General features: G+C 35.8%; 1 protein-coding gene and 1 pseudogene across 1 annotated transcript; both read left to right on the top strand.

Annotated features, from left to right (window-relative positions):
- Window positions 1-26,867: 26,867 nt before the first annotated feature.
- On the top strand, window positions 26,868-26,966 carry LOC132283799 (small nucleolar RNA R71; annotated as a pseudogene).
- Window positions 26,967-45,910: 18,944 nt separating this feature from the next.
- On the top strand, window positions 45,911-47,242 carry LOC132281186 (uncharacterized). The gene has a single exon (XM_059782915.1). The coding sequence runs from the start codon at window positions 45,911-45,913 to the stop codon at window positions 47,240-47,242; it is 1,332 nt and encodes a 443-aa protein (XP_059638898.1).
- The last annotated feature ends 24,847 nt before the right edge of the window (window positions 47,243-72,089 follow it).

Below are 72,089 nucleotides of genomic sequence, written 5' to 3' on the forward strand. Positions count from 1 at the left end.
TTCTCCCTATGAGGATTTGGACTTCCTTTTTGGATCGGGGTTCTTTGTTCTGTAGTAATTTTGCCAACTGGGTTAGACTTGCCTCTATCCCTCTCTTATTCATCAAATGACCGAGGAACTGGCCTGAGGACACCCTGAATGAACACTTTGCTGGATTTAACATCATTTTATTCTCTCTGAGAGTGTCAAATACATCTTGCAGATGTTGTAGATGATCTTTCTTGTCCATGCTTTTCACAACCATGTCGTCTATGTAAGTTTGAACTGTTCGGCCGATCTATTTTTCAAACACTTTATTGATTAGCCATTGATAAGTTGCCCCTACGTTCTTTAGTCCGAAGGGCATAACTTTATAATAATAGGTCCCACATTCGGTAATGAAATAAGTCTTCTCTTCATCCGAAGTGTTCATCGAGATCTAGTTATAACCTGAATATGCGTCAAGGGAAGTTAACTTCTCATACCCGGTCGTAGTGTCTACTATCTGATTGATTTTGGGAAGAGGGAAGCTATCTTTCAGGCAAACCTTGTTCAGGTTGGTGAAGTCGATGCATATTCTCCATTTTGCCATTCTTTTTCTGGATAACCACTACGTTCGACAACCATTGAGGGTACTGGACTTCTCTGATGAATCTTGCTTCCAATAGTCAGTCGATCTCCTCAGCGATGATTTTGTTCCTTTTAGGGGCAAATCTTCTCTGCTTTTGTTTCACTGGGTGGTGGCTCAGGTCCACGTTTAGGCTATGAGAGACTATCCGTGGGTCAATTCCTGGCATATCCCAGTGATTCCAAGCGAAGATATCGGCATTCTGCCTTAAGATTTTTGCCAGCTCTTCCTTTTTATGGACTAATTAGAGTGTCCTTATATAGGTTAGCCTATGCTTATCCCCTGCGAGTATCTGCACGGCCTCTAAGGGTTTTTCAGTTGGATGCTCCTCTTCTGCCTCCTTACTCTCATCGGGAGAGGAGAAACCTAGCAATTGCTATTTCAGCAACTACTTGCCCTTATCAGTTGGACAAATCGTTGGGTGGTAGCATTCTTTTTCCACCACTTGATCCTATCATTTAGACTAACGCACCTCATGACTTGATGCAGAGTTGATGGGACTCCTTCCATACGGTGGATTCATCCTCGGCTCATTAACAAATTATAGGTTGGATGGATATCCATAATCATAAAGTTCTATTTCAGAGATCTTTTAGCCGCAGTGACTGATAGTGTGATTACGCCTAAGGGCTCCACTCTTCTTCCATCGAACCCTACCAATGGGTTTACGGTAGGGCAAATATGATCTGTGGCCAACTTTAGTTGATCGAAATTCCACTTTGTTATGAAACTGGCACTATTGTCAGGATCAATCAGTACTCGATTGACCAGGCAATTGGCCACTAGCCGACCGATCACTAATAGGTCTTTATGTGGATGCTGCACCCTCCTAAGATCTCCCTTATAAAAGAAAATCTGTGTAGGACTAAGTTTGTAGCCAATAGCGTTGACTTCGCCAATCCTTCTTAACTTATGGGCTTGCTTGATTAGTTGAATCCGGTAAGAATTCTTTAGTTATTCATCCTTTTCTAGACAACCATGAATCGTATTGATTACTCGAATGGGATAGCTATCCGTCACAGCCTTTGGAGTTGGCCGGGTTCGCTCGGGTTGCCTTTGTTATCCCGGGTTAATTAGATAGTCTTCCAATTCACCTCTGGCCACTAGTGCCTCCACTTGCTTTCTCAAACTCCTGCAATCATTGGTTAAGTGGCCAAAATCACTATGGAACGCACAATGCTTACTTTGATCTCTCTGTTCTATTGGTTATTGGATCGGTGAAGGGATCTGAAAAATATTTTTGCTCTTAGACTCTTGGGACAATCTGACCAGCATCATTTTGAGAGGTGTGACCTTTTCGGCTGTTCGAGATTTTTTCTCAAGGGCTCTTCCTTTGATGCTCGGGGGTTCCCGTTAGACCTTTGATGTGCTCTGTCATTCTTTCGGTCGGCTCTCTACGGTGACCAAAGTTGCTATTTGCTGTCTACTTCATTTTCTTTGAGTCTGATACAGTTTTGCACTCGTGAATTCAACTCTGACATATTAGTCGAAGTTTTCTTCACCAGAGAAGAATAAAAACGTAAACCTTGGACCATAGCTATCTTGAATACTTTTATGGCCGTATCCTGATTGTAATTTGGAATACCAGAGGACTCTATGTTGAATCAAGTGAGGAATGTTTGCAAGCCCTCTCCTTTCATCTGTCAAATCATGAAAAGACTGGCAATGGTCTTTTTATGTTTCTTGTTCCCGCAGCACTGCGCAAAAAACGCGATGCACAGTGATTCAAAGTTTGGGATTAACTTGCATGGGCGATTTTTGAACCATTCTAGGGATACCCCCGTCAGACTGGATGGGAATATTTTGCATATGAACGGATCGTTATGTGCCTCTAGCGTCATTTCCTGAATGTAATGGTTTAGCTGTTGGAGAGGGTCTTCAGTTCTGTTGAACTTGATGAACTTTGGCATTGTAAATTTCTTGGGTCTCGCAACCTGTTCTATTTCATCCATAAAAGGAGTCTTCACTATTTGTGATACCCCTCGATTCTAGAGCCACGGGTGATCAAGTCTGAGCACAGATCCGAGGGACACCAAACAATTAATATGTAAACAAGCAGAAAATAAAAACTGAATTAGGAATAAATTAATAATACGCTGAAAGAAATCTAAAAAAAAATAAGAATCCTCCAACTTGAAATAATAAATTAAGTATAATTTAAAACCGTACAACTCGGGAATCCACCTAGCGGACTCCTAATCCCAAAACCTTGTACAAATTTACAGAAATAAAATCCAAAATTAAAATAGAAAGGAAATCCTATGTAATCGGAAGAGTGAGTGTCTGTATCTGCATCAACACGATCAAGCTCTAAGCCTGGTACTGTCGAACACCTGAAAAATAATAGAATGGGTCAGGCCCACATGCAAGTCCTGATCTACTTCGATCCAAACAAGAATACGATACGCAGATATATCTTAGATAAACTCAACAATATCTAAAGTAGTCCATATATGTATATACTACACACTATAGGACGCTCACTAGTCCAATAGGTATGTCTCAGCCTGAGTAGAGATACCATGCAAATCGAACGTAATGTGGTCATGTGTATCTAGACCTACCAGGGAACAAAACCACTGTCCAGTTATCCATCCTAGGCGATATACATACCCTAACCATGGTCCTGAGACTCAAGCTCATACCATGGCACCATAACATAAATATATAAAGTCCGTGCAAGATGTGTCATTCAAATAGTTTAGTTACCTGACACATAGTTATAAGTAGGACTTAACTTTTGTAGTTAATCTATCTTATTTCAATATAGGTAGGACTTAGTGTTTGAACTAATCCATCCCCAATTTAGGTAGGTCTCAGTGTTTTGAACTGGGCCGTCCCTAATATGCCACCGTCCCATACCGGTGCATAGACATCCACATAAGTAGGGCTTAACCTTTTATAGTTAATCCAACTCATTCCAAAATAGGTAGGATTTAGTGTTTTACTAATCCATCCTTAGTATGCCACCGTCCCATACCGGTGCACACAATCCTCCAAACAACATAATTATAAAGACGATAATTGTTATCTATCAACCAATATCTAGAATATGCATAAATACAGTTTAATACATATAACATGACACTAAGCATTCATTATAGAACCTAAATATCACATTCCAACCATTTAAATTACTAATATGAGTCATAGCATTTAAATCCTCCATTTACCATAGTTGACCAAAAACAGTATAAATAGTTATCAATTATATTCCAAAATAAGCACAGATATAATTTCACATGTGTAAAACTAAATCATGCATCCACTAACAGAGTTAGAATCCAAATCCCAGTCCTTTAAATTTGTAAAATAAGATTACACAATCTACCTCTCCAAACAGTGCCATATTGATGTAATGTATAACAGATTTAAGCACTAGTTAATTCAATTTAAGCATACACATATTGAAATTACTATATGCTTACAACACAGCTGAAAATATGATTCTTAATTTAAGATTTTTCAGAGACATCAAAACTTCAAAAACAGTAAGTAATAGAAGCATTCATATCCTCCAACTCGTCCCTAAATTGTTGCAGTTGATTTACAAGATGATTATTTATTTAGTCCAACACAAGCATGGTTAAATTCACGTAATCTATATTACTTATATTCCTATTTAAACATGATTAATCAAAATTAAATCACATATAAATAATCTTCCAAGTTCCAGAGTTTAAACTGATCAATATTCAAGGTGCAACCTGTAGATTCTTTCCCTAACTGTACATTGCCTCCTCCTTAATCCCTTTATGAATTCTTGTTTAAACATGTTCTTATAGGTCTAAAACAATAATATACCTCATTTGAAACACTTTAAACAAAGTGCACAAACTCTGTATAGCCCAAGCAATCCCTAAACCACCCAAACAGTCCCTAAAACCAACCACGGAGAAGCCTAAGGAGAGAGCAGGCTCTCCCAAAATTGGGAGCCTACTCCACTTTGCCTAAAGCTGGCTCTAGTACCCTTAGAGCCAGCTCCAATAAATCTAGAGCCGGCTCCCCCCTTTGGGAACCGGCTCTAAGGCCTTTGGGAGCCTTCTCTCCCTCCCTTAGCAGCCGTTGTCCCTTCCAGTTTTCTTCCTCACCTCCGACACCACTTACAGTCTCTGTATTAAGTTTAATTACATATTTTAAGGTCCCATCCTAGTCCCAGATTAATTTTAAAGCAGTATAATCCAACCTTGACAGGAGCTATAACCCAAGTTTTAAGCATCGACAGTAAGAACAAAGTTTAAGTTTTAAAACAACAGAGACCAGATTAATTCCATAAAATCACATAACGATTTCACATGCATAAAAGATGTATTTAAACTTTAGTTTAATCCCTGAAGTCTATCTAAACATACACAGAACACAGATTCCTAGGAAAGAGAAGATCAAAAACTTGGCTTTGAAACTCAGATTTGAAATTCTAATTCACCATCTCTGTATGATATGTTTGTGTCCTAAACTGCAAGTCTAATCCTTCAGTGCCTTGGTTCAACCCAGAAACACCTTTCCTTCCTCCTTCTTGGTCCAACCTTGGTCTAGACCAAAACCTAGACCTCCTCTCTTTATCTTTCTCTGTGTCTCTCAATACCTCACTGTATCTATGTTCTACAGAAAACCTACATTTTGTTTTGTGATGTTTTAAACCCTAATCCACCGTAATATACATATATATATAGGTTTAGATATTAAACCCTCATCCATATATAACTCGGCCCATAGGTAAACCTAGGTGATAATTAATGACGGCTACCTATGAAAATCTATATAACAGTCACGTTGAAAACTAAATCCATGTAACTAAAGCCAATCATTAAAACAATTAAAGTATTAAATCCCACAAAAATTAATTCAATTAAAATCATTAAATGAAAACAATTAACACAACTAATTAAAACAGAACAATCAATTAATTAACTTAAACAATGAATGCAATTAAAATCAATTACACAAATAATAATTAAATCAATTAAACAACACAATTAATCACTTAAAAAAAAAAAAAAAAAAACAACTAAGTCACATAACTAAATCAATTAATCAATGAAAAATTTAATTAAATTTCCAATTCTATCCTTTTAAAAATTAGGAGTATTACATTCTTCCCCCCTAACAAAAGGAATTCTGTCCTCGGAATTCACGAAACTCTGAATTAATGACTTTACCAAATTCATTTCCGTTTTCGTGTGGCACAGCTTCATTAGATGAGCTCCACCAAATTCCAACATATCCAATAATATACCATGTATAAGAATTAACATATTTGTACAACTCCCAGAATTGTATCTATCAACGATCCAATCGTACCCAATATTTAGCGAAGGGTAATGATCCCTATTCCTCCATGTTCCATAGACAGACGCATAGAATTTTATGCATGCAACGCTTTAACAAGTTGGTAATGCTATAGTATAAGCAACTGCCTAACTCGATTAGCAAAATCTATGAAAAGGTAGTGTAATACAGAAAACTAACCTTCCTCCAAAATAACCATTTCTTGATAGAGAACTTTTATGTACAAGTTCAAATATCTACAAAATCCGATTGCCGCCTCCAAACCATACACACGCATTACCAAAAGAGAGTATATTTCTCCAATGTATCCATACATAAATCAAGGTTTTATCATATAACCTCGCTTCCAAGCTGGACCAACCAGTGAGAGATCGGCACCATCTACTAACCAAAATCCCAGACATTGTCGCACAAACCCCCTTGTGCCACCAATAACATAGATAATATCTGAAAAGCTGAGTAACGCTTCCCATTACCCATGCCAACCTAGGATATATCCTAAGCATATTTGCTGTGATTTAAATATAATATCGCGATCACAATTCCCTTCTAGAGATGTGAAGCATAGTTGTTGCGCCAACACCTTCAAAAAACTCCTTTGACACAACAACGGTTATCTTCTATATTGAATAACCATATGCTATAACTCCATTATCAGCGCAATGGAGAATGGATAAGAAACGCCAAAGTAAACACCACTAAAGTGTAGTCCACAAGCGAACTTGCTCTATCCACTATTCTTAAACCATATGGAATTAAAATTCCAACTAATGTTGGTAACTTCTACCAACCATCCACTCCTGAGTAGTCCTACTTCCATGTTGATATAGAAAGTGGCTAAAATCTCCAATGATATCCAAGCCTCAATTTTCCACCTTGTTAGCTGGTGATACATTTGGAGACAGTGATATACATGTCTCTATCCGTACCATACCAAACTAAATTTGTATGTCGTGATGCAAATCATAACCATTTGACTGCACTGTAAAATTTTACTAATTTACATCTCAGTCACTCAAACCTTCCTGGAATCAGTAAGACAACTACCAATCCTCCTTCAGTACTCTAAACTCATCTGAGTAAGGTACTACCTCCTGTGGGGTCAGCTCAAATATTTTAAGTTGACCACTTCCATTTCCTTGGTAATATCAAGTGTTATTATTTCCACATGCTAAACTGCAACGGATTGCATAATAACCACCGAAAGTTCAATTACCATATCGGTTGATAAGATCATCTTCCTCCCTATTACTTCTACCAGACGAAACTGAATGCAAAGTGTGAGTCACCACAGCTATGCATCTAAGCCGTCTCATGATCCGCGCTATTGATAGGAACTGATATCTTACCAGTTCTAAAATAGACAAAGTAAAACTGATTTAATCGTATCAATCAACCAATATTCCGATCAGGATCTTCACCTTTGTGTAAAATCAGCAATCTCCCCTCTAGATCCCTGGAAACTACTATGTTAGTCCCGCTCTAGCATGAAAAGTGACTGCAAGGATGCAATGATCTCTGACGGTCCATCTAGATTATCTACCAGATATCAGACTTTGAGACCAGTCCCTATGTCCCTCCTCCTACCTACCCTCCAAACATCTGCTTCCCTCTGTAAAGCATTATGTTTCCTCCAGGTACAATAAAGAACTAAGAGTGGTGAACCTCAGTCCTTACATTCTCCTTCCAATTTGTCTAACGACAATATCCCTAGTTTGGTAATACCAGCTTCCATATTTAGATGTTCGATCACACCCTTAGGAACCAAACTCTTGATTAAGGATAGACTGACAAATAGTTAATCTGTCTACTATCCTCAATTAATGTCGCTCCTATAAGTACCTAAACCAGTACAAAATACTCATGCTGACTTGGGAACACCTGCTTAAAGTTTTTGAGAAGATATTCAGCCAAGTCATTTCTTCCGATAAACCATCGTGACGTTACAATTCATCAAATGAATTTATATCATTTGACTCGAACTGCTGGTTTACTTATCCCACCCTAAAAGCATACTATAACTACGCATAGCTAGGTTCATTAAATTGTCTCAAGGTAGATACACTTACCAAATTCTATGACCATATGCCCAAAACCCTAGCGTACTCAACTCTATTCCTCCAAACGGTAGTTGACTGATCACTCACTTGTGTCCCCACCTAAACCGTAATCTCGATCCTGAATTATTAACGAAAAGGAAACACATAAAGCACACATAATAAAACACAATAAAATACGATAGAACCCTACGTAAAACATCGTTCTTCCTAGTAAAGAAAATCTCCTTTTAGAAATCTACTTTACCTGATTGGTTCACAATCTCCTTTTTACAGTTTCAGAGGAAATCATCTAACCTTGAAACATAAGCTCAAATCATAGCTCAACACAATCCATTTGCTTCAGCAATTTCCAAAGGCTTAACCTTCATCTTCTTTATACACGGAATGCCAACAGTCCAAAGTAGCTTTGTAGAACAACTTAGAATGTCCCAACCTAACCCCCATACTCCTCGGAACATGATATAAAATCATCGCTTTGGTCTGAGAAAAACTTCATCCGATCCTAAACTCCTGAAGAGTTTACTTTATCTACCTTTTCTAAAGGTAATCCCAAAGGTTAACTATCTCTAGGTCGATCCATGCCAACTCGACTAGCATCGTTCACTATACTATTATCGAACAAAATCACTCTCGCATGATCCTTGCTTTCCAAGATTCAATACCCTCTTTCTTGAGTATGTTAAAAACTCCTCCCCTAGAGTCCTCTTTGGACCCCTATTCCTTGGTTGTCTCCTTTATGAGAACAACTAAAATCATGCTGGTCCCTTATGCGGTGACCAAAAATGCACTCATATAACCCTCATTGGCTTATACTTCTAAAAGTAGCGCCAATCGAAACTAAACCTTCAATCCCAAGTTCTGCTTCTGATAGAGAACTCGATAACGTACTCCTCTACTCCTTCGGTCTGATTCACTGTTGCCGCGGACCCCATCCTCCTTCTAGTGTCAATTATTCCATAATTATGGAATATAATTGACTTTAGCTGCTCCTCCTAAAGAACCGTAAAAGAGTACAACGAATCCTAATATGGCTCTAAGTGTTTAAGAGACGCAACGCATAAGACTTCTAACAAAAGACAATCCTAAGGACACTAGAACTTGGAATGCTCTGATACCAACTGTGATACCCCTCGATTCTAGAGCCACAGGTGATCAAGTCCGAGCACAGATCCGATGGATACCAAACAATTAATATGTAAACAAGCAAAAAATAAAAACTGAATTAGGAATAAATTAACAATACGCTGAAAGAAATCTAAAAAAAATAAGAATCCTCCAACTTGAAATAATAAATTAAGTATAATTTAAAACCATACAACTCGGGAATCCACCTAGTGGACCCCTAATCCCAAAACCTTGTAAAAATTTACAGAAATAAAATCAAAAATTAAAATCGAAAGGAAATCCTATGTAATCGGAAGAGTGAGTGTCTGTATCTGCATCAACACGATTAAGCTCTAAGCCTGGTATTGTCGAACACTTGAAAAATAATTGAGTGGGTCAGGCCCATATGCAAGTCCTGATCTACTACGATCCAAACAAGAATCCGATACGTAGATACATCTTAGATAGACTTAACAATATCTAAAGTAGTCCATATATGTGTATACTACACACTATAGGACGTTCACTAGTCCAATAGGTATGTCTCAGCCTGAGTAGAGATACCATACAAATCGCACGTAATATGGTCATGTGTATCTAGACCTACCAGGGAACAAAACCACTGTCCAGTTATCCATCCTAGGTGATAAACATATCCTAACCATGCTCCTGAGACTCAAGCTCATACCATGGCACCATAACATAAATATATAAAGTCCGTGCAAGGTGTGTCATTCAAATAGTTTATTGATTTGACACATAGTTATAAGTAGGACTTAACTTTTGTAGTTAATCCATCTTATTTCAATATAGGTAAGACTTAGTATTTGAACTAATCCATCCCCAATTTAGGTAGGTCTCAGTGTTTTGAACTGGGCCGTCCTTAATATGCCACTATCCCATACCGGTGCATAGACATCCACATAAGTAGGACTTAACATTTTATAGTTAATCCAACTCAATCCAAAATAGGTAGGATTTAGTGTTTTACTAATCCATCCCTAGTATGCCACCGTCCCATACCGGTGCACACAATCTTCCAAACAACATAATTATAAAGACGATAATTGTTATCTATCAACCATTATCCAAAATATGCATAAATACAGTTTAATACATATAACACGACATTAGGCATTCATTACAGAACCTAAATATCACATTCCAACCATTTAAATTGCTAATATGAGTCATAACATTTAAATCCTCCATTTACCATAATTGACCAAAAATAGTATAAATAGTTATCAACTATATTCCAAAATAAGCACAGATATAATTTCACATGTGTAAAACTAAATCATGCATCCACTAACAGAGTTAGAATCCAAATCCCAGTCCTTTAAATTTGTAAAATAAGATTACACAATCTACCTCTCCAAACAGTACCATATTGATGCAATGTATAACAGATTTAAGCACTAGTTAATTCCATTTAAGCATACACATATTTAAATTACTATATGCTTACAACACAGCTGAAAATATGATTCTCAATTTAAGATTTTTCAGAGACATCAAAACCTCAAAAACAATAAGTAACAAAAGCTTTCATATCCTCTAACTCGTCCCTAAACTGCTATAGTTGATTTACAAGATAACTATTTATTTATTCCAACACAAGCATGGTTAAATTCACGTAATCCATATTACTTATATTCCTATTTAAACATGATTAATCAAAATTAAATCACATATAAATAATCCTCCAAGTTCCAGAGTTTAAACTGATCAATATTCAAGGTGCAACCTGTAGATTCTTTCCCTAACTATACACTGCCTCCTCCTTAATCCCTTTATGAATTCTTGTTTAAACATGTTTTTACAGGTCTAAAACAATAATATACCTCATTTGAAACACTTTAAACAAAGTACACAAACTCTGTATAGCCCAAACAGTCCCTAAACCACCCAAACAGTCCCTAAAACCAACATCGGAGAAGCCTAAGGAGAAAGCAGGCTCTCCCAAAATTGGGAGCCTACTCCACTTTACCTAGAGCTGGCTCTAGTACCCTTAGATCTGGCTCAAATAAATCTAGAGCCGGCTCCCCCCTTTGGGAGCCAGCTCTAAGGCTTTTGGGAGCCTTCTCTCCCTCCCTTAGCAGCCGTTGTCCCTTCCAATTTTCTTCCTCACCTCCGACACCACTTACAGTCTCTGTATTAAGTTTAATTACATGTTTTAAGGTCCCATCCTAGTCCTAGATTAATTTTAAAGCAGTATAATCCAACCATGACAGGATCTATATCCCAAGTTTTAAGCATCGACAATAAGAACACAGGTTTAAGTTTTAAAACAACAGAGACCAGATTAATTCCATAAAATCACATAACGATTTCACATGCATAAAAGATGTATTTAAACTTTAGTTTAATCCCCGAAGTCTATCTAAGCATGCACAGAACATAGATTCCTGGGAAAGAGAAGATCAGAAACTTGCCTTTGAAACTCAGATTTGAAATTCTAATTCACCATCTCTGTATGATATGTTTATGTCCTAAATTGCAATTCTTATCCTCCAGTGCCTTGGTTCAACCTAGAAACACCTCTCCTTCCACCTTCTTGGTCCAACCTTGGTCTAGACCAAAACCTAGACCTCCTCTCTTTATCTTCCTCTATGTCTCTCAATACCTCACTGTATCTCTGTTTTACAGAAAACCTACGTTTTGTTTTGTGATGTTTTAAACCCTAATCCACCGTAATAAACATATATATATTGGTTTAGATATTAAACCCTAATTGTAATGATCCTGTCATTTTACGTCCTTTCTTTTTTCGGAAATTATCTTTTTTCGTCTTTTCCTTATTTCGTCCTCTTCTCGTTTTTCACTTTTACTTGCATAACCTCATTTTTTGTGCTCGGATTTGATTCTGGTTTTGCATACGTCCATGATATATAAATTCCATGACATCTACATTTTTACTTTCGAAGAAATGCATATTAAATGCTTACTTTCCTCGTAAAAGTCATGAAAACAAGACTTTTTGTAATTATCTATAACTTGAGGGGTTTTTGGATAATTAAGTAACGTAATTATTTTTCGTCTTAGGGACCATTTTTTAAATTAATTTGGAAGATATTTTCAAAAAGGACCTTTTTACAATTTTCAGAAAATGTGACAAGTGTCACATTCCTATGGTGCCACTTGTTGATTTTGTGGTGAAACCACTTGGAGGCTTAATCTCATGACACATGGAGGGTGGAGATTCACCCACTTGTTGTCCTAGGATTGGTGCACTTGTTGGCATGGATGGTTGACAAGTGTAGGGTTAATATTTAATCTTGGAAGCTTACTTGGATTCATGACAAGTGTAGGACTCACCTTTAGTCTTGCATTAGTGTGTGTGTGAGAGGTAGTGCAAGAGCACCTAGTGAGTGGAGAAGCCCACCAAATTAGCTTAGGGTTTACACATTTTAATTCATTCATCACTTTCCTCTCAAGAACCCTAAGGAAGCCACCATTGGATAAAAGTTTGACTAGTAGCTTTGACTTCATTTTTGGTGCCCTTTCACTCACCTTAGAACTTTGAACTTGGAATACTTTAGGTTCCTTCCACTCCCCTCTACAAAACCCTTGTTTGGTTTTTCATTTTTAAGCTTGGTTGCCTTGGATTCAAGAGGAACAATCCTCCTGTGAGGTAGGGGGTGTTATCATTTATCTTCCAAGTGATTTTATTTGTTCCTATAGTGATATCTAAGTTATATGTTTGTCTTATATTAAAATGAGAAATAATGATTAATTGTAACTTGAATGTAATTCACTTTAGACTTGATAAATAACATGACCGTGGCTTGATTCATAACATATGTTAATTTGAGGTCATTTAGAGTCGTTTTAAAAATCTAAAGGGATTAATGAATTAATTTAATTAATTTTTATTTATATGCTCCTATGACTTAAATCAAGTTTTGAAGTGATTTATATAATAACCATGACATATACTACAACATATATTAAATTGAGCATGTTTAGATGAGAAGTGAAATCTAGGGAATTTAGTTATTTTATTTAATTGTTCAAATTATGATTTTAAACTTATATCATACTTGTGAGGCTATGTTCTTGTTGTTGAATGATATTGTTGTAATTAGTGGCAAATTGCATAATGATTATTCAATATTCTTCATGCCATTTTAGTTGAGAACTTAGGACATGTATTGTGTTTCCAAAATTGATTTGTGCATGTTGATGGCTTTACATTGTATATATATATGTTATGTTGATACATATATGTAATGTGCACAAAATGTTGATTTTGGAAACTTGGGGATGTCGTTGTTATGACTATGGCTAGGGCATGAATCTAGTACGGGGGAAAGTCCCTCTACAAGTCTAGTGCGCACATAGAGAGGTTACCCATGGGCTAGTAACCCTAAAGTAATCACATTGTCGGTTTGATCCGGCGTGACGTCCAAGTATCCACTTTGGTTTGATTTCACATTTAAATTCCATGTTGTTAACTTTGTGAAATTACATCTCATTGTGTTATGTTGAAAGTTCTATTGTCACTTGATAGCATGAATTAAATGGTATTGGATTGTAACTTGGTATAAAGATAAACCCATGCATTCCCTACGAGTAAACTTGTTTACTCACCCCTAAGTTAATGGGTGTTTTGCAGGTAAAGAAGCCTTAGTGTGGGACGCACAGCATTCTTAGACTTACTAGAGTTCTTGAAGTATTTTTGATGACATAGAATATGCATATGTTAGCATATATTGTCCTACTTTGCTTACTTTGATAAAACTTGTACTTATTGTCTAAGTTACGTAATGTGCACTTAAGTGCACCTTTTGACACTCTTAGAATATGTATGTAATGAGGCCAATGGCCAAGGACACATATATGCCATGTATGCTACTTTATCTTTATAGTTTGTATGTGGAACTTAAGGGATTTCATCCATTGAAGGGTCATATTTTGCATATGACGTCCCATGAGGCCGTAGGCCATTGTAGCACGTCTATTTCATCATAATACATTTGCATGCATGCTCACTTGGGCAAAATTCACACCATTTCATGAAATGAACTTCCTTTGGACACTTTCTGACATTTTAAATTGCAAATCTGATGTGAGGGCATTTTAGGGATTTTACCTTGACAAATTAATTCCGTTCTTTGCATGGTCACTTAGAAAATGTGATTTTAGGGGGGGTTTCTTCTTCGTGTTTTTCCAGAAAATGCCATCTTGGCATCAAAAATCACATCCGAAGTTCAGCTCTCAGTTTTTAAATTTAGCAGCTTTTTGGACCCTCTAGACCAGTTTTCTTGGGAGGGCATTTTGGGCATTTTACATTGCGTATTTTTCGATTTTGAGGGGGGGTTTATTCTCTGAGTTTTTCTAGAAAATGTCATCTTAACCCTCAAATTTCCATTTTTCCTGGAAAAGCCCCTGTTGCCAGGGTTTCTTGCTACCCATTCTGCCACCTTCACATCTAAACGGTTACGAGGGGTTTCGTAACCTGTTAGATGAGTGTGGGCAGTGTTTTTCTTGTGAATTTTGGCCTCCTAACTGGTTAGGAAGGTCTCCTAACCGGTTAGATGTTCATAGGTTGCCTCTTTTGGTCCGTTTTGCCCCTTCTTTTCCGTTAGCCATATCTTCTTCATCGGGACTCCGAATCAAGTGATTATTAAGTCTAAATTCATTAATTTTTTATTGTCTTTCCAATGGTGTGCTCGGTGGCACCCACTTTTAAGCTGAAAATGATGATTTTTCCCCTAGGTTCATTCTTGTTCGTTTTTGAAACGTTGCTTCCGCATTTGATTCCTTTGGGTTTTGTGACCTCGTTGAGGGTCATAGTGGTGTCTTAGAGCCATATAGTATCTCTAGAGACCGTTTTTTTGTCTTTTGCTTCCACATTTTGGATCCATTATCGGGTCATCTTTCGGTTCATCACTGACGCACCGGGTTGAAAAACTTGGGCCGTCACACTAATCCATATATAACTCGGCCCATAGGTAAACCTGGGTGATAATTAATGACGGCTACCTATGAAAAACTATATAACAGTCACGTTGAAAAATAAATCCATGTAACTAAAGCCAGTCATTAAAACAATTAAAGTATTAAATCCCACAAAAATTAACTCAATTAAAATCATTAAATGAAAAAAACTAATTAAAACAGAACAATCAATTAATTAACTTAAACAATGAATGCAATTAAAATCAATTAAACAACACAATTAATCACTTAAAAAAAAAACAAAACAACTAAGTCACATAACTAAATCAATTAATCAATGAAAAATAAAATAAAATTTCCAACTTTATCCTTTTGAAAACTAGGGGTATTACACTATTGATGCAGAGAACACTACCGCCATATCTTCGGGTGTTTGGGCCTTCAGTCCTTTGATTCGTTCATCCATTTCCTTTCAGAGCCTAATGATGAAATTATTCCCTGATGATGGTTGATCAGCAACTGGGACGCATGCTTCCTTTCTACCTGAATCAGCATCATCTGAGGATGGGACCATAATGGTTCGAGGCCCTCCTATAATGGAGTTCCCTAGGATACAAGATTGGTTTGCTGCATCCTCGGCATCATCCAGTGTTTTGTTGAACTATTACCATACAACCCTCTTGTGAAAAGGAGGGTTATTGGGACTTGGCACTAAAGGAAGATCTTCGTTTTGATGCTCGGGCTGAGGGTCAATCGGTGGATCATTCTGCCAAGCATTGCCTCGAAGTCCTTCATTTTCCTGGCGCGGAGTGTTATTTAATTTGTTTATTACTGGCTTCGTTGGTGACCGGTGTATGCCGCACCACCATCAAGCTTGAAGGGTGTGTACATTATAAGGCGAGGGCCAAGAGATTTACATTTATAGAAGCCACTACTACCTTTCACTATAAATATAGCTAGGGCGATTAGGGATCATCCCAAGGGATTATAAGGATCGAACAATGTTGTGAAATCACTATTAAGGCTAGTAGGTCAAGTGATCCAACAATTGATTGGTTGGTTGATTAGAGAATAACTAAATTAAACTAAGTGATAACAAAGAATGCAATTAAGAGTAAGTAAGAGAGAGAGATCTTGGGGTTTAGAGATCACTACCAAGCAATGCATTTCTATATCATTGACAAGTGATTAATGAGGGCAAATGGTGTGTTACAATATTGGTGTGTGTGTGTTTGGTTGATTCAACAAGCAAGGATGACTAGTTAAGCATGTATTGTCTAAACATCATGTGAAAGGCACAATATATCTAAGCAATGAAGCATATATTGTCTAAACAACATGTGAAAGGCACAATAGATCAAAACAAGTCATTAATCCTTTCATTAAGCTCACAATCCAAATACAACACAAGGATAGAGACACATGCTACTTGCATTCAAAAGCGTGGATCATCAAACGACAAGCATAGATTGTCCTCCCATTTAACATTACACTACAACTACACTACTAGCATGAAAATAAACTAGGGGAGAGGCACAATCCATCAAGGAATAAGTATGAACCATCAAGAAAATCACAAGAGCATTCCTTTAAACACTATGTTTTGACAATCTCCAAATCTATAGCATCAATACACATAGACATGCATCAATAATACAAAATCTATAAACAAGCACATGAACATCTACTCTAGCATACATAGACATATGGATAGAATGAAATGATCAATTGGAAGCATTAAACCACATAAATCATTGAATAAATAAGATTTATCTATATCAAAGTGTCAAAATATTAATTACAACACTAATCCCTCAATAATACACAAGATTAAGATGTAGAAAGCATGCTTGGGGCTAACTCTAGCCCCAAGAGGATGTCTAGCCACTCATGGTGATGTTGCTCCAACCCTCAAGGGCTAACTCCATGGAAGAGGCTTGCTCCTTGGTTAATGAAGAGTCTCCAATGGTGTCTCTAGCTCCTCCTCCTCTAAGCTTGCTACCCAAGAGATTAAACCCTAGAATAGTCTATTAGCTCTCTCCCTTTGTAAAAAGCAATCCTTATCCTTATATAGGTAGGTCAAAATGACACCCAAAATGAGTTGGGGTCGTGCACACAATATTCCCTAATGATTGGATAAAGGACAATTTTCAATGAGATGGAATTTTAACTTTTTCGCACTGGAGGAAGTTCGATCGATCGAACCTTGTACTTGGATTGATCGAACTGGCTGAGATCTATCGAACTTAGGCTGGGTTGATCCAACTGGTTGAGCTTTTTACGAAAAGACAAATCCGAGATATTTTGAAAGATATTTTCGGGAAAAGGACAAAAGTGGTTAGTGGGTGGTACTGTTGTGGATATGATCAATCATTTGAATAAGGACAAAAGTGTTCGATCGATCGAAGGGTCGTGTTGGATCAATCGAACTTTTGCACTTTATGCTTTTAGGCCAAGGCTTGGATCTATCTTGAAGTGCTGAGATCGATCATTGTTCGATCAATCAAACCTTGAACTTGGATCGATCGAACTTTGCTGCTTGTCACCTTTGGCTTCATTTGTTTCCTTCTTTCCCCACTTTGCTCTTTTCTTTGTTTAATCCCAGAATTGCTTCAATTAAGCTCTTATTTGGCTGAGTTAGCTTATTTTCGGGATAAATGCCTGAAAATGGAAATAATACGAAATCAATCTAAAACGGTAAAGTAAGATAGATAAAGGTACTAGAATGCCTAAGCTTAAGGGGTTTAAATACGCACTTTTCAGCGCTCATCACACCCCCAAACTTAAATATTCCTAGTCCCTAGCAATGAACTAGAAAGTAAAGGAATGAAATGAACAACTATACAACTATAAACTAGAAAACAATAAATGGATAACGCCACTTTCGTAGGGAACACGATTACACTTAGCATATGCAACAAGCCTTTTAAACCCCTAGGTTACCCCTAGTGAATGAGTGAAGTCTCGTGAGGGTTTCCAGAAATGGTACCCATAAACATTAAGCTCATTCTTTCAAAAGAGGTGCCAATATTGCAAACAAGCACTGGGAGAAAACTACCTCAAGTATGCAATTTTTCAAACATTTCCAAGCAATCTCCCAAAATTTCAATATCGAGCAAACAAATATGGTCCTCCACACATCAAGAAAATGATCATGCAAATCAAAACGACTCTAGAATCCTTTTGAGTGGTCCGGCATCAAATGTGTTGCAATCTTAGCCAACTAAAGAATTAATCACATCCTTACCCTCAAACTAGCACATAAATCTAGTATCGATCATCAAGACAAAAAATGGAACTTTTATTAAAGCTTTATTGTTCTAGGTGCGCTTATTCTTTTCACTCGATTTTTTTTTTTTTTTTCGGATCAAAAATGGAAGCATGGTGCAATGTAATGATCTATTAAGCTTTCTAGCGATTCATGAGGTCGAGCGTTAGGTCAATGACTTCCAAACCAGACTGCTTTAGGGCATTAGGCATTCAAATACTCCCACGGACTTACAAGCTCAAATCAACTACGCTACAAATCAAGACAACAACCATCTAATCATTTCTCACTTCTCACCATTTGGGAGAAGTCCTCACTTTTTTTTTCTTTTTTTTTTTTTAAATTCAATTATTAACCTAGAGTTTGGGCCCTCCACTTTTAGGCGCGAGATGTTCAGTGCTTGATGAGGCTAGAATCCCGGCTACTTAGTGAAAAAGGGTTGTTATCCACCTTTATCAAGAATGAAAGCTTTCAATGCACTACTAGCCCAATTGGGATATAACCAATTCAATAATCAACAAAGCATGTACCCCACAAATGAATGCTAGTGTGTGTCTGTGCTAGTGTAGAATCCTAGAATGAATCTCAAAATAATCACAAAATCAGGATGATGTGGACCACAAGTGTAAGCAAGATATCAATTTTTTGAAAAATTTACTCCTAAATGGCATTCATAAGGCATACAAGGAGTATTGGACTCTCAAGTCAAACAATTTTTAAATTTTAAGCAATATAGTCCTCAAAAGATCAAAATCATAGCTAGATATGGACCAATCATAGAAATATCCCTCAAATACACAAGTCATGCTCAAAATTTTGAATTTAAAACTAACTCTGTAAAGCACCATTCCCTCTAAACTTAAATGGCACAATGTCCTTAATGTGCAAGAGAACAAAGGAAAGAGTATACCAGTGCAACTAAGCAAGAATGATCGGGACTGAAGTATCCGAAGTAGGTGGCATGGCCTCCCTAAACTTGGGATTAACTGTGGTCCTGAAAATTGGCACTTGGATAAACTTATCAGATAACAAAATAGGATAATCTGTGCACAGTGGATATGCAAGTGTAAATAGGATAAACAGATAAAGAAATGAGAGAGGTATAAGGGTGGTCCTGAAAATTGGGTAGCACTCTCTCAATGAAGTCACTGTGATGCACCTGATAGAGTCAAACATACAGATATGAGAATATAATCATATGACATCCATAGTAAAAACAGATATATATATAAAACAGATAAAGTGTAAGTACAACAAAAATATCAAAGCCAACAGACCGGCTGTAAAAATAATAATGTACAGTGATAATAGTAAAGTGTCAAAAATGAGAGAGGGATCATGAGATAGAAATGACCGGGAGCTCAGGAGGATGAGGTAAGACAGGCAGGTCGGGCTTCGCGGATGTCTCGAGATAGATCTCGGAACATGGTCGCGACATCCGTGCGGAAGGCAGCAAAATCAGCTCTGTGGGCTGTGAGATCAGCTCGGATGGCAACAACAGCATCCTCAAGTATCTGCAGATGTACTCCAAAGCTGGGGGTCATATCTGGAGCCTCAGGTATAGATGAATCAGAAGAAAGCTCATGAGTCTGCTCCTGCTCATGAATGGGCGACTTGGCTGGAGAGTCCTGCTCTGTGTCGTCTGCAGGGCGCTCTAAGTCTATATCTAAATGCTCGGTAGCTAGATCGACTGGTGCGTCGTCCGCTGCGGGATGTGCTGCTGGTGCCTGTGCCTCTGCCTGGGCCTGTGCCTCCTCTAGCTCTAACTCCGCTGCAGTGATCGGTTGGTCAATCATACATCAACCTTCGCAATAGCACGAATCATTGTAAAATAGGGCTATTGGTCGGGTAAGTCGAACCACTGGGACTGCGCTAGTCTAAGGCAACCTAAATGTCTAGAATCGTTCTTAGAATGATGAAGGGGAAATAGGGTGTTTGCTTGGTTTGTCACTAAATGGAATATGTGAAGTGCATGAAATAGAAACTTGCAATAATTGAAGCGAGATAAGATACGAGTAAGAAAAACTAAGGAAGTGAATCCGTCTCCATCCCTATACACATGCTAGGCTAAATTTAAATTCGGGAAATCAACATAAACGATGGTCATGATACATAACAACCCTTGGTTGCTATAATATCCTCAAGAGGTTCATTGAATCAAAAACAAGAATAATCCATCAAAGAAATACATGTTTAAACTACCTAAACTAGGGTGTAGTCTTCAACATGCTCCCTAAGCCAAAGATTATCAAGCCCTTAATTGAATGATAAAAGCACATAAAGTTAGGAATCAAGAATAGACCATCAAAGGGGGAACCTAAGCAATGGACTATCAAAGTTCTCCAACTTCATGCCATTAAAACTATTCCATGATCTCACTACCATTGTCACCATGAGAGTGCAAGCAATATGATTAAAAGAATAAACCATCTAAGATAGATAATTAATTCAACAATAATCATTAAAATACATGAAGATCCATTACAAGAAGCAAAATGCTCTAGACCATGAAAAGACCATAGGTTATACATTGAAATCCCAAAATAAAATCTACACTAGAACATGCTTACAAGGGAGGGACTTCATCACCTCCCTAGAAGAAGAGTTAGTTACCCATTGGAGCCTTAGAATGAAGAAGAAGCTTGAACTCCATCTCCAATTTTCGAGTTCCCTCCTTTAAGCTTCAAGAACACCTTCTTTTCTTGCTCTCTTCTCTCCCTCTATCTTGCAAAATGAAGCTCTATCTAAATGTGTGGCCTCCCTCCCTTATCTTCTAGAGATAAGCCTCTAAAAACCCCCACCAACCAACATCTCCAACCAACCATTAAAAAGGGAAATTAGAATTGAGGAACCCAAGATGCAAGTGGCTGAAAATGGGCCATTCCCGAATGCAATTCTGCCTTAATTTTGAGCACTCGAAATAAGGGCTCGAGCACTCGAAATTGGAGCAGAATGCTCCATTCTTGCCTTGCTCCGTCCGGACCTACTTTGATGAAATGGCCATAACTTTGCGCTCCGAACTCCAAATAACAAACCGTTTGAAGATTTGAAGAGCTAATTCAGAGATTTAAATACTTCATGTTTTGGTGGAGATCCAATTCTCAAGGATGGTTGATCGAAAATGAAGATCAAGGCAGAATTTCATTGCTGCCAGGTAGTTCTACGCACCTCTGTTAAGAAGATCATAACTCTCTTCTACGAACTCCGAATGATGAACCGCTTGAAGATTTGGAAAGCTGATTCAGAGATTTAAATCTTTCATGTTATGATGGAAGTCCAGTTCTTGAGTTTTCCAGGTCAAAATGGCGAGCAAAGTCCAGGATCCACTGCTGCCAAAAATTCAGCCTTGTGCCCTTTTGATGGTCTAAAATCCACAAAGTCTTATTTTTGCTCCTTTTTGGCAAAAGGACCTGAAAATACATAAAAACATAGAAATGAAGATAATCTACATAAATTAACATACAACGGACTTTACTAATGCAATTTAGGGCGCTTGAATATACAATATTCGGCGCTTATCATGCAGCCACTACCGCGTGGTCCTGCAGTCTGGTAATAATGGAGCAGTAGCTCCTGTTCTAGTCATTCTTGAGGAAGTGACAGGAACCTCTTTCGGGGTGCTCCTGAGGATAGATGGGGTAGCACTGATCTATAAGAATCTGGGTGATAAGGTGGCTGAAAGGAAGAGACTTAGCCCATCCGGGCATCTCCTTGGTGATGTACTCGTCATACAGCTTCCTCATCACGCTCCAAATGAGCGCAGGAATGGACACCTAGTACCCGGTGTAGAATGAGTAAAGGGCTATCAGATAATTGCCCCTCCTCTGGATCTTGTGCCCGGCCAAATATATGTTCCGATAGATAACGGAATCGATGAACCATAGGTCGTCTAGAAGGAATGTCCGAGTGGCGAAGGTCTCGCCACTAGCATGGTAACCTGTGAGAAAAACTGCCATGTCGGCGTATGAAGGCCTAAATAGCCTCGGATATGTGTCTTGAAGCTCTGGAGGACATCTGTGTGGATAGCGGCAAGAGCGGGCTAAAGAGTCCACTATGATGGTGGTCGGATGGCCATCGACAGAAGTGACCATCTCGGCTGTGGTACACGGGGATGGTCGGAGGTTCTGGTAGAACAACTGTACCAGCCGCGGGTAGACCGGCTCTGTGACGGGGGCCAGAATAACAGCCAGGCCCTTCTGAATGATATCATGGTAGGCGGATCGGGTTAGCACCGATCTAGAGAAGAAGGCTGTGTCAAACTCTGACTCATGGTCGATCGTCGAATGCGTATATCAAGGCGTAGGCCTATCACCCCCCAGATAAGCTGGCTGAGCAGGCTGAGCGGGTATATGTGAATGCTCAGCTGCAGTCTGCAGTGGAGATGTTGATGGAGTAAATGCAGGAGAGCCGTAGAGGTGGATGGTATGTGGTCATCCTCAGACTCATGAGATGGTGACTGTGGTGGGGTAGCCTGTGCTAGCTCCTGCTATGCATAAGAGGGCTCTACTGGCTCTTCTGTCCATGGCCTAATATGTCGGGTAGGCCTATGTTGCCTGTTGGCAACGGACTTCCTCTTAACCATGGCCTGCAAAAAGAAAAAGAAAAACTTGCAATGGGAGTTAGTGCCAGAATAAGAAATTTTTAAGTACAAAATAGAAACATTTATGTCAAGTAAACTAGACAAAACAAATATGATATGAATCTATGCAAGTGGTAGAATATGAAACATGCTAAACAATGTAAGTATGAAATGCATCCAATGTGGAATATCACAGGCATTGGGCATAGATATGATAGCATGAACCGAAGATATGATGAATGAAATGTGTGTGTGAGATCTATGAAGTTTGATCGATCATAATAAAAAGTGAGATCGATCACAAAAGTTGGATCGATCGAAAATAAGTGAGATCGATCTCATAACTTCGATCGATCGGAGACATGAGTTCGATCGATCTCTCAATATCGATCTGAGATACAAGTTCGATCGATTGAACTGTGCGACGTTGAAAACTCAAAGGTCACAGATCTATGACTTTGGAAGCATGGGGCCCACACGAACGTGTTCGTGGGTCCTTCAACACATCAAATCGACAATACCCATCACTGAACGAGGCCCAATCTCCCAATATGAGATCAAAATTCAAAAATATGCAAAATATATACACGAAGCAAAACACATATATATATATGGAAATACAGTGCTTCGAAGCTCAACAATGGTGGATTTGATTATGTAATAAGCATGGATTCGACATCTAAAGCATGGATACATGAAATCTAAGCCGAAAATCAATCATGGTGCCTCGGATCTTACCTCAACAAAGGAGAGAAGTGGAAATGATACGAAGAAGATGAGATCCGAGATGCAACAAAGAGAGAGAGACTGATTCGGGGTGAGCTTGATGATGCCGGAGGTGGGAGAGGTGATGGTGATGATGCACAGTAACAGCGATGAGAGGGGGGTAAGGTTGCAGAGAGGGTGAGATCGATCTAAATGATCGATCTTGAAAACCCTCGATTCTATTTTTAAAAATATTCCCGATAGAGTTCGATCGATCAAACTCAACTATGATCGATCGAACTTTGATTTTTGAAATTTTTGGATTCTCTCTTCAAAGTATTTTTGGATTTTTGAAATTTTTAAAAATTACAAATTAAAATTAAAATTAAAAATTGGAAAATAAAGTGAAATAAAATAAAATATTTTTGGTTTTTTTTTTAAATAAATTAAATAAACAATAATAATTAAAAACTAAATAAATTAAAATATTTTTGGATTTTTGAAAATTTAAAAAGTCAAAACAAAGTCAAAATAATGAAATGAAGACTGAGATTGATCGAAATAAGAGTTCGATCGATCAGACAGAGAGCAAAAATATACAGGTTTTTGGCTCAGAAAATTGTCTAAGTGTTGGAACTTGAAGATCGATCGAACTTCGAAGTTGGATCGATCGAAGAACTTTCAGATCGATCTTGGAATTTTTCGATCGATCAGATAGAGAGGTAAAATATGCAGGTTGATGCAGGCTCAAAATTTTTCTAAGTGTTGAATCATGAGATCGATCGAACTTGGAAGTTGGATTGATCGAAGGTCTCTTGATTGATCTAAGAGTTAGTTCTAACGATGGGACAGAGAGGTGATTTGGATGAAAGTTTCTGCAGGTCGAAAAATTTTCTAAATGTTGGATGCAAAATGGAGTTCGATCAATCGAACTCAGGTTTGAGATCGATCGAACTATGCAGAATGCTTAGTAATGACATGAAAGCTCATGCAATCCTCACTAAAGTTCCTTTCAATGCATATGAGAACCAAAAACAAATATCTAGGCTTCGCAAGAAATGAAATTTAAGATAGAAATGGGGGAGGAATAGGGTTTTGACACCCTACGAAATGTCTTTGCTAGTCTTTAACGTCTCTAACAAGACATTGGGCTCTTTTAGCCCGGATCAAAGATCTTATAATGCATCCCCTCTTTGTTGGGGTGATAGATGCTTTGAACTCCACCCAATAAATAATTCTTTGAAAACTTGTTGGACTAAGCTCAAAAGAAACCTTTGGTCCCTTGTCTATGCAATTACAACTTTTGGGCTTCCATGCCCTTTCAAAGCAAGAATTTGAAACAAGATTTTAAGAATGCAAGGTTGAAGATGACCCTTTAGAAGTTTTGATCTTACACAAAAGCTCATTCCCTTGACATTGAAGATCATGACATTTATCTACAACATTAACCTCTCCTTCATATTTGTCAAATGAATTGGGTGTGAGATTAAAGATATTCAACTTCACCTTCATGTGGCCAAATGAGATCTTCATTATCCCCATCCTACAATTGATGTTGGCATTAGCGGTTGTCAAGAAAGGACGGCTAAGGATAACGGGAATTTGGCTCTTAGGGTTGGGAACCAGTTCCGTGTCTATGACAACGAAATCAACCGAGAAGAAGAATTTATCAATCTTAATCAAAACATCCTCAATTATACCCCTAGGCTTCTTAATGGATCGGTCGGCAAGTTGCAAAACTACCGACGTCAGCTTCAATTCACCGAGGCCCAATTTGACATAAACCGAGTATGGAAGAAGGTTAACACTTGCTCCTAAGTCAAGAAGCGCCCGATTAATGATATGATCACCAATAATGCATGATGTAGTGGGTGAACCGGGGTCCTTAAACTTTGGAAGAGTGTTATGTTGCAAAATTGAGCTTACTTGCTCGGTCAAAACCACTTTTCTTGGTGTTTGGCTCTTGTTCTTCCGCTTTTGGTTGCACAAGTCTTTCAAGAATTTGGCATAAGCCAGAATTTGCTTGATTGTATCCAATAGTGGAAGATTAACTTTCACTTGCCTAAACATTTCCATGATTTCATTGGTTTTTGCCTTTTGTTTGTCTTTTGAAATGGATCCTTTTAAGGCATCCGGAAATGAAACTTTTGGTTCAAACACTTTTTCAAAATTTTCTTTTGAACTCTCTTCAACACAAGAAGCTTTCAAATCATTTTTCAACAAAACTTTTTGAACATCATTTTTCAAAACTTCTTTTTCAAACACATCTTTCAAAACTTTCTCATTTACAGGATCATGTATATGTAATGAATGAGGAATGAGATGTGAAACGGAACGGGTGACAACTTGAGGTTGCACCGGTTCACTCTCTTCATTGGACATTCCAACTTAATTGTCCACAATCCTACCACTCCGCAAGGTAGTCACCGCATTAACTTGTTCATGGTGTGGCCTTTTGATGAGGAGTGGGTTTCCACAACACATTGTTGCTTAGGTGGGGCATTTATAGGCATCTTTCCCTTCTCTCTTGCATTGAGAGTGCTTGCTATTTGCCCTACTTGGGTTTCTAGCTTCGCAATAGATTGAGAGTGAGAATGAAGCAATTGAGTGTTAGCCTCTAAAGTGCCCAAAGCATTTAAAACTTTTTCTTCAAAGGCAGGACTTCTAGTATTACCTTGGGAATAAGATTGGTTGGGAAAATGAGAATTAGCAAATTGATTCCCTTGTGATTAATAAGGTCTATAACCTTGGGATCCTTGGTTTTGAAGTGGAGGTGGAATGTACTTCCCTTGAAAACCGCCTTGGGGAGGGTTTGAGCCCTCTTCTTGGTTTTTCCAAGAGAAATTTGGATGATTCCTCCAACTTGGATTATAATGAGTACCATAAGGATTGTTCCCTTGGTTTACAAAAGCCGCATTGACTTATTCATTAGGTTCATTTTGGACTTGTCCGTGAGGACAATGAGAAGTAGAATGAAGAATACTAGAATAAGTCACACATGTTTCATTTGATGCACGATGAGAATGGTTAGGGAAGGAAGATACTTGGTTCGCCGAGTTTTGGTTAATCAAAAATTGATCAAACCTTTGAGATAAAGACTTCATTTCGGCGGCTATTTCATTTGAATGGTCGACTTGATGCAAGCCAACACTCTTCCTACCTTGTGAATTTCTACCATTCTTGGATGATAGTGTTCTATGCAAAGAATTTTCACTCATGCTCTCCTAAAGATGCCACATGTCATCCTCATGCCTATCAATGTATGAGCTACCCATGGAAGCATCAACCATGCCCTTATAGTTGTCCGATAAGCTCTCAAAGAAATATTGAACTAATTTTCATTTGGGCATGTCATGATGTGGACACTTCCTAAGCAATTCATTGAAGCGTTCCTATGCCTCATGAAACGTTTCTCCATCCCCATGTGAAAATTCTCGAATTGAGGTTCTTATGGCATTGGTCTTAGAAATCGGATAGTACTTCTTCAAGAACTCTTGTTGCATTTCTGCCCAAGAAGTGATTGAAAAAGGCCTAAGATTGTTAAACCAATACTTTGCCCTGTCTTTTAAGGTGAATGGAAAAAATTTGAGTCTTAAAACCTCTTCCGGCATGTCCGTTTATTTTACGGTGGAACATACTTCAAGAAACTCATCCAAATACTTGTAAGGTTCTTCACTTGGAAGTCCATGATAGTTAGGAAGAATTTGAATGGTTTGTGACTTAATTTCATAATGATGTGCTCTAAATGGAGGCAATTGGATGCATGTAGGTGCATTATACTCATTAAGTGCATTACTGACCGGTGTATGCCGCACCACCGTCAAGCTTGAAGGGTGTGTACATTATAAGGCGAGGGCTAAGAGTTTTACATTTATAGAAGCCACTACTACCTTTCACTATGAATATAGCTAGGGCGAGTAGGGATCGTCCCAAGGGATTATGAGGATCGAACAATGTCGTGGAATCGCTATTAGGGCTAGTAGGTCGAGTGATCAAACAATTGGTTGGTTGGTTGATTAGAGAATAACTAAATTAAACCAAGTGATAACAAAGAATGCAATTAAGAGTAAGTAAGAGAGAGAGATCTTGGGGTTTAGAGATCACCACCAAGCAATGCATTTCTATATCATTGACAAGTGATTAATGAGGGCAAATGGTGTGTTGCAATATTGGTGTGTGTGTGTTTAGTTGATTCAACAAGCAAGGATGACTAGTTAAGCATGTATTGTCTAAACATCATGTGAAAGACACAATATATCTAAGCAATGAAGCATATATTGTCTAAACAACATGTGAAAGGCACAATAGATCAAAACAAGTCATTAATCCTTTCGTTAAGCTCACAATCCAAATACAACACAAGGATAGAGACATATGCTACTTGCATTCAAAAGCTTGGATCATCAAACGACAAGTATAGATTGTCCTCCCATTTAATACTACACTACAACTACACTACATCTACACTACTAGCATGAAAATAAACTAGGGGAGAGGCACAATCCATCAAGGAATAAGTATAAACCATCAAGAAAATTACAAGAGCATTCATTTAAGCACTATGTTTTGACAATCTCCAAATCTATAGCATCAATACACATAAACATGCATCAATAACACAAAATCTAGAGACAAGCACATGAACATCTATTTTAGCATACATAGACATATGGATAGAATGAAATGATCAATTGGAAGCATTAAACCACATAGATCATTGAATAAATAAGATATATCTATATCAAAGTGTCAAAACATTAATTACAACACTAATCCCTCAATAATACACAAGATTAAGATATAGAAAGCATGCTTGGGGCTAACTCTAGCCCCAAGAGGATGTCTAGCCACTCATGGTGATGTTGCTCCAACCCTCAAGGGCTAACTCCATGGAAGAGGCTTGCTCCTTGGTTGATGAAGAGTCTCCAATGGTGTCTCTAGCTCCTCCTTCTTTAAGCTTGCTCCCCAAAAGATTAAACCTTAGAATAGTCTATTAGCTTTCTCCCTTTGTAAAAAGTAATCCTTATCCTTATATAGGTAGGTCAAAATGACATCCAAAATGAGTTGGGGTCGTGCACACAATATTCCCTAATGATTGGATAAATGATAACTTTCAATGAGATGAAATTTTAACTTTTTCGCACGGGAGGAAGTTCGATCGATCGAACCTTGTACTTGGATCGATCGAATTGGCTGAGATCTATCGAACTTAGGCTGGATCGATCCAACTGGTTGAGCTTTTTGGGAAAAGACAAATCCGAGATATTTTGAGAGATATTTTTGAGAAATATGTAATACCCCTATTTTTAAAAGGATAGTCTCGGTATTTATTTATTTGTTTTAATTGTATTGTTAATTATTTAATTGATTATTTGACTAATTACTTATGTGTTTAATTGAATTAGGTATTTCTTGATTATTTGATTATGTATCTATGTATTATTTGTATTTGTCTATGTGTTAATTGTTTAATTAGATTATGTGCTTAAATGGTATTTTGATTAATTGTAAATTAAATGTTTTCTTTTCTTTTATTATTTTATTTTATTTTTCTTTTATGGTTATGGTTAGTCGTAATGAGCCAACCGATTGGGTCCTATGGATTTCTTGGATAGGAGGTTAGATGTGTGTGCATTATTATCCATGGATAATTGTGTATGTATATATATAGATATATATTAAATACATATATAAAAAGGAAAGTAATTTATTAATTATTTTTATGGTAATTTGGGTAGTAATATTTAATCTGATGTATATGTTTTATATTTAAATAATAAAAATATACATAGATTTGATACGTGTTATGTTTTAAGTTTCTTTATAATATTATGGTAACTTAAGTATTATTGGATAATTCATTAATAAATAATGGAATATATATAATTTATTTATTTAATAAACATATACATAAATTATATACGTAACATATTTTACTTACCTTTTTAAGATATATATAAAAGGGAAAGTAATTTATTAATTACTTTTACGGTAACTTGGATAGTAATATTTAATCTTATGTATATGTATTTAATCTTATGTATATGTTTTATATTTAAATAATAAAAATATACATAGATTTGATACGTGTTATGTTTTAAATTACTTTATAATATTATGGTAACTTAAGTATTATTGGATAATCCATTAATAAATAATGGGACGTGTATAATTTATTTATTTAATAAAGATATACATAAATTATATGCGTAACATATTTTACTTACCTTTTTAATATTTTAATATTTTTATTTTTTATTTTTTATTTTTAATTTAACTTGGATTGGGAAAAGGATTAGGGTTATTTTATTTAGCCTATAAATATATAGCTATAGGTTGTAAAAGGGGGTTAGAAATATTCACGTGATATATTCTAGAGAGAGAGAGAGTTAGAGAGGGAAGGAGGAAAAGAAAGGAATGAGGAGAAAAATCATGTAGAGAGAAGATTAAGGAAGAAGAAGTTTAACTTTCGTTCCGAAAGTTTAAAGCAAGTTCTTCTTCTATCTCTTTCCCTTTGATTCGTGTTTCTGTACATGCCTAAGAAATTCCATGATTTATTAAACACATAAAATTAAATAATTATGCATGTTTAATTGGATTAGAACATAGGTTTTATGAAATTGGTTCATATCTATTCTTGTGTTATGAATTGATAAATGCATGATTTTGATTTGCTTTCCGATGTGAATTTTTATATGTTTAAATTATGTATTTTTCATATCTGTGGAATGATGGAACGTAGAAACATGCCTAGGATTCCTGAACATTAAATAGGAACTAGGTTTGGGTTTAAATAAATTTAAATAGACACAATTATAATGATGCTTGCTATTTGAATGTTTTAAACAAATGAATTGATTTAATCTTTTAAAATGTTTTACCAATTGAGATTAAATGTGTAGGATGAATTGGATATGGAGAATGCTTATTTGACGGTATAATAAAATATTATCATGTATAAGATTCAGTTTGTGTAGGACATATGATATAGGAAGCTTAAATAAATAATAAGTCATTCCTATTTTGTGATAACTTGATATCATATTATCATAGTTATTTCTGGATTGTTTGATGTATTTCCTTAATCGTTACATTAATTGTTGGATTGTGTGGTTTAATGCACCGGTATGGGACGGTGGCATTCTAGGGACGGATTAACTTATCAGTTAAGTCCTACCTATTTTATATAAGGGAATTGATTAACTAAAATGTTAAGTCCTACTTATATTCAAGTCAGGTTAGCTGAACAAGTTGAATGACTTATGGAGGATTAATTTATTATATAAGGGAATGGATTAACTAAAATGTTAAGTCCTACTTATATTCAAGTCAGATCAGTTGAACAAGTTGAATGACTTATGGAGGATTAATTTATACTGATTAGGATGGTTACTAGATTTTATATATGTAAGTATGGTGCCATGATATGAGCTTGAACCTCAGGATCAGTGGTTAAGGTGCGTATATCGCCAGGGATGTGTAGCTAGATATAGTGTAGTTGTGTACCCTGGTAGGTCTAGGTACTCATGCCCACTATATGTATGTTTTGCATGTTACCTACTATTCAGGTTGAGACAACCCTATAGTCTAGTGAGGTTCCTTTAGTGTGTATATATATATATATACGGACTACTAGTTACTGTTGGATTGACAAGGATATATATGTGTATCAGATCTCTGCTTGGACTATAGTAGAGTAGAACTTGTTTGTGGGCCTGACCCACCATTATTTTTCAGGTGTTCGTCAGGAGTAGAGGTTGTTCGTGCTGAGCGGGGATCAGTCTACTTCATTCTTCCGATGCTATATAGGAGTTCCTTTATGATTCAGTTTCCTAATTTAGACAGTTATTACTGTTATTTGTTTAGTTTGGATTTTCTAGGGGTCCACACAGTATGGATTCCCGTGTTGTATTATGGAGGATCAGTTGTATCAGAAGAGTTTATTAATTAATAGAAATATATTATGAGGTTTATTATTAGATTATCATTTTAGTTTCTTGTTAGCATTTTATTTATTCTTCTTTATTCTTTTGTACTCTGTGTTTGTTTATTGCCGATTTGTTTTTGATATCCCAGGGTATTCGGGCGTGGGCTTGGCCAACCTGCATTCATAAATCCGGGGGTATCACAGTTGGTATCAGAACACTCCAGGTTCAAGTGTCCTTAGGAGTGTCTTTCGTTATGTGACTTCCGCGTTGCGTCTCTTAAAACTTGGAGCCCGTATTAGGATTCGTTGTACTCTATTTACGGTTTGTTAGGAGGAGCTGATGTCAATTATATTCTGTAGTCATAGAATGGTTGGCACTAGGAAAAGGATGGGTTCAAGGTAAAAGCGATAAAGACCCAAAGGAGTAAAGGAGTATGTTATCGATTTCATTGCCAGAAGGCAAAGTTAGGGATCGATGGTTTAGGTTCGTTTGGTGTTACTTTAAAAGTATAAGCCAATGAAGGATTTAGGTGTACGTGATAGGTCACCGTATATCGGGGCCAACACGACTTCAATTGATCTCAAAAAGGAGACAAGCGAGGAGTAGGAGGCGAAGAGGATCCTAATGGAGGAGACTTATGTGTATCCAATAGAAAGGGTACTAAATCTTGAAGATGGATGATCGCGCGAGGTGATCTAAATTGCTAGTAGTATAGTGAATGTTATTAGTAAAATTGGGGTTGATCAATCTATAAATAATTAAGTTTTTTTTATCATCTCTAAAAGAGGTATATAAGAAGTATTGTTCAGGAGTTTGGGGATCGGATGTGTTCTTATCAGAACGAAATACATAATTTTTTAAATCACATACAAGAGGGCATTGGTATTATGTTGTGACATTTTAATTCGCTTATAAAGCCAAGTTAGACAGTTTACATTCCGCATATAAGAAGGATGAGGGTTAAGCCCTTGGTATTTGCTTAAGCAAACATTTGTGTTTTTAAGCTATGTTTTAAAGGATATGTTTCGAGATTGGATGATTATTTACGAAACTATAAAAGGAAATTTTGAAACAATCTGGTAAGGTGGATTTCAAAGGAGACTTTCTTTTTTAGAAAGAACGATATCCTAAGTAGGAGTATATTTTGTTTTATTGTGTTTATCATACGTGTTTTATTTATTTATTTATTTGTTAATTACTCAGGATTTGGTATGTGGTTTAGTTGGGGACACAAGTGTGTGATCAGCCAACTATTGTTTTAATAACATGGAGTAATAGCGCTATTTACGCTAGATTTGTGAGCATACGATCGTATGATTTGGTAAATACACATAAATCTAGCCAATCTATTGGACCTAGACATGTGTCATTATGGTGTGTTTTGGGGTGGGATAGTTAAACCATCACTACGAGTCAAACAATCTAGAACGATTAGTTTGATATACTTTACGTTAGGTATGGATTCATATCATATTACAACGCCATGATATTGCTAGTTGTTAATGTTTCAGTATGCATGAGGTGGTGGTAATTAAAGATCACTGTAACACCATGATGATTTATCAGAAGTACTGGATTTGCTGAACATCTTCTTGAAAATTTCAGAAGTTGTTACCAAGTCGGAAGGAAGATTTAGTACCGGATTAAGTACTTATTGGAATGACACTGAGTGAGGATAGGAGACTGAATAAATATTCATCAGTAAATTCTTAATCAAGAATTTATTCAAGAGGGTGTGTCATTAGGAGGAATTTGTCGATGTTGCACATAGAGGAGAAAACTAAGTCTTTTTATTTCCATAAATAATATGGAATTATTTTTTTAGTCACAATTTGCAACAATTAGTTGTTGCTAGGAAATTGATGACTTATGTAGAGGATGGAAAGATTTCATATTCTTTTGAAGTTAGACAAAGAAGTCGGATTGTCATTAACTTGTCTTACAGAAGCAGGGTGTGTCAAAGATAAGATGGTGAGACCAAACACCTATATAAAGATAAGGTGCATGGTATGTATGGAAAGGTCATAGTTTGTTGACTTTTGTTGAGTTAAAGTCATAGTTGACTATTGATAAATGGAATTACCGATTAACTTTCAATATCGGTAAGTTTATCACAGATCAGTGGTGGATAGATTTAGTTGCAGAATTTGCTTTTGAAGATGCTCTAATTTAAACAATGGGTACAGACGAAAGCTGGTGGTACCGGATTAACTGTACTTTCTGTAGACAAATTGGATGGAGGACGCAAGGACTGAGTTTCACAACTCTTAGTTTTTTATTTATCCTAGTGGAAACATGATACTTCACGGTATGAAGCAGACGTTTGGAGGACAGGCAAGAGGGGGGATATAGTGATTTTGTCTCCCAGTGTAATATTTATTAGACAGTCGAGATGAACCATCAGAGATCACTAGCTCATTTACAGCCATTCCCTATATTGAAGTGGAAATGAAAGAGCATTTTCCACGGATTTAGTTGAGGGATTGCTGACTTCGCACAAGGGTCATGATTCTGGATGGGATATTGGTTAACTGATAAGTTAGGTCAGTTTAGTTCTTGTCTATTTCGAACTGGTAGGACTTTAGTTCATACGAATAGAATAGATCACGAGACGGTTTAGATAGATAAAAGTGGTGATTTACACTTTATATCAAGTTTCGTCTGTTAGAAGCAAAAATGGAAGTGGATGCTCTCAACAACCGATAGGATATTTAAATCTTTCGGTTCGTTGATGGGTTATCAGTTGAATGTATAGCAGGTGTAATAATAACACTTGTTATTACCAAGGTAGTTCAGGAGGCCAATTTTAAATATTAGAGCTGACCCTAGAGAAGGAGTTTAAGGTACTGGAGGAGAGTTAGTAGTTTCTGCAAATAGTGATATGACAGTCGGGCGACTAAGATGGAAATTTATAATTTTTCTTGGTACACCCAAATGGTTAGAAGGTACATCACGACATTAAATGTCAATTTTGGTGAACAGGTACGGATAGGGACATGTATATAATTGCCCTAAGTGTAAAACCTACTACAAAGGTGGAAAGTTGATCATCGGATATCGTGGAATCTTTAGCCACTTCCTATGACAAATATGGAAGTTGAACTAAACAGGAGTGACGGTCAGTGGGAAGGATCGACATTGATTTGGAATTTTAATTTTTCATATGGAATCCGAGTGGTGGATTGAGAAAGATCGCTTGAGGACATAAATTTGAGTGATGCTTATTTTAGAAATTCATAGTAGTTCTATAGTTCAGTGATAGTGGTGTTATAGCATGTGGATGTCCATTATAGTGGATGTAAAGTGCTATTTCGAATGAACTTTATAATAATTTTGGAGCAGCAATTTTGCTTCATATCTATAGAAGAGGAATTAATCGATAGATTAAATTAGACCATAAAGGATATGTTTTAGGCATATATCCTATGTTTTCATGGACAATTGGAAGCATTTACTTCGCTTTTCGGTTTTTGTCTATGGTATTGTTGGCACAAGGAGGTTGGGGTGACAACGTTTGAGGTTTTGTATATTACCTTATTCATACCTCTCATTTGTTGGTTTGAAATGAAAGAAAGGGTTGTACAATCAGACCTTGATTTCATTTTAAAATACGTCGGAGAGAAATACTCCCCTTTGTAATGGACTGCGCATAATTTGGAGGCAGCAGTGGGATGTTGTAAATAGTCGACCTCATACTAGATTTTTTATCAGGGAGTAGTTTGCTCGTTATATCTTCCATGTAGGAAGAAAGGCGGTTTTTGGAGAAATGTCAATTTTACTTATTACATTAACTTTTAGAGGATTGTGTTTCACAATTGAGGTAGTCGCCTCTGGATTAGCATTACCAAATTATTAGCGCTGGGTGCATAGGAGTTTGTGCGTATATTATATGGTACTTGGAGGTATGTAGATTATTCCCTTATCGAAATGGGAGGATTACGTTGTTGTTTGATACAACCTACGCATCGTATGATTATTGTGTTTCTTAAAATATAGGAACCCTGTATACTACTTGGTATATTGGAGTTAAGTGGAGCCCTTATAGTGAGGTTGCGTCTACTTAGGAATAGGATGATATTTTTCGCTCACAGTTTCTAAGCATAATGGAAGAAAGTAAGGGCGAATTCCGAGAACATAATTCCTTTTGTTAGGGGGGAAGAATGTAATACCCCTAATTTTAAAAGGATAGTCTTGGTATTTATTTATTTGTTTTAATTGTATTGTTAATTATTTAATTGATTATTTGACTAATTACTTATGTGTTTAATTGAATTAGGTATTTCTTGATTATTTGATTATTTATCTATGTATTATTTATATTTGTCTATGTGTTACTTGTTTAATTAGATTCTGTGCTTAAATAGTATTTTGATTAATTGTAAATTAAATGTTTTATTTTCTTTTATTATTTTATTTTATTTTTCTTTATGGTTATGGTTAGTCGTAATGGGCCAACCGATTGGGTCCCATGGATTACTTGGATAAGAGGTTGGATGTGTGTGCATTATTACCCATGGATAGTTGTGTATGTATATATATAGATATATATTAAATACATATATAAAAAGGAAAGTAATTTATTAATTATTTTTATGGTAATTTGGGTAGTAATATTTAATCTGATGTATATGTTTTATATTTAAATAATAAAAATATACATAGATTTGATACGTGTTATGTTTTAAGTTACTTTATAATATTATGATAACTTAAGTATTATTAGATAATCCATTAATAAGTAATGGAATGTGTATAATTTATTTATTTAATAAACATATACATAAATTATATACGTAACATATTTTACTTACCTTTTTAATATATATAAAAGGGAAAGTTATTTATTAATTACTTTTATGGTAACTTGGATAGTAATATTTAATCTTATGTATATGTTTTATATTTAAATAATAAAAATATACATAGATTTGATAAGTGTTATATTTTAAATTACTTTATAATATTATGGTAACTTAAGTATTATTGGATAATCCATTAATAAATAATGGGATGTATATAATTTATTTATTTAATAAAGATATACATAAATTATATATGTAACATATTTTACTTACCTTTTTAACATTTTAATATTTATTTTTTTTTTATTTTTTATTTTTAAGTTAACTTGGACTGGGAAAAAGGTTAGGGTTATTTTATTTAGCCTATAAATATATAGCTATAGGTTGTAAAAGGGGGTTAGAAATATTCACGTGATATATTCTAGAGAGAGAGAGAGTTAGAGAGGGAAGGAGGAAAAGAAAGGAAGGAGGAGAAAAACCATGTAGAGAGAAGATCAAAGAAGAAGAAGTTTAACTTTCGATCCGAAAGTTTAAGGCAAGTTCTTCTTCTATCTCTTTCCCTTTGATTCGTGTTTCTGTATATGCCTAGGAAATTCCAGAATTTATTAAACACATAAAATTAAATAATTATGCATGTTTAATTAGATTAGAGCATAGGTTTTATGAAATTGGTTCATATCTATTCTTGTGTTATGAATTGATAAATGCATGATTTTGATTTACTTTCCGGTGTGAATTTTTATATGTTTAAATTATATATTTTTCATATCTGTGGAATGATGGAACGTAGAAACATGCCTAGGATTCCTGAACATTAAATAGGAACTAGGTTTGGGTTTAAATAAATTTAAATAGACACAATTATAATGATGCTTGCTATTTGAATGTTTTAAACAAACGAATTGATTTAATCTTTTAAAATATTTTACCAATTGAGATTAAATGTGTAGGATGAATTGGATATGGAGAATGCTTATTTGACAGTATAATAAAATATCATCATGTATAAGATTCAGTTTGTGTAGGACATATGATATAGGAAGCTTAAATAAATAATAAGTCATTCCTATTTTGTGATAACTTGATATCATATTATCATAGTTATTTCTGGATTGTTTGATGTATTTCCTTAATCGTTACATTAATTGTTGGATTGTGTGGTTTAATGCACCGGTATGGGACGGTGGCATTCTAGGGTCGGATTAAATTATCAGTTAAGTCCTACCTATTTTATATAAGGGAATTGATTAACTAAAATGTTAAGTCCTACTTATATTCAAGTCAGGTCAGCTGAACAAGTTGAATGACTTATGGAGGATTAATTTATTATATAAGGGAATGGATTAACTAAAATGTTAAGTCCTACTTATATTCAAGTCAGGTCAGTTGAACAAGTTGAATGACTTATGGAGGATTAATTATACGGAATAGGATGGTTACTAGATTTTATATATATAAGTATGGTGCCATGATATGAGCTTGAGTCTCAGGATCAGTGGTTAGGGTGCGTATATCGCCAGTGATGTGTAGCTAGATATAATGTAGTTGTGTACCCTGGTAGGTCTAGGTACTCATGCCCACTATATGTGCGTTTTGCATGTTGCTTACTATTCAGGTTAAAACAACCCTATAGTCTAGTGAGGTTCCTTTAGTGTGTATATATATATATATACGGACTATTAGTTACTGTTGGATTGACTAAGATGTATACGTGTATCGGATCTTTGCTTGGACTGTAATAGAGTAGAACTTGTTTGTGGGCCTGACCCACCATTATTTTTCAGGTGTTCGTCAGGAGTAGGGGTTGTTCGTGCTGAGCGGGGATCAGTCTACTTCATTCTTCCGATGCTATATAGGAGTTCCTTTATGATTCAGTTTCCTGATTTAGACAGTTATTTCTGTTATTTGTTTAGTTTGGATTTTTTAGGGGTCCACACAGTATGGATTCCCGAGTTGTATTGTGGAGGATCAGTTGTCTCAGAAGAGTTTATTAATTAATGGAAATATATTATGAGGTTTATTATTAGATTATCTTTCTTGTCAGCATTTTATTTATTCTTCTTTATTCTTTTGTACTCTGTGTTCGTTTATTACCGATTCATTTTTGATATCCCCGGGTATTCGGGCCTGGGCTTGGCCAACCCGCATTCGTAAATCCGGGGGTATCACAGAAAAAAACAAAAGTGGTTAGTGGGTGGTACAGCTGTGGATAGGATCAATCATTTGAATAAGGACAAAAGTGTTCGATCGATCGAAGGGTGATGTTAGATCGATCGAACTTTTGGACTTTATGCTTTTGGGCCAAGGCTTGGATCTATCTTGAAGTGCTGAGATCGATCATTGTTCGATCGATCGAACCTTGAACTTGGATCGATCGAACTTTGTTGCTTGTCACATTTGGCTTCATTTGCTTCCTTCTTTCTCTACTTTGCTCTTTTCTTTGTTTAATCCCAGAATTGCTTTAACTAAGCTCTTATTTGACTGAGTTAGCTTATTTTCGGGATAAGTGCCTGAAAATGGAAATAATACAAAATCAATCTAAAACGGTAAAGTAAGATAGATAAAGGTACTAGAATGCCTAAGCTTAAGGGGTTTAAATACGCACTTTTCAGCACTCATCAGTTGGCTTATCGAAGGACATCAAGTTACATTTACACCTCTTCACTCATTTTCTACATGGTTTCTTGTTGTTGTGCTTGTGCGGCGTCTGATCCTATTGCCATTCTGGAATGATGTCATATGAAAGTGGTAGAAAACAGACTTCTTGAATCGAATTCCCATAGACGATGCCAAAGTGTAGATGGAATTTCTCACACCCGAGCATTTAAAAAAATAAATCAGAAAGAAATACGCAAAATATAGAGGAGACAACAGATAATTTAGAAGAGAGGAACAATGATGGGAATTCGATGCCTTTTCATTCTCATTCATGCGCTATTTATAAGCTTTGTTCAGAGAATTACATGGAGTCGTTTTCTTGCATTTTTTTCCAGACGTGGGTATTTATGCTTACTGATCGTGTGCTTATATCTTTTATGGAAAGTGTTATGGAGTTATGGGCTCGCCGAGATTGGGCTGACTAACAGTTTGTTTTCTTTCAAGCGGAGCTTCCTTTGTTAATCGGGCTGACTTGACATGTGTGTGGTTTTTGTTATTGGGCTCCCAATTGATAGTGGGCTTCTGGGTGATTTTAGATAGTAATGGACTACTCTTTTATTGCCACGTGGTATGTTGTGGATGGTGGGGATTTTTCCCTCGACACTATCTCTTTTTCAAGTGCAAATTTAGTAACATAATGTGAAAGTTCATTTAACATGCTACTGAATTCTACACCAAACCTAACAACGACTGACCTTATTGACTAGTGCTCAACCACGTGGACTCCAAGTCATTTTATCCCCCGTCAACTTCAGTTTCTCCTATCTGCTGCTATCTATGGCATGAGAAAAATGCAAGAGCCTTTAGGAACAAGTCAACCTCTACACAGCACATCATATGTCTTATTAATGGTTATGTTGATCTAGGTTTGCGTCAACCAAGTTGAAGAGTGGAGTAGAGTTGAGGCTAGGGATGGCAACATGATGGGTATGGAGCAGGTTTTCCTAAATTCGCACCTGTCCCATTCAATTATGGACAAATTCATACCCACGACGGGTTTAAATTAAGTTCACAATTCATACCTGCCCCGTTAGGAGATTCATACCTGCCCCATTAGGAGACTAGTGTGCCCGTGCCAACCCTGCCTCGTTTATATATATATATATATATATATGAACATAATAATATGCATACCGGCCGCCCCGTAACTCGCAATGGATTTAAAATCTAAATTCACACCTACCCCTATGGTACATAAGTGATTCTCAAACTGTTTCCAGAATTCCAAACCAATCAAACCCTTAGGTTTTCAATGTTTTATGAAGTATTATTAAATTATTTTGATTTTTAAGAAGTCATTTGAAAAGTTCCAAAAAAGATAGACATTTACTTCATAAAGTAGCAAGTTATGAGAAGGTTTGGGTTGGTGACACACACTTATGGACATTATTAAATGTTTCGCTACTTCTTATTATGGTCTTCTATAATTGTCTAAAGTTCAATAGAATGTTATGAAATATATGTGAAGATAATTGTGACTGCTAGTAATATAAAAATTTTAAGTGTTTTCTGAATATTCGATCTTGGATATAGAATTCTAGAAATTGAATACAGGGAGAAATGATGCTTTCTTTGATGCAACTTGTGTAGCCTATGAGATGGTGTCAATGTTTTGAAATTTAAATTTTATAGGTTGATTAAGATATTGTATTGTTGCAATCTGACAGAAGTTGGCCTTCTCCCACATTTTCTTACGCATAAAGTGGTTTTCATGAGAAGCTTCACGTCAAAAGCCAATAGAAGGAAGGTCCTATCACTTAAGGATTATAATGGTGAGCAAGTGCATGGCAAGGACCTCCAGAATGAAATTCTCAACCACTTCCAATCTATCCTTGGGCAAAGCTACTCTCAGTACACAAGTATTTCATCTTTCTCTAACCTCATTACTAAAATTGTTCCTGCTCACTTGCTTCCCTCCCTCACTGCCATACCCACAGGTATGGAAATACAGTCTTGTATCCTTTCATTTCATCCCTACAAAAGCCCTGGTCTAGATGGGTTCAACTCATGTTTCTTCTCCCATTCTTAGCCAATTATTGGGCAGGATGTTATCTATGCCATCAAAGATTCCTTCATCTCAGGGAAACTTCTCAAAGAAATAAATTGTTCTTATATAGCCCTAGTCCCTAGGAAACAAAACCCTTCCACTGTTAATGACTTTAGGCCCATCCCTTGCTGTAATTTGATTTACAAAATCATCTCTAAGTTGTTAGCAAATAAGCTTAACCCCATTCTTCCCTTAGCCCACCTCAGAATGCTTTTATTACATCACTGATAACGTTGTGCTTGCTCATGAGTTGTTGAATGGTTACCATAAGGCCAAACACCCTCCAAATTGTTCTCTCAAAATTGTTATTAAGAAAGCTTTTGACACTATCCATTGGCAGTTTATTATTGACCTCCTCACTGTCTTTGGCTTCCCACAACAATATATTGGCTAGATCTCTCAATGTATCACCACTGCATCTTACTCCATTTTCCTCAATAGAGAGCTCTTTGGATTCTTTAAGGGGAAGAGAGGAGTTAGGCAAGGAGACCCCATCTCTCTTTTGTTTTTTGTTTTGGCAATGGAGGTGCTCTCACAGTCATTTACCTACCACATTAGCCTTAACCCTGGCTTCAAATACCATTAGAGATGGAGCAAGATGGCCATCACTCACCTCACCTTTGCAGATGATATCATGATTTTTTTACATGCCAATATTGCCTCAATCCAGATCCTACTTAATGCCCTTAATCAATTCTTATCACGTTCTGGCTTGGAGATTAATAAAACAAAGAGTTTAGTTTTCTTTGCTAGGGTTGACTCTACTACTAAGAATGCCATTTTACAGCTCCTACAAATTGAAGTTCGTTCACTGCCCATCACTTACCTTGGTGTTCCACTGTCTTCATCTTCCATTGTATCCAGAGATTGTCAATCCTTGGTTGAAAAGATAACTGCTAGAATTAGGAATTGGACCTCCAGATTTCTCTTCTATGCAGGTAGGGCTATATTAATCAAGTCCATCCTTTGCTCCACACAAGCTTATTGGTCTCAATCCTTTATACTGCCAAAGAAGGTCTTTAAACAAATCAATCAAATTTTGAGGAGCTTTTATTGGTCTGGAGTGGAATTAAAGAAGAGTGGGGTAAAGGTGGCTTGGTCTGCTATTTATAGACCTAAAATCAATGGGGGCCTGGGTTTTCTGACTTGGAATTGTCAAACATTCTTGGTAACCTTACGCATATTTGGAAGCTATGCACTATGAAGGACAGTTTGTGGGTTGCTTGGACCTTTTGCTACCTCATTAAGTCAAAAATTATTTTGACCATCAAACCAACTGCACTGAGTTCCGGATTCTGGAGAAGATTGTTGAAGCTTAGGGGACTAGCTAGAGGGCTCATTAGACATAGGGGTTGGGGCTAGCATTGATACTATGATGTGGCTTGACTTCTAGCTTCCTAATGGCCCAGTTGTATCTCAGTTGGCTCTTCGGAAATGGAAATTCTTCAACTGGACACTTATGCCACAGTTGATAGCCTAATTTCCAATTTCCAATGGGTTATTCCACCTGCAATTCACTTTCGTCAGTTCTTTCAATCCCATGACTTCTTATCCCAATTACATAGTATTTAACCTCCCTCTAACTCACAGGACTTACATGAATGGCTGCCTAGCCCCTCCCTGAATCACTCATTTGCACACACAATGTCATACTTCTCTCCCCCTTCATTTATCTTCCCTTGGCATCACCTCATTTGGTTCAAGCATCACATTCTTAAGCATAGTTTTATCACTTGGTTAGCACTTAGGAAGAGATTCTACACACTTGACTCAAAACTTATGTTGAAAAAACACTACATAAATGCCTTTTATATGTGCAATGCTGACTCTGAATCATTGGACCATCTGTTCTTTAATTGTATCTTTAGCTCCCACATTTGGCGATTTATTCAGGAGGTCACAGGTTTCACTTTCTAGTCCAATTCTTGGACTGAACTAGTTGTTTGGTGCTCCATACACTGGATTATAAAGAAGTTTCTTCTACATAAATTGTTTTTATCTACTGTGATCTACTTCCTTTGGATGGAAAGGAACTCAAGAGCTTTCAGGAACAAGTCTTCTGCTCCCCAGCACATTATCTTACTGATCAAATCTTCCATTCGTTAAAGATTAGCTTCTATCACTCTTACAAACAGCTCACAGCTAAGACATGTATTGTCCTATAATGGCTTACAGTATCTCTATCACAAGGCCTACCATCTTTATGGAGGTCACACATGGCTAGTTCAGTAGAGGAGGGTGTGTAGGGGTGCTGCTTTGCTATGGTATAGGAGTATTGTACAGGTCCTTGTGCTGCTTTGTTGAAGTGCTGCTTTGATTTATGTTGCTACATCACCACAGTCGTCCATCAGTAATTGTATGGAAGGAGCTGCCTTTTGTTTGCTGTGAAATTTTGTTTTTAATCTAATGTTGTTTCTAGCTTGTTAATATTATTTTGTTAGCTGTTATCTGTGGGCTTTTGTGGCGTTGTGTCAGTTGTATTTGTTTTTTATTTGTGAACCTTTTGTGCTCACATGTACATTCTCTCTTCCTTCATATATATACAAGCTTACCTTTAACTAAAAAATAAAAAAATTAAAAAAATTAATAATAAGAGAAGCATGACATAGAACTCAACTGAATTCAACCTCCTTTTCTTTTTTTTTACTTTTTTGGTTCCTGGCAAAGATTGCAATTACTCAACAATGAAATGCAATTACAAATTACTTCATTATATATATATATATATATATATATATATATATATAGAATCAATTGTTTAATTTACTGAAAACATTATTTAAGGATATAAGTGATTTGCCTCCTGATTTTTAACTGCGCCTGTCTATGTTTGTCTTCTATAAAGACCTGAACCCTTCACATTTTCTACTTAAGCACAATTAAGCTATACTTTTTGCTAAGCCAAAAAGATCACTAAAGATCACTCAGTCTAAAAAATCAACTAGTTATTGAAGCATTAGAAATCCCAACTGAATTATGAATCAAAACTTTTTTTTTTCTTAGACAATGTGTATCGACCCCACACGCCACAACACAAGCACCATTTAAGTTTGGAGTGTGGTTTGAAAGCGAGATATCAAGAACTTATCTCTCGAATTCCTGCCAATACCATTATGCCCTCAGAAGACATAATTAAAAGGGTTAATTTCACTCAGACTCCCTGAAATTAGGTCATATTTCACCTAAATGAAGATTAAGTTTTTTAATTTAACTGACACCCTAATTTGCTTTTTGGCCTCAAAACACATGCGAATTGACCCTTTCATTCGCATCTTTCATCTCTTTTGTCTACGGTCCCTCTCATCCATCCCCTTCAACCACCAGCACAATCAGTGTAGAGATAAGGAGAAAAAAAAATTCTAAATTGATTCAATCAGAGAAAAAAATTCTAAATTAATTCTTGTCTGTTTTTCGTTCCTGTCTTCGCCTCCATCGACGCTATAACAGTACCCATGTCACTGCAATTTCATACATTATATACATATACTGATATATATATATATATATATATATATATATAATATAGGTGTATATAAGCGCCTAAGCATTTTCTTCATCAACATCACAACCGCCGACAAGTCATTGTCAACATCACTGGCCGTTGAACTTCATCAGTCTTGACAAGAATCGCTTCACGCCGGAAATCAGATCTCACTGTGGGATCATCCTCACCGAGCACTGCATTACTCGTTAGCACCAGCCGCCTCTTTATCGTGAGTCGCCGTCCTCTTTACCGCTATTAATATTCTTGTAATTCCCTATTTCGAAGACCAGTCACCATGGTATCTCTTGAAGGCTTAGAAGAGGGAGAAGCCAACGCGGCAGTTTAGAGCGGTGGGTGGTGGTCATCGTCGTCGACGACGGTTCTCCTCGCCAATTACATTCGCCGCGAAGGCGAGGGCCGGTGGCGGACACTACCGCACGAGGCTGGCCCTCCGTCAAGCTGTGTGGGTTTGATTTGGGGTTACGATTTGGGGGTCGTGGTTGTTGCAGTGTGGCGGCGGTGTGTGGCTGTTACGGTGTGGCGGTGGCGGTGTGGCAGCAGCGGTGGTGGTCGTGGGGGTGAAGGTGGGTCTATTGACTGCAGCCATGGGATGTGTGTATATATATCTATATACATATATATAGTTGTTTTGCGCGCGCGTGTGTGTATATCTATATATATTGTTGTTTTGTATGTATGTGTACATATCTATATATATGTGTGTGTGTAGTTGTTTTGTATGTGTGTATATGGTGAGATTGATGGGTTAATTGGGATGATGATGGTCTGAGTGGAAAAAGAAGAGGAAAGGTGTGTTGGGGTTAGTTTGGTTACAAAAATAGTCAACATGAGTTCGAAGGGTAACATAATCATTTAATATCTCACAAGTATTATAATTTTACCAAAAATTAATATTTGGAGTGTCAGTGAAATGTTAAGCCACTAATTCAAATATTAGTGCAAATTAAAAATCAAACCTAATCTCAAGAGGTCTCAATGAAATTAACCCTAATTGAATGTTTTACTATCTCAAATTTTTAAAGATATATTCAATGTTAATGGAAAGATTTTATTGAACATATCTTATACTTGTCCATAAAAGAATCGTCTTTTACAGGAAAACATCATAATTGAGAAGATAAAAATTTAAGGTAAAATTTAATAATAATAATAATAATAAGATAAATATTTAAAATCGGATTAAGGAGTTGTACTCGTCATCCACAATTTAGGCATTACTCGGGGGCTAGGTAAGTTGTCTCGGGCCTCAACTCTTGGGTTAATATGGCCCATATGCTCAAAACAGAAAAATTGTGGAAAGAAGAAAGTGGAGCATAGCATAGACTCATGGAGGCACAATATTGGGTGTTTTGAAGAGAGTTGATCATCACTACTTTCCCACGTTTTGCTGATAGGGTGCTATATATTTTTTTTCCCGGAAGATTGATAGGATGCTATATTGCCACCGAACTATGCTGAAGAAGGTACGGTTCACTCCTTCACTCCAGACACACACAACCTTCCAGAAAGCTGCATACTTTATGCAACGTTGTTTTTCTTCTTCTCAAGCAGATTTAGTTCATGAAAAGGGATCTTCTTTGCCTATCCTTTCTCCTCAATCCCGGTCGTCACCATTGATGTTTGTACCTCCTATTAATGTTGATGTTGATGGATCGACGGACTACAATGATTATTTTAACTTTTTCAGTCCTGGGGAGCAAACAAAAATCAGGGTTACGAAGAAATTTACAATACCGTGGCAGAAGGAGATTCTTACGCCTGATGATGCCATCTGTGTTGGCTCTTCTAATGGCTGGCTTACTTTTGTCCACCCTCGTAGTTGCCGCCCATACCTTTTCAATCCACTACTACAAGAGTCTTCACATCTCCCCTATGTCCCTCTCCCTCCCTACGAAACCTTAAATGATATAAAATGTCTACGTGCCCAAAAAGCCGATCTCCTCTCCCCCTCAACTTCCCTTGTCAAAGACTTCATGTTAATCAACAGAAGAAACTGGGGTGAAGATGCTGCTACTTCAGATTATACTAGTTTCGTTAATAGATCCGTTCAAAAGGAGAGCATTCATTTCATACAAAAGGTTGCCATGTCATCAGCCCCATCACTCCCACGCTCTTCATCTACCCAAAAGTGCGATGAGGACTGCACCGTCTTGATTATTCATGGTGAAGATTTATATTTCTGTAAACTCGGGGACCATAGATGGCACCCATGCGGGACTCTTTTACCAGAGTCATGGATCAACGAAGGAATGACGTTGGGCTACTATGAAATCATGTATTTCAGCAAGGATCAACGCTTTTATGCCATGACTGGCCCAGACCGCATAGATGTCTTGAATCTCAGCGATCCTTCTCGTCAAGAACTTGAAACGATCAGTCCTTCTTCCTCTCCTACGGATAAATTTGGATTTTACTATCTTGTTGAATCCTCAGGGGATCTTCTGTTAGTTATGAGGTGTTATGACATAGGGACATCTAGATTTGAGGTTTATAAGTTGAATTTTGATCAAATTAAGTGGGAGCCTGTGGAATGCTTGGATGATCGGGCATTGTTTGTCGGTCCTAATCATTCATTTTCTCTCTCAACTGCTGACTATCCAGATATAAGGGAGAATTCCATTTACTTCACAAATCATGAAGACAACTATACACGTCTCAATTATGGAATCTTTCACTTGAAAGATGACAGCTCCACACCTTATCATCCTTTCACTTTGAAGAGTGGCGAACTACCAGGAGTTGCAGCATTTGACCCTATTTGGGTTGCCCCCAACAAGTTGTAGTTGCACAGTATAAGTGATAACCTTCCTTGTCTCAGGTAAGTTTCTTCTCATTCCGGCACCGCATAGAATTTTGTTTTATATATACTCACACATACAATTTTTGTTTTTAATGTCTATCTTTTCCCCAGCTAAATTTTATGCAATTGGCAATTAGGGTTCCTTCTTCTTCTTTTTTTCTTATTTTCTGCTAATTTTGTTTAAAATTCTCTTCAGTCGAAATTTGATGTTCATATAATTATGAATTTGTAAGTGGCAAATATATGTATATATGAGGAATGGATTGCTTCTATTTCCTTTACTGGTGAGCATCTTCCTCCAGGTTCCATTTAATTTTTATTATAGCAAGTTTGACAATACTGAGCGGATCCTATCATTTATATTTTTGATGGTCTGGCACTGATGATTTGGATTTACTTTTTTAATATATCAATCTTTTGTTTTTAAAATATTAGCTAGTAAATGCAAAGAAAGAAAAGAAGGTTCATAAATTTTATCAGTTTGGTCATAGAGTATAAGTTTAATTGAAATAAAAACAGAGGACATATAGAGAGACAAAGGAATGGAATGCCCACCTTGGTCCACATTTATTTACTTTTTTTGTTGAGCCTGATATGTTGTATTTTTCTCTGAATTACTCCAACTCACCTCACTTTTGTTTTCATAGTAATATATTTTATACTGAACACCGCATGTATCATCTTTTGTTATGTATTTTAATCAAACAGCACCGTGAAAAATGGGAGGTTTCTGAAATCTCTTCTTCCTTCTATTCCCCTATATAATCGAACTAATCCTGTAACTTCTGCTTTGTCATCTCACAACTACATCTCTAGGCTGCTTTATATCTACCACAATTTCCTTACAACAGTAGCTACTTTGCCATATATTTGATACATAATGATAGGAACATGGATTGGATAGCAATGATCAACTGTTAAGACTGTGTTTAACTCTCTCAATATTCTCCAGTACTGCTTCAATTTACATCTCATTACATTTTGTTTTTCAGTTTATCAAAAGATGTACAATGCCTTACTATAGGTTAGCTTGATGTATCTTTTGGATTTGTGTGCCACGTTTTTCCAAGTAAATGATTTATAAAAAATTTCGGTTGTGTATATATATATATATTATTGTTTTCACTTATTAATACTTCAAGATTGAAAATTATTAGATGACTATTTTCATATCATTTTAAGATCTTAAATGTGTGCAAACTATTCAAAATGGTTCCTTAAAATCAATGGGAAAACGTTTTGGTAAACATTTTTCTACCCTTGATGTCTATGGAGTAATTCTGCATTAAAAGTCTTTCTCGGTATGTGGCATTTTTGTAAATCTTGTGTGAACATGTACGTGTCTTATTTAAATCTCTCACATTAGCAGGCACACAAATTGCGTGTACACAAAAATCTTCACCCACTAATTTACTTAGAAGTTATATATATATATATATATATATATATATATATTGGTAACATCTGATAGAATTTTGCTTATTGACTGATGCAGGTTCTTGTGGATTATGGCTTGGAGTCACGATATTTCAGTACAAAGCTTTTGGTTGTTCTTCCCTTATTTTTCCTTTTAAGACTCGATGTTTTTCTTTTAGTTATGTTGGTAGTCGGTAGTGTTGGTTAGTTGGTTTTGAATCCTTTGATTATGGCATGGAATCACATGTCTTCAAGCTTTTGATTGTTTGTCACTTGGATGAACTTACTTTGTTTCAAGAATAACTCATGTTGGTTGTTTAATTCAGTTGCACTTTGCCTTGTGAGCATTGAGCTCTCATGTTTGTGTTTCGGTGCTTATATTGGTATTGATATCCTCTAAAAGATGCCAAAACAAGGAATGTTAAGGGGAAAAAGAAGTGCCAGCCAGGGCACTCATTTTGTGCTGTCTCACATTTGAACCCAGTCGACTGTTATTTTTTTTTTTTTGAATGGTAAGTTCAAGTTTATATATATATATATATATATATATATATATATATATACATACATATATGAATAAAGCTGTACATCCCATGATGGGTCAAAAGATACAAAATGGCCCGTAAGCCCATTGAAACTTGCAAAACTTTAGCCTAAACAAGCAGAGATAACAAAATTGTAAACCCAGAGCCAGAGGCTGACACAGTCCGGTGAGTGAGGACAGTTTCAGCCTTTGGTCTTGATATGTTTTGCTATCTGGTACTCATACAAACTTTCTTACTATGAAATCCATAGGAATAATACTTACCTCTACTTCGGTACTTTGTTACTATGAATTTCATACATATAATACTTGCCTAAATCAAGAGGTACTGTACCCATTTTAGTATGATATTGTTCGTTTTGAGTTCGAGCTAGCACCGTTTTGTTCTTGGGTTTTATTCCAAAAGTTCTCATACTAATTGGAGTTACAGGCGATGTGGGATTGTGCACCCGTAACTTGCCCAGTGTGAACCCTGCAATTTCCTCGTACCCGCCCACAGCACACCTGCGCCCACAAAGTCACCACAATCACCCCCCTTTGAAGCCTAACATTCTAATTGGCCACACTTCAAACTGAGATAGACTCTGATACCATTTGTAACGACCCACCCTACTACATGAGCAGGGATGGCAAAATTCTCATACCCGGCGGGTCCCCGCCCCTGTTATGGTGGGTTTGGGGACCCATTTATGTAAATGGGGAGGGGATGGGGATTGTATTTGAAACCCCGGCAGAGGACGGGGCAGAGTCGAGGGAGGATAACCCCGTCCCTCCCCACCCCATTTATAGTGCATTTTTACAAAATTGCCCTTATATGTTATAAAATATTACTAAAGTACATAACTATATATATAATATATTCATTTTTAAAACCCTAAATCTATTCCCTCGCAGCATAGTCATCGTTGGAAGAATGTTATTTGTTTTGATTGATCATGTTGAAAATTTACAAACTATTCCAAAAAATGTTATATGTGGTTTTGCTATAAATTTGATCGGGTTGAAATGATTCGTTTTAAATTGTTATAATTGTGCTGAAATTTTATTAAATTATTAGGTTGAAAAATATTATACTTGTGTTGATTTTGTTGAAGGTGAATTGGAATTTTAAAAAAGTTATGCGGGGCAGGGTAGGGCGGAGACGGGGGCTAATAGGGTGGGGTGGGGTGGGGCGGGGCGGGGACCAAGGAGGGGGTTGAAATTTAAACGGGTATGGGGGCGGGGATGGGGGTAAAAAATTTGACCGGAAATGGGGATGGGGAATGAGATCCCCGCCCCACCCCGCCCCATTGCCATCCCTACACATGAGTGGGTAAATATTATCTATTTCTTACAAACTATCATTTTATATATTGAAACAAATGATGTAGGAGTAAAGGGATTTGACACAGTTAACGTTTATGCCTTTGGTCTTGCGAGTTATAAGCCGATCTAGGGGTGCACATGGTCCGATTTGGACCGAATTGGGAATATTTTGGGACCAAATCATTTATAATGGTTTCACTATTTTTGAAACCAAGCCGAGCCATAATGTCCATGAAACCAAACCAAACCAAACTGCGAAAAATCGGTTTGGTTCGATTCGGTTTGTCAATTTCAGTTGATTTTCTTTTTATTTTATTTTAATTTAGAGGGGGTAAAGTTTTTCAACTAACATTGATATAACATGCAAAAAAAAAAAAAAATATATATATATATATATATATATATATATATATAGAGGAAATAAAGAAAAGAAAATTGAGATATATTTAAAAAGGGAAATTTGAATTTTTTAAAAAGAAATTTAAGGAATTTAAAGAACAAAAGAAAGAAAGAAAGGAGGCACGTGAGAACTTTACTTGATTTAGGTTTAGGATATAATATACATATATACATATATATATATATATATATATATATATTATATAACATAGTAACGGTTCGATCCGGGCTGGTCCGGTCCAACACGACCCTAAATCAGTACCAAACCGAAAAATTACGGTTCCATAATTTTGGGCCCAGGACCGGACTAAACCGCTATACAACTAATCTAAATCGCCCAATTCAGTACAGTTCGGTCCAATTTTTTGATTTACCTGATTTCTTAAACACCCCTAAGCAGATCATTCATAAAAGGATAACTTGATGCATCATCTTTAAGACACAATCGATACAAGGTTACAAAACAAATAATGATGGAAGTACAAAAACAAAGTTTCTGTACAACAATAAAAAAATAAAAATAAAAATACCCATCACTATCGATTAGATAGATCGACACACACACACACACACACACACAAGAGGATTGCTAGTTGCACACACACACACACACACAAGAGGATTGCTAGTTGCGCACACACACACACACACACACACAAGAGGATTGCTAGTTGCACACACACACACACACACACACACAAGAGGATTGCTAGTTGCACTCGCAAGAAATTAACACAAGAGGATTGCTAGTTGCACTCGCAAGAAATTAATAGACACACACACAAGAGGATTGCTAGTTGCACTCGCAAGAAATTAATAGATGGTCCAGGTCTATTTGACATCTAGTGGACTAATTCAATAAAAACTCTCCGATCATAAAACTTTGTAATTTATTAATACACTCTTGTGGGGCCATTTTATCAGTTCTATAGTCTGTATTTAACTAGTCCACCAAGTATACTGTTTAATAATTTCTCTACACTCGCGCATGCTATTGTAGAAGGATAGTTGTCGTGCCTCTGTTGAAAAATCAATCATAAAATATATAATTAATGCATCTTTCTGATTGGTTGAAAAATCAATCATAAAATATATAATTAATGCATCTTTTCTATTTTCATTGAACTTTAAAACTTCACATTTTAGGACCAAATTAACCTTTACAACTTAACATTTTCCTTTACTGCTATATCATATATAATCTTCCTTCTTTCATTTGTTACACATATAATAAAGAGAGACATATTCACACTCCATTTTTTTCCAATTGCACTCCATTTACATTTTTCTTTTAAAAGAAATGATAAAAAGGTTATTGAATTCATTAATGCACCTTCTCTTATTTTATAATGTCATAACTAACCTTTATACAACTTTAAGCATTTTTTTTTTTTTTACCTTCTTTACTCCCTTATTTTATTTTATTTTATTTTTTCGGAAGTCGTCTCAAAGAAGATAATTTATTCCATACTGATAATTTTATTTTTGGCTCTCAAAAGAGAGAATTTATTCAATAGTTTTTTTTCCTGGAATTTATTCAACAAAAATAAACTTTTTTTTTTATTTATCAAAAGAGATAATTTATTCAATTGAAATAAATTTTTTTTAATCCTTTTTTTATTTTTATTTTATTTTTATTTTTTTTTTTTACTCTTGACAAAAGAGAAAATGTCTTCAATAGATATATTTTTTTGGGATTTTTTTTCCTATTAAAAGAGATAAATTTTTTATTATGGTTACTTTTTTAGTGTTTTTTTATCCAATCAAAAGAGACAATTCATTCAGCATAAATTTATTTTGATCCCGTAAAAAAAAATAAAAACAAATTTGTTCAATTCTTTTTCCTTTTTTTTTTTTTTTTCTTGTCAAAAAAGACCTAAAATATTAAAGATGATGGGCAATTTGGGAACTAATTGTAACTCACAATTAGTTATAAGTAGAGGAAATTTGAAAGTGCACTTGTGTTATTTAAAAAATAATCATTATTTATTTGTAAAGTTAGTGTTAGAATTGTCATTTCATCTAAGATTGGATATAATTGGAGAAAAGTGAAGTATGAATATCGCCTCCCATAATTAATAATTCTTAACTATTTATATATATATATATATATATATATATGAAAAAAAAAAAAAAAAAACTCATGTGAATAGATTATTTCCTTTTCTTTTTTTCAATTATTTCCTTTCCTTTGTTTAATATATATATATATATATATATATATATATATTGTTAACCATATCGTGTATGATGAAATCATTCTTATTTTTTTGGGCGAATTGCAAATAACCCCTTGAACTTTTATCCGTTAGTAAAAAGCTCCTTTTATGAATTTTTGTAGCAAAAAATCCCCCTCAAGGAGGGGATCATTTTAACTAACCTCTGTCTAAATGATTTTTTAGTCAAATTTTTGGACTAAATTACCTCTCAACATCTCCAACAGATCCGCAGCCGAAAAAATGCGAAGGGATACAGAGAGTATGGAGATGGAGAGGGAGGAAGGTTGGGTCACCAATTGAAATGGTTTGGTTGCAAGTCGCTCTGTGACTGTTTGTGTGTTATTGTACGTAGTGAAGTATTCTTTTACGGTGTGCTTGAATTGACAATGTCCGTTTGATTAAAATTAAACGGTAAGGGAAGAGATCGCCGGAAAATCACCCTCCCGTCATCTCCACCATCACCGACGACTCTCGCCTCAAATGCCACCATAATCACAGTCTTCTCCGCTTCCTCGACATCAAAGCTCCACCTAATTCCAAAACCATCAAAGGCGTCAAGACCTCCAACCTCACCATTGACTCCACCCGAATCTCTGGGTCAGCATCTTCGTTCCCACCAGACCACCACCGTCCAGCGACCTCCTCCCCATCAGTGTCTTCTTCCAAGGTGGCAGATTCACCTACCTTAGTGCCGACACCAAGGCTACGACACCATCTGCCTCGCCCCAAACACAGTCTGTCACTCGCAAGGTAACGCAAGGTCCTCGTCAACAACCTCATTGAGTCGCCGGCGGGTACCTTATTCTTTCCACGTCTTTCAACGGTGCTCCGATGGTTCCGCAAGGTCCCTGGTTTGTCCCCAGTCAACCCCAATTAATTAATATTTTAGAAATAAAGATAATATGTAAGGTAGGTTCAGAAATATGCATTGAATGAGATCCACGCCAGACCCATTTCGGGTGGTATTGACATTGACCAAAAGATTCAGAGAACCCTTCACTGACTGAGACATGACTGAAGCTATCTGTCAAATGTGGAACTTTTGGTGCTGTGTAAAATGCACCTCTTGAAGAAACCAAAACAGTGTTAGTCTGCAGAGCAGTAAGCCAAGAGTTAATAAAAGCAACCCATCTTGAAAAAATTCCATAGTTTGTCACTTAGGTGATGAAAAAAGTTCATAAGATATTGTCATCTATATATACAAATATATCTGGTAATATATATATATATATATATATATATATATTTGATCATATACTTTGTCATATATACAAATATATTTGGTCATATAATATATATGTATGTATGTATATATACCCATTTTCCGGCGATCTCCTCTTACAGTGGCTGTGGAGCTATTGAAGATGTTGAGGGGTAATTTGATCTGAAAATTTGGCTAGAAAATCACTTGGATGGAGGTTAGTTAAAATGACCCCTTTGAGGGGGATTTTTTGCTACAAAAATTTCATAAAAGGGGTTTTTTGCTAACGAATGAAAGTTAAGTGGGGCTATTTGCAATTCACCCTATTTTTTTTACACATTAACTAAAACTCAAATTTTATAATTTTAATTCAATTAAAACTCAATCTCATAATATTACTTTAATTAAAACTCAATCTCATAATAATTGTACAAAAAGGTAAATAATAAAGGTTATATACATACAGAGGAATGCAAAGGACAGACTTCAATTACTCTTTCTCTATTCTAAGTAACGTGAAAACTATCATTTAAATTGTTTTTCATTACCTTTCTTGTATCTCCTTTCTCCATCCATATAGGTGTAGTATATATATATTTTTTACTGTCTTTCTTTCTTTCCTTTTCATTTTAATTGTCGCCACTAGTTATTTATTTCCTTCCTTTTTTTTCTTTATTTCCCTTTCTTTTCTTTTCTTTTTTACTAAATTGTTGCCATTTGCCTTTTTTTCCGTCCTTCCTTTCATTTATTTATTTATTTTTTTTTCTAATTTTTTTTTTCTAAATTGTTCTGGTTTAATAACAAATTTGGTGAACATTCCCCTGTTCTTAATTTTTTTTGAACATTGGTTTAATAAATTTTTTTCTAAATTTGGTGAACATTCCCCTGTTCTTATTTGTTCTGGCTTTAAAAAAAAAAAAAAAAAAAAAAAAAATGAAAGGAAGGATGGAAAAAAAGGCTAATGTCAACAATTTAGAAGGAAAAAAAAAAAAAAAAAAAAAGGAAATAAAGAAAAAGTGGTGACAATTGAAATAAAAAGGAAAGAAATAAAGGCTGTAAAAAAAATATATAACACGTATATGGATTGAGGGAGGAGATACATACGCATACAAACGAGAAAAAAAATAAAGATGTAACAATTTTAATGACTAATTTGATCAAAAAAAATATTAAGTTTTAAAGTTTCATTAATATATGAAAGATGTATTAATTATACCTTTTTATGATTGATTTTTCAATCAATAAGAAGCGCGAAAGACACTCTGCATGCGCGACTTCAACTAGCATACATTATTTTACACGATTATGTTTCCATGTTTCCTTATATTTATCTGGTCAAATGGGAAAGAATAAGAAAATGCATTTTACACGATTGTCCATTTTCTTGATGGTCAAGTAAAATAGATTTAGAATAGATTTTTTTTATTTTTTAAGTTTTAGGGTGTACGTGATTACTAAATTTACAAAACATATAAACTATCATAATTAAACAGCGAAACAGGGATACAGGGGCGGCTACCAGAGAGAGAGAGAGAGAGAGATGGCTTGTTACACCCCTTTTGCCCATTCTATACTATTTTGCCACCGATCTGTGCTCAAAGTATGTCCGTCCTTTCACAAAACTGCTACTCGTTTGCTCTCTTCCGTCCAATCATCGGACTTCTCTCTTCATCTTCAAGGAATACAAAACCCTAACCCTAGTGTTATATCACCATTGCCCGTCTCCAATACCCAAAAAAAACACCAGTTTACCCCTTGGAGGCAAAGTACGTTGTTTTTCTTGTTCTATTCAAACATCACCAGCAGAAACAACTTACCCGTGGCTGATGGTACCTCCTTCTTTGTTTGCTAATGGCCCCTATAAGAAGAGTAAGAGTAGGAGGGATGCTAAGATCTGTCCCAACTGCAAAAGCACAATTATTAGTGAACCTGTGGAACCCATTGTGAGACTCACAAAATTGAAGTTCAAGCCTGAGTAGTGGGAGTACAGTGATTACCATCACTTCTTGAATGCTGCGGAGAATAAAGTTTTGAAGAAGAAGATTAATATGTGGATGCCATGGCAAACTGATCACCTTCCTCCGGAACAGTTGCTCCCTCTACCCTCCCGAACAATTGCTCCCTCTATCTCTACAATCCCTTTATCGAATCCTCCTCCATGGCCTACCTTCCCCTCCCTCCCATCGAAACCCTCCCTCCGATTATCTCAAGCCGCAGACGGCTCAACGTTGATTCCACCTCTTCTTCCTCTTCCATTGTTTCAGAGTTCATGATTTGGAAACATATGTCACTCGTTTCGGCTCTAGATGTGAGTCACAATTTCTTTAGGAAGGTCGTTATGTCCTCAGCCCCATCCCCATTTGGTGCTGATCTAGACTCACACTGCACAGTTATGGCCATCTACGGCCAAGAGGACCCGCAACGACTTGCCTTCTGCAGAATTGGGGATACTTCATGGACTGCACTGAATTCTCCGTTAACAGACTCCTATGTAGATCTCTTGTATTTCAGCAAGAACAAAAAAATTTATGCTTTGAGCAAGCGTGGTTCTGTGGAATCTTGGGATCTCACCAACCCTTCTTCTCCAAAGAGATCTCTTGTAATTTTGGATCTCTTGTAATTTCTACCGTGCCTCCATTAATGCAACCCACAATGGATACCCTTATGCTCGTCCTAAAAAGTATTTGGTGGAATCTTTAGGTCAATTGCTGATGGTTCTGAGGCACAAATGTTTTAACCCTGGTGTCGGCCCCTACTCTGAAACTACGAGAGAAAACACCGCTGCATTTGATGTGTATGAGCGAGACTTTGTTGAGAACAAATGGGTGTATGTTTCGAGCTTACGCGATCGGGTATTGTTTATTGGCCAAAATCACTCTGTTTCTCTTTCTGCTAATGATTTCCCGGAGTTGAGAAACAATTCTATTTACTTTGCTCCCGAATATATTGGCAGAGACTCTGATGGACTCCCTAAAGGATGTAATGATTTGGGGGTCTTTTAACTTTGAAGATGACAGCCTTCACTGGTAAGACCTCGACCATATGAAACCTTCTCCTATTTGGGTTGTCCCTCAGATTTGAAGAAAACTCCACTAATCCGTTTGTCTCCTTCCAAATCCATGATATGTTTCAATTTTTGGTCTGTCTCATAATGCGATTACTTTCTTGTTTAGAAAGAAGTGGGTTTTCTCTCTTGGTTAAAGACCAATTTTTTTATTTCACACTGCCCATCTTTTGGATCTCATTGGAAATATATGTGCATATTGTAGTCAGTAGCTCTCATGTTGTTATATTATTTATATTTAAAATTAAAAAATATTGTAAAAATAAATTTTAGTTTGCAAGATGGATGATTATGTTATTAAATTTTTTTTTTTTTAAAGCAATTGCACGTAGAACTCAAACCCTCAACCTTCTTTGAAAGGATAATGTGAGTTGTGGGTGTAGATTGACTTAGGTAAGATTATTAGATCAACTTGTCCAAATTTTTGTGATTGATTAATTATGAATATTATCACATCTACAATCACAACGAAAAAAAAAAAGAAAAAAGAAACCAATTAGAAAAGGTTTATAGATTGCATGGTTCTCCTAGTGCTCTTTTAGGGGTAGTAGCAAGAACTACTCTTATGGAGGTGTGTGAAGTCCAGGGAATTCTACTTAATGATGTTCTTCCTTAATTTCTGGGTTCCTTAATTTCTGGGTTGATTTTTTGTTTTTGAATTGGAAATAAGCTTTTTCAATAAGCACATTGTCCTATATTTTTTCTTTTCCAGATTTCTGAAGGTATGCCCTCTGTGCTCCCGTATTCATTTTTTTTATTCTGAGCTTCAATACAACACCAATTATGAAAAAAAAAAAAAAAAAAAAAAAAAAAAAAAAAAAAAAAAAAAAATTAGAAAAGGTTTTGTTTGCTATCTCAAGTGCAAAACAATCCAAAGTATACCTCACTCTACCAAGACTCAATCTATTGAACGTCCTTGGCTTTATTACACATGTCAAGACTATGTTCATTCAATTTATTTTTAAAGATCCATTTGGTCCCTATGATGTTAATATCCCTAGGTCGAGGCACTAATTTCCAAACATCATTCTTCATAAATTGAAGCAACTCTTCTTGCATAGTCATAAGTCAATCAGAGTGTTGAAGAGCTTCATCAACATTCTTTGGTTCAAACTAAGCCATGCGACATGAGTGTCCTATTTCATCTACAATGCATGAGTTTCCAAACTGCTCAATATGGATTGTACTCCTAGTACCTAGTCTATCTCATGGGCCTATCACATTGTGAACTAGATGACTCGAACGAACACCTAAATTCTCAACTCTTTCGTCCTCATGAACTGTAGATTCATCTCTATTTCCTACAATTTTAAAGTCAATCTCATCCACATCGAGTTGAGTAGAGATTACCTTAGGCCTTGTGTCATCACACACAACATTAATTGACTTCATAACAACATTGGTTTTAAGATTTAAAACCCTATATATAAGCCTGACTGGTTTGTGAATACCTCACTTCTAAAGTTAAATTTTTCCAAGTGTTCCCTATCTATAAGGATATAATATTTACTTTCAAAGATTTTAAAGTATTTAATGGTGGGCTTCCTATTATACCATAATTCATAAGAAGTTTTTTAGTTCCAGGCTTGAGATAAACTATATTCACTACAAGAAAAACAATTTTTTACCACGCACTTTCTACCACGGTTTTAAAATAACAGTGGTAGAAGATTAAAACCATGGTAGAAATCTTTTACCACGGTTATTTTAAAATCGTGGTAGAAAATATACTTTCTACCACGGTTATTTTAAAACCGTCGTAGAAGAGCCTTTCTACCACAGTTAATGGAAAACCGTGGCAGTAATTATATCTTTTAACCGTGGTAAAAAGTGAATTTATTTCGCCACAGTTAATAAAAAAACTATGGTAGTAATTATATTTTTTACCACGGTTTTAAAATAACCGTGGTAGAAAGTGAATTTATTTCACTTAGATTTATATGGGTGTTATCCCAGCTCTTTCTACCACAGTTAATGGAAAACCGTGGTAGTAATTACTGTGGTAGAAAGTGAATTATTTTCACTCGGCTTAAGCGGGTCTTATTCCCGCTAATTTCTTAAAAAAAAAATTAAAAAAATATATTTATATACAAAAATATATATACTCACACACGTACAAACCACACACATACAATTTTAGGGCAAATCATTTCAGCCTCCCCAATTGCCTCCATCTCTATTCTCGTTCTCAACTCTGAACTTGCCCTCTCTCTATCTCTACAACTGCAAACTACAAAATCTACAAGAATCAGAAGTTCAAAACCCGCATAATTCAGTTTATCTATCTGTCTGCAAGAATCAAAATTTCAAAACCTATTACCTATATCAAAACACATATCAGCATATCATTTCAGATTGTTCAAAAAATCAAAACCCATATCCTTCAGTTTTCGTCACCCGCTGTTCCAATTCGGGTTCGCCATTCACAAGATTCAGCCACTGGCCCTCTGTCTCTCAACTCTCAAGCCCTTCTCTCTACAACTGCTAACTTGTATGTATGGGTTTTGTTTTAAATATTTTTTTTTCTAAATCAATTAATCAAGGTCTATAATTCTTGTTTACAGACTACATCCTATTTAGTGAATTTTTTTGCCGGATTTGAAAGACTAATTGGTAAATTTGGGTTGAAACAAGCTGAAGGCCCTTATACAGGTAAGTCATTTATGTAATTATTCAATATAAATATTTTTAGGTCAAATCATATCAACCTCCCCAATTGCCTCCATCTCTATTCTTGACTCTGATCTCCCCCCCCCCCCCCCCCCCCCCTTCTACAATTGCAAACTACAAAATTTACAAGAATCAGAGATCAAAACCCATATAATTCAGTTTATCTATTTGTCTACAAGAATCAAAATTTCAAAACCTATTACCTATATCAAAACCCATATCGACATATCATTTCAGATTGTTCAAAAAATCAAAACCCATATCCTTCAGTTTCCATTGCCCGCTGTTCCAGTTCGGGTTCGCCATTCGCAAGCTTCAGCCGCTGGCCCTCTGTCTCTCAACTCTCAAGGCCCTCTCTGTACAACTGCTAACTTGTATGTATAGGTTTTGTTTTAATTTTTTTTCTTCTCTAAATCAATTAATCAAGGTCTGTTTTGCAAACTAAATCCTATTTAGTGAAATTTTTTATGAACTTTTTTATTATTTTATAAATTTTAGTTATAAATATTTGTGAAGATAATGACTGAATTTGTGGAATTCTGAAATTTTAGTACTGGGTAGGGGTCAATTTGATATTGCATACTTGTATAGAAATTGGGTTTTTAGTACTGGGTAGTTTCACAGTTGTAATTTATTTTTTCTTTAGTTTGTCAACTGTTCTTGTGAACTAGCTAATTATTGAGGAGTTATTTGACTTTATTTCTGAATTAAAACTTGTATGATTATATGGTTTGATTTGATATGGTGACTATAGCTTCAGCCCCTTTCAATCGTGAGTATAAATTCTTAATACATTTCACAATAAAACATTCCTTCATACTCTGTGTGTGTGTGTGTGTTTTTTTTTTTTTTTTTTTTTTAAATTTAAATATATTATCTATATATTGTTAGACACTAATTGACTCTAAAGGGGGGGTGAATAAAGTCAATGGCCAATTTTTCAAATTTACAAATTTAACTTCTAATCAACAAATATGCAATAAACAATTATCGTAGATAAATGATTCAAAGCATAAATGTAAGAGAGATAGGGATAAGAAATTTGCAAACAATGACTTATAGATTTTAGCGAGGTTCGAAAACTCCTACTCCTTGGCTCAAGATCCCTCTTGAGCCTTCCCAGTCCACTAGAGCTTCTCCTTAATGATGGAGAGCAAACATTTATATGAAGCAAGCTCTTGCTTATCTTTCTTATTAGGAGAACACCCTTCTCCTAGGCTTCTTTTGGGTCACACCAACCCTTACAAGTTTGTAGAAAAGTTTGTAATTGAAATACAAGATTGAATCTCTCTCGAGATAGATATACAAATGTAAGCTCACAAGACTAGAGTAATGAATAAATCAAATTAAGCTCAAGTCTAATATGATTGAATGAATAATTGTTAAAGTAAATGCTCTTGAATGATATTTTAAATATTCTCTTAACCACACACTTACCTTCTTCAATGCTTGATCTTGTATAGAGTGAAGAGGTAGATGAGATACATTAATTGCTCTAAAATGACTGTTGGAGTTTGTTGCACAGCATTAAATGACTGAATGACCGTTGGAGCAATTTATTGAGGTTTAGATCTGCTTTAAGTCTATTAAAGCACTCGAGAAAATGAGATTAGATCTTATCTAACCGGTTATAGGATTCTTCCTAACCGGTTACATCAACTGTAAGGCTTTTTTAGTTTTAAAGCAACTACTCGAGTATTATAGGCTTCATAATCGGTTACAACATTGGCAATGAAAAAATGGTCTTTTGTTTAAGTGAAGGTAAATGGCTACATAGATTCTCCTAACCGGTTATAAATGGTCATAATTGGATGGATCATTCTGTCCATTGATCTACTCGGTTAGAACCAACATTCTAACTGGTTACAAGATGTGATTGATCAGGTCGTACTTTCTGTTTTGTTCATCTACTCGGTTAGAGGATGTTTCCTAACCGGTTACAAGATGGGTTTTAGAAGATGAGTGTTATGTCCATTCACCTACTTGGTTAGAAAGACCTTCCTAACCGGTTACAAGATCTAAAAGATAAGAAATTTTGATTTCTCTTTTAAAATGCAAGATCTTGATGAGTTATGAAAATGTATTTGAAGTTAATGCATCAGCCTATAGATATGAGCTTCAAATTAATTCATAAATTACTTTGACAAGGATCCTAACCACTCACCAATCGATATATCCCTTTTTCTTCGTGTTGAACATGATTGCTTTGTGCTTGAGGTAAACTTGATTTCTCTTGAAATGGTATTTTCATCTTGTTTGTTTGGTTGTAATTGTTTTATGTATTTGATCATTTTGCTCTGCATGCTCAATGTAAATATTAGTCTGAGAACACTTTTAATGTTTTGTAATGATCAAAATCATTAGATGGTCATTGAATGACCTTTAAGGTCAACAATCTTCCCCTTTTTGACGATGACAAAACATTCATGTGTTCATACATAAGCGAGATAAGCATTTGATATATCTTTAATGCAAATTTGGAATTTCTCCCCCTGTTATGATGCATAGCATGAATATAGCCTTAATATACATGTTTTTAATAAAGACACATTTGCATTGAAGATGATTCATGTTCATTTAAGCATTTTAACACATAATTCATTTTTCTCCCCCTCTGACATCTCAAAAAGGTAAGGGGGGCACAGAAAAAAGATAAATAGCAACAGAAAGTAACCTAAAAATAACCAAACCAATCAATAATCTCTACAACGGGGCCACGGCCCTTAGGAGGTGGAGGTAGGGGAGGAGGTGGAGCATCGGACTTCTTGCACTGTTCTGGAAACATAAACCCTGGAGGAATGATCTGAATGCGCTCAGCCACCAATCTCAAAAAGTCTTTCATAATTTTGGCATTTGCATTGTGGACTACCAGCTGGCGATCAATGAGATCATAAGTCTCGATAGCCCGTTGAATAATGATGTTTAAGTCAAACGACTAATCATATGAGCAAGAGATAAGCGACGTCCTAACGCTATCAGCTCAAGTCTCAAGAGCTGTGACTCGGTCACCCAGGGCTCGGGTAGCTACCATAGTCTCAGCATGCTGGTCATGAAGGAGTTAAAAGATATCAGGAGGAACAAGAGGTTGATGCTAAGGCTCTACAGGGTCCTCGGGAAAGAAGTCATCGAGAAGAGCAAAGTCGAACGGATTATTCTGAAAGGGGCCAACCTCGGGTGGAGGAGGAGAAGCTGCAGGTGCAGGTACAAGAGCTGCAAGGGCTGGGACTACAGGAAGTCTTTCCCAAACGCCATGGACTTTATGACAATGCATATTCTTCAAGATTTTTAGAGAAAGCTTGTCTTCTCTAGATGGATCCTTCTTGGTAAACTCTGAATCAAGAGGGACATTGAAGTGTTTGAAAATTCGGGTGAGGACCATCCCGTAAGGCAGGGTGGCAAGTTTTGTAATTTTGTCAAACGCGGATAAAGTGTCGTCTGGATCAGCAAGAAATTAGAGAATAGGCTAAAAAATGATGTAGCCCAGATTAAGCTTCTTCTCGATAGTGATACACCAGATCAAGAAAAGATCAAGATGAGACACATGAGTTCTGCCACTGCCCCGAGGAGTGATGCAATAAAACAAGGCATTATGGATGAGTCTGGCTTCAAATGTAAAGTCAGAAGTGGTGAGGGGAAATGCCTTGATGCGGAAAAAATTCTGAGTGAAATGCATAACGGCCATCATCTCACTATACCAATCAACCTCAATTTCAGATCTGTGAGCATAGATTTTTTTCTTTTTGTTTTCAAGACCAAAAATTGAATTTAGGGTTTTGTAGTTAAATTTTATGTTAACCCCTTTGATATTGGAGTGAAGATACTCATTTCAGAGAATGAGATGAGTATAGAAAACTTGAATAAGGGTGGGGTAATAGGTTCCTCGATTCCAATGAAATAATCCCAACCCATGGCTTGAAATTTTTCATAAAACAACAGGTTTTCTCTAATGCAAAAATCAGCTTCAAAGATTTTACCCTAAGCAATGCCTTTGTTGCGAAATTGATTATTGAATAATGGATTCTATCTCCTCTATGAGATAGGAGGTAGCAAAAACAAGAGCATCAGATTGAGACGTTCCCTCTTGAGATCCAGTCCTCTTTCTCTTTATGAGTTAAGTTACTAGAGAAGATGTATTGTATTCTTCTCCTGATGAAGAAGATTCTTCAATGAAGAATAAGGAGGAAGTTTGAGAAGATCCTCTACCGAAGCTGCCACGACCACTATGACCACCTCGGATGGAGGTATTCTTGGGACGAAGACTACCACCTCAAACACGAACCATGGTGGAAGGATTGAGGCTTGAGGAAGAAGATAATGAAATGATCGAGCAGGAGAAAGGATGTACTCGAGTAGGACACTTGAAAGTGACTTAGGGTTTTTATAGAGAAAGAACAATTAACCGGTTATGAGGTGAGAAGTACTCAAGTACTTCAGATCTAGATCTTAAGTAACCGGTTAGAACGCTCTTGGGAACCATTTAGATGAGTTAAAAGATTTAAGGTTTAAATGTATGTAACCGGTTAGATAGTAGGATCTAATTAGTTAGTTCATATCTAGATCTGATGTAACCGGTTATATTATGTTAACTAAACGGTTAGAAGAAATTCGTAAAATCATGTAACCGGTTAGGAATAATTTGGTAACTGATTAGAGGAGAAACGACTTTAAAGATGAAGTTACTGGACTCAGTTTGTTCTACCGGTTAGGAAGAATTTAGTAACTGGTTAGAAGAGTAACAAATTTAAAGATGAGCTTACTAGACTCAGTTTAACCTACCTGTTGGGAGGAATTTGGAAACCGATTAGATGACTTACCTTAGTGAGATCAGATTTCAAAGATATTTGTCATTCCTACTTCTCTTCAAATTGCAAGAAAGCTATTTTCTTGAAAAGGTTTAGTAAAGATATCGGCCCATTGTTTGTTAGAATTGACAAAAACGAGTTCAATGTCTCTTTTGTGACATGATCTCTAAGAAAATGATAACGGATTTCTATATGCTTGGTTTGTGAATGCTGAATGGGATTTTTGGAAATGTAAATTGCACTAGTATTGTCGCATTTAATTGGAATGTGGTCAAAGAAAATACCATAGTCTTCAAGTTGTTGATTAATGTAAAGAGCTTAAGCACAACTGCTTCCAGTAGTAATATATTTAGCTTCTACCGTAGATAGAGCAACGGAGTTCTGTTTCTTGCATGACCATGAGACAAGAGAATGACTAAGAAAATGACAAGTGCCACTAGTACTTTTTATGTCAATTTTGAACCCGGCAAAGTCGGCATCCGAATAGCTTATGAGATCAAAGGAAGTATGACTAGGAAACCATAGACCTAAATTAATAGTGCCACATAAATAATGAAAAATTCTTTTAACGGCACATAGGTGTGATTCTTTAGGACAAGATTGGAATCTAGCACATGAGCATACGCTAAACATTATATCCCGTCTACTTACAGTCAAATATAGAAGACTACCAATCATACCTCTATACTTTTTGATCTCCACATCTTTGCCTTTCTCATCTTTATCAAGTTTCAAAGATGAACTCATGGGAGTTTTGGCATGTTTGACTTCCTCCAAGCCAAATTTCTTTAGCAAATCTTTAACATAATTGGATTGACAAATGAAAATGCCATCAAGTGCTTGTTTGATTTTGCAATCCTGGAAAGAATGTAAGTTCACCCATCAAGCTCATTTTAAACTCGTTTTGCATGCTAGAGGCAAACTTTTCACAAAGCACACTATTGGATGATCCAAAAATAATATCATCAACATATATTTGAATAATCAATAGATTGCCATCAAAACCATTTTCAAGTAGAAAACCACTTAATTTTTCGTACCAAGCTCTTGGAGTTTGTTTTAAATCATACAATGTTTTTAACAATTTGTAAACATGATTAGGATAATCATAGCTTTCAAATCCCGGTGATTGTTCCACATGCACTTCTTCCTCAATAAAACCATTTAAGAAAGCACTTTTTACATCCATTGGATATAACTTAAAATTTTTATGGAAAGAAAATACAAGAAGCATTCTAATGGCTTCAAGCCTAGCTACGGGGGCAAAGGTTTCATCGTAGTCAATTCCCTCCTTGATTATATCCTTGTGCAACAAGTCTTGCCTTGTTCCTCACAATTGTTCCCGATTTATCCTTTTTGTTCCTAAATACCCATATGTGCCAATGATAGTCTTATTTTTAGGTCTAGGAACCAATTGCCAAACTTCATTTCTTTCAAATTGGTTAAGTTCTTCTTGCATAACCATGATCCAAGACTCATCATTTTCGGCTTCATGAATATTTTTTGGTTCAAGTTGGAAAACAAAAGCCACATAATTGCATATGTTACTAATTTGAGATCTTGTACTTACTCCTTTGGATGGATCGCCAATAATTTGATTTATTAGATGATTTGGCACTTGCTTCCAATCCTTAGGAAGTGTACCTCTATGAGGAGGACTTTCTTTTGAATCATCTTTGGAGAGATCTTCAAAAGATGGATTGTTTATGCCAAAATTCTTAATGCTCCTTTCAATCTCCATTACATCCTCATTAGCATCCAATGAACATCTAGGAGGGGGCAAGGGTGATTCATCAAATACAACATGTATAGACTCGACAACTAGAAGTGTTCTTTTGTTGAACACTCTAAATGCTTTACTTTGAGAAGAATAACCTAGAAAAATTCCTTCATCTAATTTAGGTTCAAATTTTCCTAGATTATCTTTGTCATTTAGCACAAAGCATTTACATCCGAAAACTTTAAAATAACCAATGTGGCTTCCTTTTGTTCCAAAGTTCATAAGGAGTTTTGTTGAGGAGTTTTCTAATGATGACTCTATTTATAACATAACATGAAGTGCTAACGGCTTCAGCCCATAAAGATCTAGAAGATGTATGTTCATTTAACATAGTCCTAGCCATTTCTTAGAGAGACTTATTCTTTCTTTCAAAAACTCCATTTTATTGAGGAGTTCTAGGAGCCGAAAGATTATGATTGTATCCATTTTCATCACAAAATCTTTCAGCATCTTAGTTTTTAAATTCTCTTCCTCTATCACTTCTAATGGTCTTAATTTTGCATTCCTTTTCATTTTCAACTCTTTTAATTTTGAGAAAATAGTATGAGTCTTATTTTTATGTGAAAGGAAAAATACCCAAATGAATCTAGAGCAATCATCAACAATGAAAAATGCATAGAGGTTACCACCAAGACTTACTACTCTCTCTGGACCAAATAAGTCCATATGAATTAATTCAAGTGGTCTTGACGTTGTTATGTCCTTTTTCCTTTTGAATGATGACTTAACTTGCTTGCCTTTTTGGCATGCACTACAAGTTTTATGTTTGGCGAAATTAGTCTTTGGGAGGCCTTTGGCTAATTTATTTTTAGATAACTTTGAAAATAGATCCATGCTAGCATGACGTAGCCTTCTATGCCACAACCAACTATTTTCTCTCGAAGATACAAGGCACTTAAAATCTTGATCATGCAATTCACATAAAAGCAAAGTATACACATTTCCATTTCTAAGAGCATGAAACACTTCACTATTATCCTTTTAAACAATGCATTTATCCGATTTAAATAACACTTCATAGTTGACTAATACTCAATAAGTTATATTTTAAACCTTTGACAAGCAACACATCATCAATACATAGGGAAGAAGAGATACCAATAGATCCAATACCAATGACCTTGTCTTTTGAGTTGTCTCCAAACATGACGCTTCCTCTTTATGAGGCTTGATAGAGAGAAATTTTGATCGATCTCCCGTCATATGTCTTGAGCATCCACTATTAAGGAACCATTTGTCATTGGATGAAGATGAAAACTTTAAACAAACCTATAAAAGGAATTTAAGTGATCTTCTTTTGGTACCCACGTTTTTTTGGGTCCATAAGAGTTAAGAAGAGGCATATAAGTTCCTTTAATAGCCCAAATTTTTTTTTGTCATCCGTGGCCTAATGGGACAATGGTTAATCTTATGACCTAATTTTTTATAATAATTACATTTTGGACTTAGAAAAGACTTTTTAATAAAATAGTCATTCAAAGGTTTTCTCTTTTTCAATAAACAAGAATTTTTATTGTGGGGATCATATCCAAGTCCATTCTTAGCATAAGCATTTCTTTGCTTGCCAAGCATAAGATTTAAATTCTCTCTTCCTTTTGTGAATTTGACTAAAATTTCAATTTGATCCTCAATTATGACTTTCAATGATTTATTTTCAGAAACTAAATCAATGAATGCCAATTCTTTAGCTAATTCACATTCTTTTTCCTTTCTCAAGGCTTCATTTTCAAGAAGAGATTTTTCAAGCTTTTGAGAGATAATATATTTTTCTCTTTTAAGACTAGCACACTTTTGTGGGCATCAACCAATTCATCATAAGTAGTTTATAAATCAAATGAGTCATGATTAGAGTTTACCTCATCTTCATCGGCCATGAGATAAAGATTAACCAATTCATCACTTCCAGATCCATTTGAATAATTATCTTCCCATGTGGCACACATGGCTAGGCTTTCTTTTTCCGTTCCTTTTCATTTTTGTAAGCATAATATTCAAATTTAGTGCCCCAGCTTTCCACAATGAAAACAAGTAGGTGTTTCTCTTTTTCCTTATTCACTTGTCAAACCATTTCTTTTAAGGTTGTTGCTCTTTTGATACTTCTTCATTTGAAGAACTCTTCTCACAGTTTTGGTGATGAGTGCAATTTCTTCTTCTTCTTCATTATCAAAAGATTTCTCAATTTCAACCTCTTGGGTAGTGACTTAAAGAACTAGATCTTTCTTGTGAGTTTCTTTGTTGTCATCTCCATCATTTATGTCTAACTCATAAGCCATCAAAGAACCAATGAGTTCATCAATAGGAAGTGTGTTGAGATTTTTGGCCTCTTGGATGGCGGTCTTCTTAGCTTCCCAATTCTTAGGCAAGAACCTAAAAAATTTTCTCACATTTTAAGATGATGTATATGACTTTCCAAGAGCCTTCAAGGGATTAACAATGTTAGTAAACCGATAATACATTTCACTAATTATTTCTTTGTTGTTCATGCTAAATAATTCATATTTATGGACAAGCATGTTCATTTTGGATTCCTTAACATGACTAGTGCCAACATAAGTGATTTCGAGTTTATCCTAAAAGTCCTTGGCCATTTCACAATCCGAAACTCTATTGAATTCCTCTTTGCTTAGAGCACAATAGAGATTTGTGATAGCCATGACATTACATTGAACAAGCCCATGTTCATTTTGGGTCCACTCATCATCGATTTTTGGGACTTGTTTACCCTCAACCATTTTGGATGGAACATGGTCACCTTGTTCGATGGCTTTCTAAGCATCAATATCTAGACATCTTAGAAATGCTCTCATTTTGATTTTCCAATAGTTATAATCACTTCTATCAAACCAAGGAGGTTTATTGTTAGATTGACCTTCTTTGTAAAAGTTGGCTATGATAGTTCTCTAAGATGATTAGATCTTTTGCTAGAGATTAGGCTCTGATACCAATTGTTAGACACTAATTGACTCTAAGGGGTGAATAGAGTCAATGACCAATTTTTTAAATTTACAAATTTAACTTCTAATCAACAAATATGCAATAAATAATTATGGTAGATAAATAATTCAAACTATAAATGTAAGAGAGATAGGGATAAGAAATTTGCAAACAATAACTCGGAGATTTTAGCGAGGTTTGGAAACTCCTACTCCTCGGCTCAAGATCCCTCTTGAGATTTCCCAATCCACTAGAGTTTCTCCTTAATGGCGGAGAGCAAACCTTCATATGAAGTAAGCTTTTACTACTCTTTCTTACTAGGAGAACACCCTTCTCCTAGGCTTCTTTTGGGTCACACCAACCCTTACAAGTTTGTAGAAAAGTTTGTAATTGAAACACAAGATTGAATCTCTCTCAAGATAGATATACAAATGTAAGCTCATAAGACTAGAGTAATGAATGAATCAAATAAAGCTCCAGTCTAATATGATTAAATGAATAATTGCAAGAGTAAATGCTCTTGAATGATATTTCAAATATTCTCTCAACCACACACTTACCTTCTTTAATGCTTGATCTTATATAGAGTGAAGAGGTAGATGAGATGCATTAATTGTTCCAATATGACTGTTGGAGTTAGTTGTGCAACATTAAATGACTGAATAACCATTGGAGCAATTTATTGAGGCTCAGATCTGCTTTAAGTCTGTTAAAGAGTATTATAGGCTTCCTAACCGGTTACAACATTGGCAATGGAAAAATGGTCTTCCGTTTAAGTGAAGGTAAACGGTTACATAGATTCTCCTAACCAGTTATAAATGGTCATAATTGGATGAATCATTTTGTCCATTGATCTACTCGGTTAGAACCAACATTCTAACCGGTTACAAGATGTGATTGATCAGGTCGTACTTTTTGTTTTGTTCATCTACTCGGTTAAAAGATGTTTCCTAACCGGTTACAAGATGGGTTTCACAAGATGAGTGTTTCGTCCATTCACCTACTCAATTAGAGAGACCTTCTTAACCGGTTATAAGTTCTAAAAGATAGGAAATTTTAATTTCTCTTTTAAATACAAGATCTAGCTTGATGAGTTATGAAAATGTATTTGAAGTTAGTGCAGGAGCCTATAGATATGAGCTTCAAATTAACTCATATATTACTTTGACAAGGATCCTAATCACTCACCAATCTATCTACCCCTTTTTCTTCAAGTCGCACATGATTGCTTTGTGTTTGAAGTAAACTTGATTTCTCTTGGAATGGTATTTTCATCTTGTTTGCTTGGTTGTAATTGCTTTGTGTATTTGATCGTTTTGCTCTGCATGCTCAATGTAAATATTAGTCCGAGAACGCTTTTAATGTTTTGTAATCATCAAAATCATTAGATGATCTTTGAGGTCAACATGTATAATATATATATATTAGTATTCTATCTACGTTTTTTTCCCTGTTTCTTGGGGTTTCTTGGACAGGTGTCTATGTATTGTCCTTATTTTCTGATTTTAGCAAACTTCTTTGAGAATGTGAGCAGGTCTAAGTTCAAATAATCAGATATATCCAATTGAATTTCAATTTTTATTCTTTGAATATGGTCTGATTGATTTTAAGGATGTGCCTTTCTTTGGGGATGGTGTTACTGAATGGTTAATGTTACTTGGTTTAGAATTGGTTGATTTTCATTGGAGGGTTTAAGTTATGTAACAACACTCTAAACTTTAGCTTTGCCTTCATTCTCATTGTAGTATATGGTCTGTAATTCTTGTTTTGTAAACTAAATCCTATTTAGTGAAATTTTTATGAACTTTTTTATTATTTTATGAATTTTAGTTATAAATATTTGTGAAGATAATGACTGAAACAGGATCTACCTTTACAGGATTTAAAAGACTGATTGGTAAATTTGGGTTGAACTTGGGTCTTGAATTAGCTGAAGGCCTTTATCGTGGATTACAATTTTTACAATTACAGCATCCTACGGTCCTACCATCTTTTAGAGTGTTTTCATCACTTCAGGTAAGTCATTTCTTCAATTATTCAATATATATATATATATATATATATATATATATATATATATATATATTTTATTCCAGTTTTTTTCATGCATGCTAATAATAAATTGGATGTTAACCGCTTAAAGCATAAATCTGTCAATTAATATGGGCACCCAATTGTATATGAAACAAAGTACAATATAAAGTAATAAAATTTATTAATATATAAACAACAAATTTTATGATTGCACATTTTTAATGCTTTTTATACTCGTGCTCAGGGGGGTCACGTGCCTTAAGTGACAATTTTTATTTTTTTGTTTTTTTTAATTATTGTACATCATTGAATTTACTATATAGAAACACATCATACTTAATTAGATCTCTTCTTGAAAGTGTATAGATAATATTAAGGTAAATATATAGGATCACTACAAACATATAAACTCAATAATCCTCCAACTATGTATTGCAAATCTCCCATGTAGTAACTCAATTC

Source organism: Cornus florida, unplaced genomic scaffold (assembly GCF_030987335.1).
Source record: "Cornus florida cultivar Cherokee Brave unplaced genomic scaffold, ASM3098733v1 CherokeeBrave_3.0.0_Hap2_Chr01, whole genome shotgun sequence".
NCBI classification, from domain to species: Eukaryota; Viridiplantae; Streptophyta; class Magnoliopsida; order Cornales; family Cornaceae; genus Cornus; species Cornus florida.

What these genes read in the sequence shown, in the direction of transcription:
- LOC132281186 (XM_059782915.1), top strand. Translation starts at nt 45,911, where the DNA reads ATGCTGAAGAAGGTACGGTTCACTCCTTCACTCCAGACACACACAACC.